Consider the following 70,273-nt stretch of genomic DNA (forward strand, 5'->3'; position numbering starts at 1 on the left):
TACAGATCGCAAGCCATTTTTATTCTAGATCTGAACTCGCCCTATATTTCATTTGCAACATCTACGGAGATTAATTTTCTTTTTTAATGCTTATTGGTTATAAGTCAATCGATTGATCGATTGATTGTTTGATCTTTAAGGTCCGTCTTTTCCTGCCATATTTAAATTTTTTTAGCTGTAACTGTTGAATTTGAATAAAGAAAACTGCTTTTAATTTACGTATTTGAATTTTCTTGGAGTGAGGTGTCAACAGTCTACTTCGTTTGCTTGTGTTGATCAATCGTCGTGGTGACTATCACGAGCTTCAATTGTGACCAGTGATTCCTGATTTTTTTTTCTCTTGATATTCGTTGCGCGTTATGTATGTAGCTTTCATTTGGCCTATTCAAGCCATTGTTAAAGTCCGAACCTCAGTCCAATGTTTCCGGGAAGCTTCACTGGCCGCAGACTGAGTTTTGCGTGCTTCAATAGAGTTTCTAGAAGTATTCCCTTCCCATGTGTTCGATATGTGAGCGATGATATACAATGTATGTTTTCCCTGTATTGATATGTTGACATTTATGGCCATTCAGCTACTACATCGAAATAGGTTGAGGGCGTCCTTTCACGAGAATGTTGTCAACGAACAAACAAATCAAACCCACGCCATCTCCATACATAAAGAAAAGGATCTTAGTAAAGTGTATTCGATCGGCGTTTAAAAAACAAGGAAATATGAGGTAAGGTTATCGTGTTGAGGATTTCAAGGTGACGCCGATTGCTTGTGTCACAACCAAACGATTTTCTAGAGGTATTCCCTTTCGCTGCGTTTTCATTATGTGAGTGGTGCATGGTGATCGCCGCTTATTTATGTTTCAACCACAATGGCATGTGATTGTGACTCTTGTGAGCTTGGACTCAGTAAATACAAATGTTCGAAACCTATTTTTAACAATGCTAATCAGCTGTTACAAATGTATGTATTTAGTTATTCCTAGCAATATGAATGGATTATTGAAATTGAGTCTTATTTGTAGCATTCGAGTATTCTCAATTGGTAGGAAGCCCTATGCAGGCTATGGCTTTACCGGTATTTCATTTACTGATTGTCAACATACACTCGTAGTTTGTCTAATGGATTGATATCAATGTAAATAATAGTGAATCAAATTGTATTGCTTTCAAACAGAGATTCAGGTCGGGGTCGTATGGGTCGTGGTAGAGGTGGTAGACCAATGCCATATAGATCACCTGGACAGCCACAGTAAGTAAAAGTACACTGTAGCACCCTTCATCATAACTGCATTTCCATGTATGTACTTTTCATGCATGGTATTTAGTAGGTTAAAAGTGTACACATGTATGACCATATCCAGGCTAGTAATGGTACCATCCCCATATAGGATGTAATTGGCTCCAGCATATAAAACAAGAAAAATACCCATTCTTGACAAAACCACACGCTCAGATAAATTTCCAACAACTATATACACATTTTGTATTTTGATTACCGATGCATTTGTATTCATATATCATGTACAGCTGTCATGTAAATGAGTTTGTAATGGTAATATTTACAATGTTTTTCATTGAATTTGATATATACATATGCATGTACATGTATTTATCATATACATTTACTGGTATAAATGGATGAAGGTACATTATATTTTTTTAACAACAATTTTCACATCATTAGATTGCTATATGCATGCATTGTATAGTAGTACATTGTATATGAAAGAGATTTATCAGAGACTAGACAAGTTGTAAATGAAATTTGTGAAACTTACTTTTTCTCATTTTTCTTTCAGATTTCGTACTTTTATTCCACATATGCCATTTGACTTTATACAGGTAATTTTTAATAATATATTATATTCAAGCCTTATAGTCTGTCATTTGAATTCTATCAAAATACGTACTGTACGTCATGTAGATGACAACTACCGATTGATTACTAATTTCTCCAGTCACTAGTTTGTACTTGCGCAACAACAAAAACACAACGGTAAATGCAATAATTGTTAGGTAAAAAATACAAACTCTCAGTTATTGTTGCCTGTTGAAGAATGTTGTATGGGATTTTGAAATACTGTACAAATGTATGTAACCATTTTTTCCCCTGAGATTTCAGAGGCCATTGAAAGAAAAGAGCAGAATTTTGCCGAATGTACATTTCTTGTTTACATATGTCTTACTATAGTATTGTAGAGATGTACCCAAGTATTAGAATTATAAAGGGAATTGGGGTAATTTGATGTTGGTGCACTGTAAATAACTACAACAACCCTCTGTGTGATGAATACAGGGTGCAAGATAGATAAATTATTCAATATTTCATTTGTCATTGATACATTTACATCGTAATATAGTTTTCATCAATAACGTCACATCATGTAATTTATAGTATTGAAGTGAACTTTTATTCCAAACACAAATTTTACGTGAAATTTTCAACTGCACACTTCAGTCTTTGTCAACAGACTGACCCACTATTCAGCACACATGACCTATATCGACACATGGGCCTAATAAGGGGTCGTAGGTCATAAGGGGTCATTTTATTAAAAGTTTTAGATCTACAGCACCCATGTTTACCACAGCCCAAAACCATTGAAGCAAATATTTTTAGCAAATTTGTCCTATTTAACTTATTCAAATGAACTTTTGTAATAATTCTGTATGGTCAGTTTACTGTAAGTGGTTGAATATTATGGTTTTTTCTAGTGTGAAGGTGCCTATCAAAGAGTGAAACCAGCTCCAGATGAAAGTGCCTTCACAGAGGTCAGTAACCATTTGAACAAATTATTGTTTTATTCAGTGTTTTCTATTTCTGAATGTAAGACCTACATGTAACCACACATATTGTAAGCATGGTGTGGTTATTATGGATATCTTTATAGCATTCAGTTTATTCAATGATTTTAATTCAAATTCTTATTGGAGCACAAGCTTTGTTTGATATGTTTTGAGGGTGTAATTCTGCTAGAGTAAATGATACCTAAATATGATATATAATATAATTCTACTGACTGAAGCATGTTTAACTATCACTTGCAATTGGCAGAAGAAGTATACATAAACGATTCGATGACATAATTTGTTTTATGTATAAATATGTCAAGGAAACCACTGTTATGCTATCATTTGTGTTTTCAATGGAATAAGAATAATTAAGATTTTAGTGCTGCCAAAGGCATGTATCAATATTAACATTATACTTGTATAGTTTAATTATGGTTTTATGTCAGTATTTTTTCTGGAGCCAAACGGGTTGTGAGCTCGGCTTGTGCCACTTTAATAGTTATATCATTGGTTTGAGTAAGTGTTCAGAGGGTTTTAAACATTTTATTCAGTACATTAACTGATTGATACTGACAGATTTTCAACTAGTAGAATAGAAATTGATAGCAGTAGTAGTAGTAGTAAAGTTACCTTATTGGAATCTAGTTTTTGAAGCAGCTATGTAGCTTTTGTCTGAATAAAGATTTTCATCTAATTTTTAAATTAATTTTTTCTTTTGATCATTACTAGGCACTGCTAAAAAGAAACCAGGACCTGACACCCTCAGCTAGTGAACAAGCTGCCATTCTCAGTTTGGTGACAAAGATTAACAATGTCCTGGACAATCTTATTGTAGCACCTGGAAACTTTGAAGTGGTGAGCCAAACTTCTCCTAAACCAGCAGTTTTGATAAAAATTATCATTGCTTTTAATTTTCATAGAGTTTGTGTTAGAACTTATTTTGCTCTTCTATTTATGATAAAAAAAGCCATAAACTGAACTACAAGTATTAATTCAGTCTAAGCTCATAACAACAACAACAACAACAACAAAATGAAATGAAAGTTACCGGTATATCATGATTTTTTAAGCATAATTCACATGAGTTGTAGCTTTCTGTCACTCAGTGAGTAACAATGGTATACAGTGAATGAAACTCATGTACAGTTGCCTCCTCTAAAAATACAGCTTTTCAGTTGTCCCCTGTAGATACATGTATTTCTCAAACAACCCAGTTGGGGTATCAATGTATGTACATGTAACATTTGTTTAAAGGCCAACGTTTCAATTCCAGGTTCTCAAATTAGTGTTATCTTATCAGTGAAGCCACAGGATTGTATATGATTATTCTTTTGTTCTAGGCCAACTTTTTCTGTAGCTTTGTCAGGCAAATGCTTTTCACACCTAATGTTTCATCCTTTTCCAAAGTGTGCCTATAACTGTTTGAAGATCACTTTGCAATGGCAAATATTGAGAAGCAATCATGAAACTCAACATAATTTGTGCAGCAATTTCATAAACATAAAAACTGTAATACTGAGGCATTTAAATCTTGATCGAACCCAGAAACAAGACAAATGAGAAATATGACAAATTTAAATAGGGAACCAAACTTCTCACATCTTGCCCTTTTCTTGATACAGCAACTAGAAGAAGTCAGACAAGTTGGATCTCACAAGAAAGGAACTGTGATGACTGGACATAATGTGGCTGATGTTGTTGTCATACTAAAAATTTTACCAACAGGTGAGATCAAAGTACCCGCCAGTCAATTTTTACTTTTCAACCAAGTGACTTTTCTGTTCTTGTCTTGAATATGAGCTTGGATTTGTACAGGAATAAGTATCTACCATCAAGTATGTACAAATGGTGTGTACATGTATATTGGCTTTTATATATTTTATCTTTCTGTAATTAATCAAAGAATAAAAAATTATTTACATTCATGTAATGTATATATAGACACCTATTCGGAATACACCATCTGAAAATGTTGAATGTTCCCACTGTTCAAATCTAATTACTCTCTCTCAATCTCTCTGTAGTTGAAGCTGTAACGTCTCTTGGAAACAAAGTGTTAGAGTTGCTGAAAGTCACAGATCCTAACGAAGTGTTGACAATGTTGACCAATGAATCTGGGTTTGAAATCAGCTCTGCCGAAGCCACTGTCAAAATACTGATAACCACAATTCCACCAAATCTCAGAAAACTAGATACAGATCTACACTGTAAGTATGTTTGTACATGTAGTTCAAAAAAATGATCTGTTTGAAGATCTAGTCTAAGAGCATTTCCAATATTTTTTTTCAATGATTGTATGTTGCACAGCATTGAACTGGCTACAGGGAATTTCCCAGGAACTATCCACAATGTTTTGGATTTACCGTTACTGAAATACTTTTAAGCCTTGTGATCTTCAGAGTGTGTAGCTAATACGTGTATGTATGTATGTATGTATATATGTATATATATATATATGAATGTATGTATGTATGTATGTATGGCACATATAGTACTATACCAGAAATGTATGTGACACATTGGGAAAAGTTTATACCATTTCAATTTCATGATCACTGCGGTGGTTGGTAGTATTGGATTTAATTACTTATAAACTCCCCAGTTTTGTTTTGAGTTTGTTAAGTACACTGTTTGTTTTACATTTCCCTAATCATGTGAACATCTTAATGAGTGCAGTGGTCGGCAGTATTGCCATGTAAAGTCTCCAGGTTTATTTGGGTTTTATCCACCTGCTAAACAACCATGTAAATTTCTTGTTCACTGTAGTGGATGGTAAGATAATGCAAGGACATTTAGCTGCTGTCAGACATGCACGCTGGTTTGAAGAAAATGCTTTCCACTCAAGGTAAGAAAACATGCAAGTATTGCAAAAGTACATTGGCATCCAGCTGATTTTGTATCATATGATTCCCACAATTGCTGTAGATGTTTAATGATTTATGCATATTTATGATTTGATTTGATTGCCATTACCAGATATTCATATAGTATTATTTTTCCTTTCTCTTCTTTTGCTAGTATCAAAGTCTTGATTCGTATACTCAAAGATCTGCGGATGAGATTCAATGGACTTGAACCCCTCACACCCTGGATTGTAGATCTTTTGGTGAGTAAGAGTATAGTGTATGGGTTCTGGAGAGTCATTTCATGATTTTACATCACCTACAATTACTGCCGGTTTCAGAGACAAGTTGATCTTGGGCCTTTATTCTGTGCCATTGCTTGATCGGAGTCAGTAGAAATGATATATTCACGGTTCACTCACAAATCATACTTTCACATGTAATGTATTTATTTACATAGTTTTCATATAGCCGTCAGTGTTTGGCGTAACTCCTATCATGTGGTATGGACCCATAGTGACCTTAATTTGCACACACAGGGCACTATTTCTTTTCTATATTTCCTAGGACACTTTACAGGAGCACGGTTATTTGCTTTGAAAGAATACTTGACAGAGAACGTGATGTGTTATAGAACACTTATTGTCCTGCCTTATTTGGGCACTAGTAGATATAATGTTACCCCTTATGCTGTTATGTTGTAACTATTTCCCTTAGCTTTCAGTCTTGGGAAATAGTTGCTACATAACAGCTGTTAGGGTAAAAGATATCTACTAGTGCCCTCATAACTAGGCAAAGAGTGTATATAAAGTATATTCTTTTTTATAGGCCCACTATTCCATAATGAACAATCCATCAAGACAACCTCAACCCATCAACACTGCCTTTAGAAGATGTTTACAGTTATTAGCCGCTGGCTTCTTTCTGCCAGGTTCTGTCGGTATTACAGATCCATGTGAAGGAGGAAATATTAGAGTACACACATCAATGACTCTTGAGCAACAGGTATGATAGTGTGTATTTTGTAGTGTAGTACACACATCAATGACTAGTGTGTTTTCTCTATGGTAGTACACACATCAATGACGTGTGTATTTTGTAGTGTAGTACGCACATCAATGACTAGTGTGTATTTTGTAGTGTAGTACACACATCAATGACGTGTGTATTTTGTAGTGTAGTACACACATCAATGACTAGTGTGTATTTTGTAGTGTAGTACGCACATCAATGACTAGTGTGTATTTTGTAGTGTAGTACACACATTAATGATTAGTGTGTATTTTGTAGTGTAGTACACACATCAATGACTAATGTGTATTTTGTAGTGTAGTACACACATCAATGACTAGTGTGTGATTTGTACACTTTGCATGTAGCACAATGTACTGTGATGTACACTAGACTTTAGTGAAATTAATCATGACATATAGTTGACAACAAAATTCTGTCATACAAATTTTATACTACCAAACTATCTTTATAAGTTTATGCCATAGTGCTTACTTATTTTCAAATTAATTATATTGCAGGATCAAGTTGCCTACACTGCACAGACATTACTTCGTGTTTTGTGTCATGGGGGTTACAAGAAAGTACTTGGTCTTGAAGGAGATTCCAGTAAGTATTGGATATACAAATGTATATAAGTTAACCAAAAATGTCCATCAGTTTGGTATATCAAATGACTCACACAAGTAATAACACACAAGCTATTCAAACTTTAGTGAGCATTGAGATTTCAGTCTGTCTTTGTTGATGGGCCTCATCAGGTTGATCATACCACCACCTAGTGGTCAAGGTGTAACTATGGAATTTACCATTCTGATCAGGAAAGTCAACCGACACAGATCATACTGCCACCTAGTGGTCAGGTGTAACTATGGAAATTGTCGTTTTGATGAGGGTAGTTGACCATGACAGATGAAAATCTCAATGTTAAAAACGTTGAAGTGCTTGTGTATAATAACCTTTGTAAGTAATTAGTGTTATATAATTTTCATGTACATCATGTATCTATTTACTGGTAAAATGTCTTTTTAGTTACTTATATTTATTTTACAAGTTAATAGTCACCAACTAGTATTTTACTGTGTTTTGTACTCTTGTCATCACTAGTAAATGATTGTAATGTGAACATATTTGGCTGGTTTTAATTTATAACAAAACTTTGCATAACTAATATTCTGAGCTTCTCAGATGCTTAATAAATGCTAGACATAATAGGGCATTGACGTTATGATGTATACATTTTGTCGAAGTATGTTGTGCATGTGTGTACTATTTCGGCCATCTTCTTCTGTAGGCATAGCAACTGACATGTCTGTTTGGGAAGGGGTTGTGGTTACCCCTAGCGACAAAGCATATGAGAAACCTGAGAAGAAAGAAGAGGAAGAAACAGCAACTGAGGAAACAGAGGATACCATGGAAACAGCAGAAGGGTCATGACTGAAATAAGGTGGGTATGCATACTGAATGTCAAGCTTATTACTAGTTACTAGGGATTTTACTGAGGATTTGCTATTGTTTATTTAACACCATTTTTAGGCAACAATTGTTGTCACCATGTAAAAAATCCTGTTTAAATGTTAATTTTCCTAAAAATGCTATGCAGTAACCCAATGAGACATAAGTGTATATTTGTATCTGTTATGTACTGGGGTATTCCCATGAGGTGTTTGCAGGGCACTTGTGCGATTATATTTATTATATTATATTGTAGGTTTATGTAGTCAAGACATTAAAAAATCACAAAAATTTTCTCCATTCAGCATGATATATTTCAGGAGATTTTAGTTCTAGTTATATCAATACCTCTGTAATTGATATCGTCAAAGTTTCAACCTCTTAGCTGCCTAATGCCACCAGAATTTGAATATAAATGTGTAGATTTTAGATGACAAAGCATGTTCATAAACCTGACAAACAACTATTTTATGAAAATATACTTATTATTTTTGTCTTCGTAGATTGTTCAAAGAGGTTGATGCTGAAATCAAAGTCAATTACGGTCATCTTAACACTTCCTGTTCAAAAGCTACACAGAACATAGAGTACTCGCCATTTTGTACCATTTCCATTTTTATTTCTTTCATTTCATTTCTGATATATTTTAACCATGTATGTGTAGTAACAGTTTGTGTATATTGTTCTGTATGTCTCTGGAATTTGTATTTTTGTGGGTCATCTCACTATCTCAACTGACTAGTTTTTGACTAGCAAAACATTGCAAGATTTAGGGTGTTCAAAACTTAATTGACCAGAATTTATAGAATGGCTCTGACAATAAGTTAGTTTTAATATTCGTGTATTCAGTGTATGAAGAACTTACGTTAATAATGAACACGGTTATATAGGACACAGTTTGAATGTGCTTAGTATTATTTTTTTATATGTGATCTTTTTCTTTAAAGTGGCTGTATGGATGAGGATATGGATTGGGGTATTTATTTTGGATTTTTAATTTTAAAAACAATTTTATCATGGCTTCCTACTTGAAAAATCAATATGAAACAACAAAGTCATTGTTTGTAAATGTAACTCAGTAAATTGCAAAACACTAATATGTACAATATTAAACTTTTTACACATTTTTTGGTTTTTGCAATGTAATGATTTACAAACAAACTTGCTCAATGTTATTTCACATTGAAATTTCAAAAAGGAAGCCAAGATAAAATTGTTTTATATATAAAAAATCCAAAATAAATGCCAAATCCTCATCCATATGGCCACTTTAACTGATGATTCCTACTGTCATACATGTATGTGTATGATCTATGACAAATAAATAAAGTTCTTTCAAATATCAGTATTGAGTTGCAGTGTGTGATGTATTATACCATAGACAAGGGTTTTTGATGTTGTTGTTGTTGTTGTTGTTGTTGTTGTTGTTGTTGTTGTTGTTGGCGATTTTATTATTTTTTTCTGCAGTGACAAATTAGGTGGGGTCAGGTAACCAGAACCAAACAATTATTTTTTTAGGCTTAATAATAATCTTTTATTTATATTAGATAGTTCTTTAAGTATATAAGCCCTTGGCTCCCAAGAAGTCCAGTGAGAGCCATCCTTCTTGGGTTCAGTGTTAATGCAGGAGGAAACCAGAGTACCTGGGATGTCCGATGACAGTGTCTTCCTTGTCTGTGATTATACATGTTTCTCTGGCACATATCTACCTGTTGATGGCTACAACCATTTTAAAAAAAAAAATAGAAATTACTGTCATATTAAAGACAGTCATTTTTTCAGTGATGGAAAATTGAAAGTGGCTTTGAAAGTGTCAGAAAATCTTGTTATCAGGTATATAAATCCTCTTACATGTTAAGTATGCAAGCTTCAAATTTCAGAATTGTACATTCCAACAATAGGAACAAAATACTACTATACGGGAGGCATTCAGTTTAAAATGTATATGGCATTATCTTTGACATGTTCTTGAATATGCCAACTTGGTCGAATAATTGGACTTTACTGTAATTTTTGCTCGGTTCAGCAACACTGATTTAAAAAAAACACACATTCAGCCTAATTATCAAATATTGGCATTCCCAGTTTTGCTCTCAGAACTCGAATCCTAGAGTATACTCCATCCCAATCAATGTATCCACCCTCGATATGTCGCATGCCTGTTTCAGTTACTTTGAATTCAGTTCTGCCATGGATTGTGCGGTTATTGTCAAAGACAACCATGTCTCCTGTGGGTACAAGAAAATGAATTAATTGTTGTTGTTAGTAGTGAGAAAGATGTTGAGTGTTACATAAGATTGATAGTTTGTTTGCCGAACGAACATCCTGAATAAGGTATGATATATGCTGTGATTTCAGTCACAATGTACATGTTGCATGGTTAGATGTATATTGTTTTGTTAAACGTGTTACATGTCCAAATCTGACATTATCAGAAGTTATATCGGTAAAGTACGGTACGGTGTCATATGTAATGGTGCGATGCTGTGTGGTATCAAAATGTATAATCCACCGATCTGGTCTGATATATGGTGCTATGATGTGATGTAATGCGATGTGGTTCAACGCAAAATTCGAAGTGATGTAATGTATTTACACGCGCTCGCGCGCGCGCGCGCGCACACACACACACACACACACACACACACACACACACACACACACACACACACACACATAAGTCAATAAGCTACAAGTTCTGACAAAATTACCGGCTAATAATTACACTAATACTAAAAGAAAACAAAAAAAAAGAGCAAAATATTCCTGATGAGGACCATGGATATAATCCGCTAGGGACTAATCTAGTCCATAGTCCTAAGTTAATAATATATATATATATTTATATATACAGTTACAGCGTACACTTATCAAATGAAGTGAAGTGCGAACAATACACTATGCCCTGAAAATGAAAGAAACAACAATGGAAGGCAGAAGACAGGAAAAAAATGAATCAAATATGTAAAATATGGTGCTCCCTACCATCTTCCATACGTAATGTAAGAAGGTTGTCAGGTCGGTGAATGATGTCATCAAACTTCTTCATAGCTTTGTACAGTTTAAACACTTTGTCTTTGGACATTGGCATATGGCTATCCCTCGTAAAGTTACTGTAACGCACCTCTATATAGTCATTCATTCTATCGTACCTGAGAAAAGTAAAAGTTTATTATGTAGACCTTGCTTGGTCTATTAAGTAAAAGTATCATGTACACAGAGAAATGACTTGTTTCAATGCGCAGGTTTATAGACGATCAGAGATAGGTACCTACAACCAACTGATTATTAAAACGAGAAGAACGTTTGTAAAATTTGACAACTAGTTTTACTTACGTTAGAATAGTGCATGGAGTCTTAAGATGGAACTCGTAGAAATCAGTACCAATATCGAAATAGTAGACGGTTGTTGACAGCAGTGTGTTAAATGACTCGGGGTCTTCTTCCTTTAACTGTAGGGCAGCATTGAAACCGTCAGAAAATATGTTTTTACCACCATCACCCGGGCATTGCTTAATACAATGAAGAAGTTGAATCTGTAAAGAGGATATGAAACAAATATTAAAAGCGGCCTGTATGTGCGTTAGGTAGGAGTAGGGAGTCCTAAAACTTCAAAGGATGATCTTGGCAGCTCGGGATCAGTACAATATATATGACAGAATCGTCGACGAATGTCTGACGTCATCCAAAGAACTCTTATGTGGTAGTAAATACATTTTAGGCGAGTGATAGAAATATCATAAACGCACACGACATCAGAATGAAATGTGTTTTTATCCCACCAATTAGATTAGCGTTTCATTCAAAACAAATATGTGGACCTACTTATCCACTGCAGACTCTTGTATCAAATACCTCATTAACTATAAATGAAAACTAAATCTTATTATACTAGAAATCAATCAATTAACTTACCCCAGGTGTATGCATGTATTGTGGCAAGTCAGTATGGAAATCAAGACCAAGTCCAGTATATGCTACACTGCTTGGGTCGAACTTACTCACTACAGAAAAGTCTGGGCTGGTTTGGTGGAAAATTATTTTAAAATGTTATAAACAGTTAAATTATGATGTTTTCCTTCATGCAATCGAAATGGGACAATTCTCGAAGTCTTCATAGAAAACACAATGCCCCCCCCCCCCCTCTTTCTTCCCAACATACTTTACGTCTGTGTGGCATTGGCCGGTAAATTTAAATTTAAAGATGTTAACCCTGAAAACGGTAGTGTCGATAGTCCTAAATTTCGTTCAACTTGCTGAAGACGATTTTATTGTGATCGACATGTACCGTATTTCGTACAGTATAAATACTTTGCACGTCGTGTACATATATATATACATTGTGGTGCAACCTACCCATAGACTGTTACCTTTAGGTGAGATACTCGTTCTGCCAGTTTTCGAACTTGTCCCGTCTTAGTTGGCACGCCTTTCATCAAGATCAACCCAACGTCACGTATATTTTCTAAAAATTGCAGTAGGATTCGATCATCGTTCAAGAGATCTTGAAAGTTAAACATTGGTAGAGATTTTATCAGATCGGATCCCCAAAATTTGGTATTTCTTCGCGGTTGTTCCTCGCTGAACTCTACACTTCGCAAACATTCCGCCGTAAAATTTGATTCATGGCCGTCCGGCCAACAAATCGTTATAGTCTCAGAATTTTCAGACAGTGTTACATGGGATGGTACGATATCTAAATCTAAATTGTTCATTGTAAAAATGCGTTGTTTTATACCAGCATCGAAGCATAATGGACATGCGCAGTTGTCTCTGAGCCAAACATACGGATACTCGTACGTATGTCCATCATCCCATTGAAGTTTAAGTTCCTTCTTTGAATCACATCTTTCAAATTCCTTAAAGATTGGTTTTAAGGGGATGCCACGTTGTGTTGTATACTGGTTAATCGGCATTATGGAAGAGTGTGAGGTAGTATTACGCCACATTGTAGGTGTTATACCACAGACGCTCGATTGTCGACCCTTCCATATAATAGATGTCAAATGTCGTCTGCTGGCTAATATGCTGCCATCATGTGTTGGTGCAAAGGATCTGAGAAGAGAGTGTCTGCTCAGGGTTGAAGTAATTACACGGGACATACGAATAAGTCTAGCCATGACGTATTACCTGCAAGATAGGGGTGGTATAATTATTAGTATTTAACATTCATTGTTTTTTGATATCTCATACAGTAAGTGGTATATACGTTCTTGACCATCACTGTTACTTTTTGGTTTTTACATAATTTGTATCATTCTTCCGTTCGGAATGGATGTGACATTGAGTCTAAACGTATTTGCTTGCTGAGCGTCTAATGAATGTAATGTGTTGGGTTTGCGAACCATTAAACCGATCGCTCCATAACTTATTCGATATTGGTTTGATGACCAGAAATCGATATTTGACGTACGGACCTTCAAATTATAAATTAGATGTCTGTCTCCACCTGCAACACAGAACTTTGCACAAATAAATAGACGTGTTTACAGGTTACTAGATGCATCACCCTTCTCCTCATACAACGCAATCAATTACGTACGTGCAGGGGGAGGGAGGTTATGTACACACCATGGGCGATGGATATCACTTGACGGTACCCAGGGTTTATCAGTAAAATCCTTCTCCGTCATTGATGGTGATTTATATCTTTGCGCAGTACTATCATTCTCAGATAAAGAGGTCAACATGTCTTTCCACTAATTCGTGATGAAACTGTTATTTCAAATGTAATAAAGACAAAACAAGCTTAAACATAAGCGACGTCACCTCACGCAATGCATCTCGGAACATGAAAATCAACTATTGTCACTGTTAAAAACACATACACATTATATCATCCGACCCTCCCAATTCAACCTTAAAAAATACGCTCCGGTAACTCCGATCGACACATTATAAAGATTGTAAAGGAGTTCTTGGAGCGTATAAGCTTTATTTCCATAGCTAGTCTACTATCAAAGAGATACAGGCACAGTCACAGGTCAAACGCGGAAGACAACAAAAGGTGAGGCATGAGATGTTAGATGTGCGTCCCTTTAAAATGGGTCACTGGGTACTTTAGTTGCGCGCCAGACTGTGTGAATATGACCCTAACATACACGGTAGCATAGGGGCACGTATTGTTGCTTAGATCATTTGCCGTTTTCTTAAGAAAATATCATACGAATCCTGCCGCTACAAATGTATCAATCTCGATACTAATAGAAAGTGTTTTTCCTCACAGGTAGCAAATTATAGTCAAAACGTTGTTATATTTAGCCTGTAGACCAGGAAAACAACAATCTAAGAAATACTGCACGCCCCTATGCACAGTAGAGGTCCAAATAAACAATCATTATTTCTTATTATGAAACATCAAGGTTAAAGTTCATTCAGGTTAAAGTACTAAGCTGCCAATCAAATCGTTCTTGCATTGTGTAGTTTGTGTCAGGTGAGTCGAACTTTTGTCAGGGCACTCGTACATAATTTCATGTTTTTCATAGGAACACAGTAAGTATGTACGTGTACATGTACATGTACTTTCAATTCATAATAGTATTTTAACATTCTGAATGACTTAGAAATGACAATTAAAATCACAAATCATTTGTTTTATTAAAGTTCACAAAATTTCAGCAGCAGACGATAATCTTTTTGCTCAGGTACTGGCGCCGGTAGGATCGCCATTAGTAAAATCAGTGACGTTGTGATTTTTCTAATCAGGCAGTCCGTGGAGTCGTGAGAAATATAGAAGTACGGCCAACCCACCCACCCACTCTGTAGACATTTCTTATTTCGGCCCTCAGACTGGTGATTATTTTGGGTATAATACTATATATCTATATATATATATATATACATGTATCCATGTTAAATATACATACTTTTATCTTCTCGCATTTCGCACATCGTATTATTTACACAAACGTCTACCCCTAAAGATGGTATACAGGTGAATAGGTTAAAAGGTTTCCGCCATTGCGTTGTTGTTCTTGCTCTTCTTCTTCCAGTCATAGTTTCATAGACTGACCATAAAGTTTAAGAACGAAAGACTTACCATGCATATAATTGCAATACTGCCTTCTCACTCTATACTCTTCGTCGTTGGTGTGGTATTCAACCGGTGCCGACAATTACATACTGTCTATCCAGTTTAACACTGTTATACCATAGAAGTTGGGAAGCTCTCTTCGACGAGTATGGTTGTACCGAATATGCGCATGCTCAGCACCAAGTGATGTGAGGCTATCATATATACATGTATACATGCACGTATTTGTAGAGTTTGGTAAGCTGCAAGGATACATACAGTCACTGTTTGGGGTCCGGCTATATGCTCCCCCACAGAGGCAAATCTACAATCAAAGCGACTCATACATTTAATGTTTTTCCTTTGAGTTATATCTAAGTTATTTAAGTTTTAGTTACGTCAATTTCTTCTTTTATCTTTCTTTTATTTTGCAGGCTTACTTTTCATATATCTCACCGTAACTTTATGCTTTTAAGAATTTCATTTTCACGTAACTATATTTAGTCTTGTTTTAATTTCAGAAAATGACGGTCACTGGAAAATAGTCCTGTAAGGCCTTTTCGGGTGAAAGCCAGTAGACAATTTTTCTCGGGTATTAAATTTGATGGTGCTGAAATCAGAAAACCAAGAGAAAATAAACATCTTTGAGTACAAATACTTGACTGTATAAAGCCTACAAAATGCCATTTCCCTACTTTTGAATAGGTATAGGATATATTTAGGTAAGAAAACTCAATAGAACAGCCATGTTGAATAATTTGACAACTATTAAATCCCCCCCCCCCCCACTTTCAACAATTAAGGTACTTTCTAAAGCAAATAATCACTGGAAAGTTCAATAGGCAGCCATATCGAAACATTTAGCAACTTTGTTTATTTTGCTCTGTATGCAGTTTATTTTCTCTCTATTTAATCAAGTAAGGAATTCAACCATTTTTTATTTGGGTATAAAGTGTTTAAGTATGGCTAGGATTAGGGTCAGCATTCAGGTTCATTGAATTCTCCGATCCACAGGGTATATAATGATTAGCAATTAAACATAGCACCTTTAGTAAACTGGTCATTTGTTTTGTAATCAATTCTCATCCTCAAGCTTAAGATAAAAATTCTAAAAGCATTATGGTATTGGTTAAATCTGTATGTATCAACGGATGTCATTAATACATTGAAAACAATACACTGCTCACAGAGTTCTATTCAATTCCGCACATTTTTGTCACATCATGTTTTAGTGCAGTGTATAATATCACAAACAGGTATATGTACCATAGGCAGCAATGTCAGAAATTAGTTTATGTTGATTTATTTCTAACTTTGTAAAACACCAAATTTGATACAGAGTTGTATTAACTGCATGTAACGGGTATCCCATATATTCATGCTGTGTACTGAGATACCCTGGGGGAAATTACATGTTCGATAGATTCAAAATGTAAACATATACAATGAAAACATAAATTGTATCGAGTAAGCTATACTCTCCAATAACATACAATTATTTAATTGCATTCATATTGTTATAGTAACGTCATTATAGTGAGATCCTATAAACCTTTGGAATGTGTAAACAGTAATATATCAAAAATTATGCATGGAGTGGGATAGGATGGGGGTCATTTTGTAAAATATTGTCTTTACTAGTGTGTGTGCGTGTGGGGGTCACTTTGGCTCTCGTCATCGGAGCAGGGAGGTAAGTTTGAGAAAACACATGTTTATCTCTAAAACCTTACCCACATTGTCAATTTTTAAACCAGAATATATGTCTGAGGACCGTCGTCTTGCAAAATAGTTATAACCAATTTGAGTATTTAGAATCACCTAACAAGAATTTGTTGACAACTATGGTTAACACATTCTCTCAAACCAGAGTTGATATTTCCCCCGCGACACTGCGAAATATGTGCATCTTGGACCTTTCTGTAAAAAGGCTTTGCTTTACTACGATGGATGAACGTTGCGAGTAATTGTTTAGTATATAAATGCTTTCATTTTTTAATTGATCAAAGCCTGTTTCCTTTTCCTGCATATAAGCTAGCACGTTTAAAGCAAACTTTGAAACATTTCCGAGTTAAAATAAAGTTTAGAAAATGTCAATAACGTTTATTATAATGAATTATTAATTGAAATATCTACAGAATTATCATACATGTACTCATATGCCGTCTGCTCAGTTTATCAGAATCGATTATTTTATACCTTGACATGGTCTAGATTATACCAAATAATATTTTGATCGAATGGTTGGAATTTAATGTAACTTTTTCTCGGTTAAGCAACACTAAATTTTGTTCACATTCAGGTTAATCATCAAATATTGGCATGCCAAATTTGGCTCTCAGCACTCTGATTCTAGAGTATACTCCATCCCAATCGATATATCCACCCTCGATATGTCGCATGCCTGTTTCTGTTACTTTGAATTCAGTTCTACCATGGAGTGTACGATTATTGTCAAAGACGACCATATCTCCTGTGGGTACAATAAAATGAAATAATTTATGTTAGTTGTGAGATGAATGTTGAGTGTTAGAAAAGTTTGATCTTCTGTTTACTGAACACATACCGGATATAAGGTGTGATAATGCTCTATGATATTAATTATATATATGTACGATTGGGTGAAATGTTCTGTGATCATTGTAAACAGTCTGTATGTGACGTGTAATACAATGTATCTTGATGTGATGTGATATCTTGTAGAATGATATGAAGTGTGATATGATGTGATGTAATGTGATGAGATGAGATGTGATGCGACATGTACATAACGTGATTAGTTTTAAATGTCATTTATTGTAATTTTCTTCAGTAAATTGACGACCTCATTTCTTAACCTTTATTGTATTACATCAATACTATCGTATGCTAATGACAGAGTAAGCAACGAACCGTGCATGTGTCGGAAATTTACTTTTTATTAAAACGAATCGAAAGTAAAGGACGATTGGCTGATATGATATGATATGATCTAAGGCAACGTGTTTTGATCCGATGTGATGTGATATGATGTGATCTGAGGGGATGTTTTATGATATGATGGGGTCTATGGTCATATGCTGTGGTCTCAACTGAGATGTTGTGGCATGATGTGATATGGCGCTGTGGTGTAATCGCTTGTAATGTTACTCAATCCAGTCGTTCATGTAAATAGAGTATTGTTCATTTGAAAATCAGAAAGCAATCAAAAGAATCATATGTCAGTACCTATTACTCTATCACAAGATATTTGTCAAATGTTGAGATTACTTATGTTATTCTCAAAAATCCGTGGTAATAAACTATAAATTGCCTATGTCACATATGTACACACCTGCTAGGATTATTATGTATACATATCCCTGCTATCACAAATATTAAAGTGAAATTTCTAGGTGTGCTTTTCGTGTAATTTTTAAATGCTCCCTACCATCTTCCATACGTAATGTGAGAAGGTTGTCAGGTCGGTGAATGATGTCATCAAACTTCTTCATAGCTTTGTACCATTTAAATAATTTGTCTTTAGACATGGGCATATGACCATCCCTATTAGGATTGTTATAGCGCACTTCTATATAGTCATTCGTTCTATCGTATCTGAGAAAAAAAATCATGTAAACCATAAATCCTGCCATTTTGTAAAATCAACGCATACACCAACCTCGTCTGTATATTTTCTTTCGTCCTGTACAAATAAATGTTGGTTTATAATATTATTTTAAGTTCTTTAGTGTAAATATTAAGTATCGTGCCAGAAAACAGAGTGACAGTATAAAGTTAATGACTTTCGTAGCATACTGTAAGGATCGATGTTCCTATATCTATTGCTATCATCGACGTATATATCGAATTTGACGCACGTACTGATAAGATAAAGGACATGTGTGTTTTGTCATCGGTAATGTGTGCACCAAGGCATATAAAATTTGAATCATGCATTGATTATGCAATTAATAATGCAAATGACAAGTGAAATTAAGAACCACATGATCAAGCAATGTCGGACATGTGTGCTTTGTTATGACCCATATACATAGCAAGTTATATACAATTTGAAGTTTAATTACAAGAGATCATTAATTATGCAAATGACACTTTACAAATAAAAGCTACATCACCAAGCTAAGTTGGACACGTGTGCTTTGTCATTGTCGGCTTATGTACAAAATTCTATGAAAATTGAAAGTTATATTGCCTAATTACCAAAATTATACAAATAACAAATTAGAATTACGTCAATAAGCTATATAAGACACATTTGCTATTGTCCATTCACTAGTATCTACCAAATTGGATTTGAATTATGCAAAGTACTCATTAAAATCTGCTTTAAAGTATAAGTGCGCTGTGCTGTCCTAAATGGATGTTATGAAATTATATGAAATATGAAGCTTTCACTCTTAAGATATTGCCTTATTATCCGAAATCATTAAATATGCAAATGACACACACACACATGCATGCGTGCGTGCGTACGTGCGTGCGTGCGTGAATGCATGCATGCGTGCATACATACATACATACATACATACATACATACATACATACATACATACATACATACATACATACAACACACATACATACATATTATACATACATACATACATACATACATACATACATACATATTATACATACATATTATACATACATATTATACATACATACACACAGACAGACAGACAGACAGACAGACAGACAGACAGACAGACAGACAGACAGACGCTTACCACGCCTAAAGCACAACTGAACTTCAATTCAGTTGTGCTAAAAATGACTGGTTTAGATATGTAATAATAATAATAATGTTGGGTTCTTATATAGCGCTTTCCCACTCCGTGCTCAAAGCGCTTTACAATTATTACCCCTGGCTCGGATCAGAACGGCACAACGGCCCTTTAGTCTTCCTCAACTCCCGGGGAGCATACAATCCATTGCAGCCATTTAATCGCGTAGGATTAAAGCCTTCACATTGCAACCTACATCCTACCAGGTCCCCAGTTATACAGCTGGGTTGACTGAGGCACAGTCGTGGTTCAAATCTTGCCCAAGGACTTTAGCCACTCAGAAACAAACAGCAGGCAATGACGGGGCTCGAACCTGCAACCTGTAGATTCCAAGCCGGTCACGCTAGCCATTCACCCATCATGACTCCACATGTACACATGAAAAGTTTTAGAACGGTCAGAGCCCAGACGACCACAGTGAACATAAATCTTTATATCACAGGGAAAAGGACGAATACTCAATTTTGTTCTCGCGATTTCTAATATCATTTTCTTATTTTCTGTCATAACTATTGGTTCCTCTCACTGTTTTTTTCCCATTTCCTACCTTACCAATGTCTTATCAGAGTTGACCAACTTTGCATTAATTAGTAGATTGCGGTGCTAATCCTAAAACAAATTAAACTCAAGGGATATTGGCCCAATTAACACATTGCGCAGTGAATGTAAACATCTACTGAATGTACTACCGATGGATGTCAAAAACATGTCTAAAAATTAACAACTAGTTTTACTCACGAAAGAATGGTCCAGGGAGTCTTTAGATGGAACTCGTAGAAATCGGTACCTATATCGAAATAGTAGACGGTTGTTGACAGCAGTGTGTTAAATGACTCGGGGTCTTCTTCCTTTAACTGTAGGGCAGCCTTGAAACCGTCAGAAAACATGTTTTTACCACCATCACCCGGACATTGCTTAATACAATGAAGAAGTTGAATCTGGAAAACGGATTTGAAACAAATAGTAACCAGATTTAAACTGAGTGCCTCCCGTAAGGGAATCACTAATTATGCAAATAACTCATTGAACTAAAAAAACTATGGTAACAGGCTTTGTTTTTTGGACAAGCATGCTTTCTTAGGTTAATGTATGTAAGAGTGTATGATACTACTTAATGCAGTCTTAAGATATAGCCTAATTACCGAAAATCATTAATTATGCAAATTATTCATTAACACTGTAAGGTACATCAACTAACTTTATAGGACATACACAATTTGTTATGGTTAATGTACGTACTGAATTGTATTGAAATTGAAGCATGCAGTCGTAAGATATAGCCTAATTACCAAGAATCATTAATTATGCAAATTATTCATTAACACTGAAAGGTACACCACCAAACTTTACAGGACATATGCGATTGTTATGGTTAACATGTGTACTGAATTATATTGGAATTGAAGTATGTATTCTTAAGATATAGCCTAATTACCGAAAATCATTAATTATACAAATTATTCATTAACACTGTATGGTGCATCAACAAACTTGATAGGACATATGTGTTTTCTTATGGTTAATGTATGTACTAAATTATGTTGAATTTGAAGTATGTATTCTTAAGATATAGCCTAATTACCAAAAAAATTAATTAGGCAAATTATTCATTAACGCTCTAAGATATATCAACGAATTTTACAGGACAAATGTATGTTTTTATGTTTAACGAATGTACTAAATTATATTGAAATTGAAGTATACAGTCTCAAGATATTGCGTAATTAGTTGATTTCATTAATAATAATATGCAAATTTCTCTAATTAAACATTAACAGATCTGGCTCAAAACCTAATCAGGTCTAGCTATTACCCTAAAGATTATATATCCCAAATTCCATTACAATTGAGCCAGCCGATTTTTAGAAAATGATGACACAGACACACACACAGACAGACAGACAGACATACAGACAGACAGACATTCCCCTTTTAATACCTCCCGTACCCTTACGGGAGGTAAAAATGGTTTGTTTGTATATTACGCAGGAGTAAAAGGCTGGGGGGTGAAAAAGGGATGGTTTTGGCAGCAGGATCGGAGATCTGTATATTAAGACAGAATCATCGACGAATATTGGACATCATCCACAAACCGACATCCAGTTATAGTAAGTATACTTGGTCGAACCAATGGATAAAAACATCTACTTGACTTCAGAAAGAAATTTGTTTCCAGACCACCAAATTGATAACATTTCGTTGAAACATTTCTTTAGCTCAGGTTTGAAACCAGTTAGACATTTACGGATTTTTCATTACAGAGACTTTCTTTCAAATTATCCAATCCACTTACAATTTTGAAAGACTAGAAATCAATCATAATTTAACTTACCCCAGGTGTATGCAGATGTTGTGGTAAGTCAGTATGCAAATCAAGTCCAAGTCCAGTGAATGCCAGATTGCTCGGCTCAAACTTACTCATCACTGTAAACTCTGCCCTGGATTTTGTGGAGAAATGATTTAAATAATGTTATAAAAGCTTAAACTGTGGTGTTTTGGTTCATGAAGTCACAGAAAATATCGAACCAAAGATGTAAGTTGTTAACCTGACACACGGCAGTGTCGTTAGGGACCGGACAGAATTTACGGCAGGGGGGGGGGGCCTGGGGAGAAATTTGGGGGGCCATGAAAAAAATGGGAGGCTTGAAGGGGGGGCCATGAAAATTCTCATGGTTTGAAAGGGGGGGCCGCGAAATATTTTGTCATTGAAAAAAATTAATATGTTAGAAAATTTAGCATTGCATGAGATAGCACTTGATATCGCCTTTAATATTGAATGTCTACACTTTCATTTATGTATTAAAATGGAAGTGTGTACGTTTGTATGTACCTATTTAGTGAAGCATAAAAACACTACTCAAGATTAATTTGATACACCCTGAATTACTCTTATATACTCCAAGTTGTTCACACACACACACACACACACACATTTACACACACACACACACACACATACATACATACATACATACATTTTAGCACTGTGGCAACAGGTTCAGTGTGTAATTACCATCAAGGATACATATGTATATATATATATATATATATATATATATATATATATATATATATATATATATATATATATATATATATATATATATATATATATATACTGTATATGGTAATATACTAGCGTAGGACCTGTAATTTATGTGATTAAAAAGTGACCTTTTGGTGAAAAATGTAAATACAAAAACGTCTGGCCAGATTAATTTAGATAGGTGTTTTATTTTTTTTCTTGACACTATTCTTGAGTTTCACTCTCAGACTCACTACAGTCTGAAGATGTGAGGCAAGACTTGTCTTTCTTTCTATCTAAAACCAGTGAAATTAAACTATTTCCCTCCTCAGCATCATCAAATGCATCTATCTGTACTAAATATTGTAAAGCATTTAGATGTCTGCGTGGTGTTAAGTGTTTTTTCATCAGTGACTTTGCACTAAAGCAATGGAGAGGTATATGAATACTCTAGTCAATATACATCGTTGGGACCAGAGATGGTACGAATTCCACAACCTGTACCAGACCCGGACAGTCCAATGCACTATCTTCCAGTTCATAAGTGTCCAACTGTTGACAGTGAAGGAAAGCAGAGAGAGGCAGATGACTGGCAACCCAGGTCAAATATCACAAGGAAATTCAGAAAGGGTGAATTGACAACCAAATAACAGGTGGAAGAATTTTCAAAATTATTTTATGTTGATTGCAAACATATTGAAGCATATGTTCAACACCTGCAAAACCTAAAGAATGTTCAAGAAATGAGAATGCGTACAAGGTTAAGTCAGAAAAAGAAGAAGAAAATCAAGCCGTACCAGGACTATAATTGGCTTGACTTAGTTGTGCATGGAAAGTTAAGCTCTCTTCAGGTTGCTGAATTAGACAAGTACTTGAAATATCAGCAACTAAACATACATGGTAGGAAGGATGACAAGTTGAAAGCTGTTACATGTGATGTGTTAAGAAGAACTTCAAGAGAGCAACAGAAGTCAGTGATTGAAAAGAACACAGGTGATGAAAGTGAAGAGAAAGTGTGTGACAGTGAAGAAGGAGATATTGTTTTAGAAGAAATTCGTAGTGATAGTGACACCGATACATCAAGTACTAGTGACAGTGACAGTGAGAGTGACAGCGAATAAAATGAGTCTAGCCATCAAAAAGACCAGGATGGTTCCCTTATTGTTCAAACTAGATCAGGTAGACTGGCTGGATCATGGAAACTTGCCTTTATATAAATTCAAGATTATGAATAAAGGGATTGTATTGCAAAAGGCTATTCATCATTGACACTGCACTTCAAGCTTAATGTGAATGGTTTAGAAAACTGTGTGTAATACTCATCTGATCACTGTACAGTGTATTGAATACAATTCTGAATTTGCTGTCCCCATCATGAAGACACAAATGCCTGACACTATAGGTTTAAATATGTATGGTTTTGGAACTGAAAGCATATTGATTACATCTAAGTATTCCACAACATTCTGAATTTCTTTGCACTTTCATGAAGTCACAAATGTCTTACATTTACAAGTGTATTGGTAATGCATTTGGTGTAGGAAAGTGAAAGCTATATTTGTCAGACCTCAGTGTGCATAAAATCCTTAGTTTGCTAGCACTTCATGACATCACAAATGTCTGACATTAGATAGTTATTGTATTATGAGTATAAATAGATATTTGAATACACTATGTAGGTGATGTGATGTCCTTAGATACTCCCCACAAATGTCCCCACTACAGTTTTTCACAAATCACGCATGTGAATGTGTGTTTACTCTGTGTCTGTGTTTCTGTGTATGTATCAGTGAATGACAGTTAAAACCACCACATCAAATGCCTTGGTATTAAGTGATGACTACTTATGGTGTCTAGTTGGGAAATAAACAAGATTATACCACATGTGTATGATTACATGTATAGTCAAAATGTTGTTGTTGTTTTTTCTAAAAAACTTCCTCTACAACTACTAAGTTGTTTGGGCTGAAATAGTAACATAATAGTAGTACCAAAAGAAATATTACAGTTGTGCTACAGTAACAAAGAAATTTGTACTCTTTTTAGTTATTGTAGGGGCAGGATTTTGTGCACTTTTTTTCTCTTTTTTTTTGGGGGGGGGGGGCCATGAAATTTTTATACTTTTGAAAGGGGGGGGGGCTGTGAAATTTTGGTCACAGTGGATGGGGGGGGGGGGCAGGAAAAAAACCAAGTCAGAGATAATTTCTCCCCAGGCCCACCCCCTGCCGTAAATTCTGTCCGGTCCCTTAGTCGTAAGTTTCGCTCAACTTTGAAGCTGAAAACATTATTGTTACATTGTATTTGTAACGTTGTCAATGATATTTAGATAGACACGTGAATTACAGTATTTCGTACAGCAAAACTACATTGCACATTAGGTATATAACCTACCCATAGGCTGTTATCTTAAGGTGAGATACTCGTTCTGCCAGTTTTCTAAGTTGCCTCGTCTTAGTTGGAACACCTCTTGTCAATATCAACCCAACATCACGTAGAGTTTCTAAAAATTGCAGTAGGATTCGATCATCGTTCAAGAGATCTTGAAAGTTGAACGTTGGCAGCGATTTTATCAGATCGGATCCCCAAAACTTTGTATTTCTTCGCGGATGTTTCTCGCTGAACTCTACACTTCGCAAAAATTCAGCCGTAAAATTTGTTTCATGGCCGTCCGGCCAACAAATCGTTACAGTCTCAAAATTTTCAGACAGTGTAACACCGGATGGCACGATGTCTAAATCTAAGTTGTTCATTCTAAAAATGCGTTGTTTTATACCAGCATGAAAGCATAATGGACATGCGCAGTTTTCTCTGAGCCAAACATACGGATACTCGTATGAATGTCCATCACCCCATTGAAGTTTAAGTTCCTTCTGTGAATCACATCTTTCCACTTCCTTAAAGATGGGTTTCAATGGAACGCCATGTTGTGTTGTGTGTGTTATCTTTCGCTGGCAAATCGGCATTATGGAAGAGTGTGAGGTAGTATTACGCCACCATGCAGGGGTTATACCACGGACACTCGTTTGTCGACCCTTCCAGATAATAGATGTGAAATGTCGTCTGCTGGCTGTTGCATTGCCATCAAGTGCTGTTACAGAGGATCTGAGAAGAGGGTGTCCGCTGAAGCTTGAAGTTACACGGGAAATATGTCTAGCCATGACGGAAATTTCCTGCAAGATATACAGGTGGTATATTTATCATAATACGATCACGAACATATGAGCACCAAAAGCAAAACATGTGTGTCACATTTCCCTTGTTATGAATTACATGTAAACAAATCTAAAAAAATCTATTTAAAAAATTGGCCGTACTTAAATACCACAAACTGTCTGTAATATGAAATAACTAGCTTGACTTTGATCATTAACCACGAAGGTCAAGGTCAAAGGTCAGGGTCTCAGAAGAAAGGTTTCACCTGATAAAGAAAGCAGTGACTGGCCCCTCACTGTGAAAGTGTTAATTGTCAGGTCTGTGTACTGTGGTCAATTTATATATATATATATATATATATATATATATATATATATATATATATATATATATATATATATATATATATATATATATATATATATATATATATTTGTACACCGGCGTGGGCGTTACTTGTCAAGCGACAGTGATTAATCGGGCGATCAGCCAATCAGGTGTCCTCAAACTTCCCGCTTCAAAATCCAGGGAGCTGAGAATATGAGAAATACCATCCGGGTAATGAAAAGTCCATACCCAGAGTATATTAGACGGACATGGTGATAAAAAGTCAACATCCGGAGTATATTTGACTGTGTGCGCAATATACTCCAACAGGAAGAAGTTTGTAACGCGAGTTTGTTATCAACCAGAAAGAGCTGTCAAAATGAATGATCGATGGTGGCGAAAGCCCAACGGAATAAACGTCACGTCAATAGCTTGTGTGTGTGAACCTTTCAGTAGCTAAGCATGTCTTGTCGAAAGCGACGTTTCGCTCAGTTTACATTTATGAACATGGAGAGTGCAGAGAGTATCCAACTTCATTGATGTGTGTAATTCTGACTCCAATGTCAAAAATATCCTCTTAGATAATGCACAGTACAGCAGACACTGTATTTGAGAACTTGTAGTGTGAAGTGAGTGTCTAATTTTGTTTGTGTATGTGTATTAGCTAGAGTGTATACATAGCCCGGAAGATATGCAGACATGCACGATGGCGCAGACACTGTTATTATTATTATTGTTGTGGTGGTATGATAGCAGTGTATGAGTTATCTCCGGAGTATATTGGATTTCGAAACTCAATACACAACAAAGGAAATTAGCCGGTGTACAAAACAGATACAATCCGGCCAATATGCGCCTCGCTACCGCTCGACGCATATTGGTCGGATTGTATCTGTTACTTGTATATATATATATATATATATATATATATATATATATATATATATATATATATATATATATATATATATATATATATATATATATATATATATATATATATTATATTTTGCATCTCTTTTGTATCAGGTTTACTAAGCATGTTGAGAGCAGCACTAACAGAAAATTAAGACACACAAGTTAGTACATGTTTCAGTGAATTGGTAGTTCTATACAGATCAGACCAAACAAAAAAGAAACCTATTTGTGTGGTTCTAATTACGCTCCATTTTAGAATAAGTGGGCTAGGTAGATTTTATATATAAGTTAATGAGAAAAGGTGGCTTGGTTACTTTGCTACTTTCGATTCTCCACTACAAATTTTGTTTCGTATGGCCAGTATAGCTGGTCACACTCGTCAGGTGGGTGAATGCGAAGTGGCCATGCATATTGAATTTGGATAGGTTTTAATGTACATTTAATTTTCACTGTGAAATATCTTATTTCCGACGTCGACTAGATAAGCAATCAACAGCCTACTTCAGCTTAAAATTGATTAATAATACTGCAGGCTATTAAACTCAGATGTCAGACTTTCTGAATAGAAACACACCCACGTTCATCTAGCGTCTGTACCCTATATCTAAGCTAGTCTCTTAATTAACAGCGTTACTCTCCTAACCGTTCAACGGCCAAATTCAGTGAAACTGATAAAAAAAAAAGGTGAAGACAAAAATCAATATAGATAACACACAATTAACCATCGCTTACAAAGTATCTGTTCCTTACTTGGTTAATGATGTAAACAGTCTGTAAGTAGCATGCGTACAACTATTACAATAAACACCAGATGTAAACTGAGCGCCTCCCGTAAGGGAAGCACCAATTATTAAAATAAAACTAAAAAAAAAAGTGGTATAAAGAAATTTGTATTGCTGATGAGAACTATGAAATTGGTATACACCATGATAATTTTTATTTCTGAACGATGTATACCGTACTACATTTGTATATGTGTGAATGTTCGAAGAGCATGAAGTGAACTGTAAGTTCACGTAATGTGTTCGATCCTGTAACGAAGCTGAAAAAAAGTGGTTTCAGTTTGAATTGAGTTATTGAAATGGTGACATGGGTCTTGTGATGTGGTGTATTTATTAATTGCTTCAGTTGTGAAGGAAGATGCTTCTCCGGAATGGCCATGCTATTGATGGAGACCTTGTGTAATGAAGTCTATTAATAAGTAACCAATGTCGTGTATAAGTAATGTCTAATGATAATATTTCGTAGTTTCTAAACTCAATATATATATTTGTTTCCTCAAATGGGTGATATATTTACACTTCCTCAAATGGGTGGTATATGAATACATTTTCCTTTCAATGCCCTTTTTCCTTTCAATGCCCAAAAATGATCTAGTATTTTATCCTGTAAAAGAAAATAGAAAAGAAAAATTAATATGTTGGAGCTTGGGAAAGGTTGAGAGAGACAGTCAATATCACTATATACAACTACTACTTTGTTGACTGTAAACTTCAAATTATGATATCTAGAAAGTGAGTAAATATACCTTCAGAACTGACACGTTACAACTGAATTTCTTTGTTTATTGCAAATGGGAATATGAATGGGTCAGTACACAGAGTTTATACATGCTCAAATAGTGTTTAGACACCAGTATAAAGTCTACATTTTCTAAAAAAACAATAAACAAAATGACAAATGGATGAATACCTATTTGTCATTAATATATAAGTATTTCTGATATTGATAGTGGAATTGATTTGGAAATGATACTGCCATTATAGGATTGATTTTTAACTAAACCACTCTTTTATGTTATGTTATGTTGTTGTTGTCATCATCATCATTGTTGTTGTGTAATATTTTATTGTTGTCATTGTTTTTGGAATCACTAACAAGATCTATAAAAAGTTACTAATCTAGTACTGAACAACCAAGTGTAACCTTGGTCAACTTATATCCACATAATGAAGCACATTATTTTTGTGATAAATCCAAAACCCTACAAACTACTACAAATTACAATACGTGTATATACTGTCAACATGATCGTGTCATGGACGCCATCTTGCCATATTACACTCATGTCATGGTTTGCTACGTTCAGCCGAGTCTTCATTGCATTCTCTCACGGAATTGAACTTCGTAAAGGTATAACTCAATTGAAATGTAGACACTAGAGCCAAAGGGAAGATCTAAAAAATATGTAGTATTTGTATACTCACCAAACGTTTCGGATTTGGTCTGCTCGATCCGCTAATTTGGGCAGACGAGAACGGCGAGTATAAAGTTGGCGTCAGATTCAGATTCAGATTCAGATAGCGTCATATTGAGCGTCTTATTAAGCACCTGATGCTGGATATGGCGCTGAATATGACGCTAGCTGAATCTGAATATGAAGCCAACTTTATATTCGTCAGACTGGACGCAACATCATAAAACCATTGACAGTGACCGGCCGCTGAGGGCAGCCTTCCGAGTTTACTCAAATTAATATAGCGTAATTATATTATATTAATTCATATTGTCTTAACAGTTTAAAGTACATGAACAAATGTATTTTGTTATGTTTGATGAATATACTAATTTTTATTGAAATCGAAGTATGGAGTCTTAAGATATTGCTTAATTATTTGATTTCATTAATATGCAAATTTCTCTAATTAAACATTAACCGATCTGGCTCAAAACCTAATCAGGTCTACCTATTACCCTAAAGATTATATATTCCAAATTTCATTACAATTGAGCCAGCCGAATTTTAGAAAATGATGACACAGACAGACACACAGACAGACAGACAGACAGACAGACAGACAGACAGACGGACGGACGGACGGACGGACGGACGGACGGACGGACGGACGGACAGACAGACAGACAGACAGACAGACAGACAGACAGACAGACAGACAGACAGACAGACAGACAGACAGACAGACAGACAGACAGACAGACAGACAGACAGACACACAGACAAACCTTCCCCTTTTAATACCTCCCGTACCCTTACGGGAGGTAAAAATGGTAGACTTAGTAGAATTATGTATAGTTTTACCTTCTCCACTTGTCATTTCACACGTCGCGTCGTACGTCGATCTAGCCAGACTTCTACTCCTACACCTGACTGCAAAAGCAAGGCTGGGTTCTATATATATCAACGTAACATGACTTAGCTGAGCAATGCCATGCATATATACTTCATATAATATGTATAATATCCTCCTCTGAACAGGTACTATAGTACCAAGTTTGAACTTAATTCAAATATGATCCTGTATCAGTGATGATCTATCCAAATTTGACAAAGTTGTACCGAGTATGCGCATGTCCAGCAGGGTCGAGAGTGGCGCAGCACTATAAGTGATCATGCACGTATTAGGGAATACGGGGAATATATGTAACAGATACAATCCGACCAATATGCGTCGAGCGGTAGCGAGGCGCATATTGGTCGGATTGTATCTGTTTTGTACACCGGCTAATTTCCTTTGTTGTGTATTGAGTTTCGAAATCCAATATACTCCGGAGATAACTCATACACTGCTATCATACCACCACAACAATAATAATAACAGTGTCTGCGCCATCGTGCATGTCTGCATATCTTCCGGGCTATGTATACACTCTAGCTAATACACATACACAAACAAAATTAGACACTCACTTCACATTACAAGTTCTCAAATACAGTGTCTGCTGTACTGTGCATTATCTCAGAGGATATTTTTGACATTGGAGTCAGAATTACATACATCAATGAAGTTGGATACTCTCCGCACTCTCCATGTTCATAAATGTAAACTGAGCGAAACATCGCTTTCGACAAGACATGCTTAGCTACTGAAAGGTTCAGACACACAAGCTATTGACGTTTATTTCGTTGGGCTTTCGCCACCATCGATCATTCATTTTGACAGCTCTTTCTGGTTGATAACAAACTCGCATTACAAACTTCTTCCTGTTGGAGTATATTGCGCACACAGTCAAATATACTCCGGATGTTGACTTTTTATTACCATGTCTGTCTAATATACTCTGGGTATGGACTTTTCATTACCCGGATGGTATTTCTCATATTCTCAGCTCCCTGGATTTTGAAGCGGGGAGTTTGAGGACACCTGATTGGCTGATCGCCCGATTAGTCACTGTCGCTTGACAAGTAACGCCCACGCCGGTGTACAAATACTGTTAGGGGCATAGTCTCACTCGCTTGGCTAATTCGAGGTACGGAGATCGTAAGCTGGACATACACTGGATGAACTCACACACAGTCAGGGTATAAAGTGGTTTAATAATTCAGGATGGTGACACCTTAACGGCCCTAACTAATCAAAGCTCAGCTTGGCGAAAGTCCAACCACAAGGGCTTGATATTGGCCATATTGTTATATTACAATACTTTTGACCCGCATGACCCGTCGACAGCATATTTTAACCCACTTACTCGTACTCGCTGATGTCGCCTTTTGAACGGCCCATTTAGCAACAAAGTAAACATATTTATCTCGAATAAATATACTAGCTATTAGATTACCCATATTATCAGCAATAAAATTGTAAAGAATTAAGGAAATTTCGTGAGTTTCGTGTTGTCACTTATATGACTTCAGCAACTCGTCTGGAAGAAAACTTGTATGGTTTCCCTTGTTGCGATATCACTTCATACAACAAGCCTATTTAATATTCATTAGAAGAATTTTGTACGAATCATGGTATTCCAAGTATACAGTTTAGGAAACCAACAAATCAAATATCGCGATGTGTTCATGATATTATATATGATTGGACAATATTGACGTCGACATGCGGCAATCAAGGTCGTGACCCCAGCACATGGTTATGAGAGAAAGCCTGCAACTAGATACTTAGCGGCCACGTCCGGTCCAATTTCTCAGTGTTTGTTTTGATGTTAGAGACGTTATTTCTGTACGACTTGAAGAATTTTACAATATATCTGATAAATATGGATTATATCAACACGTGGATAAATTTAACCCGACACGAATGTGCTCTCCCGAGTCAATACGTACACATACACTGCTTCAGCTTTGATCGGCGGAAGGCTATCCTACGTATACCGCCGCGGCCGCGGTGACTGCACAAAACTTGACAACACTACCCACCTACCGATAATCAAATATATAATAATCACCTGTATACCGTGATAAAAACAAGCAATAATTCGAGTCCCCAACAAGTCGATGAGACCTACTTCTGTTCAGTCCGATCCGAATGCGAGTTTCTGAGGTTTTACATGGGTCTCAGACTCGGACTAGAGTATTCCGCCCTAGACAGCCCTGGCCTAAAATAATATATGTAAACTTGCGTTCACAAGCCAAACATGTGACAATACAAGACCACAACGAAAACTGTGAAACATTTACAGGTCACTCTCATTTTATATATGGAAAACAAAATTAGATCGGTCACAGTTCCATTTACATGATGCAATGACTCGGAGCGTGCTTCCATATGCTCGGAGCAAATCGAATAAATTAGTGTATTATGGGACCAACAATTACAAATATATTGTGGCACTGCATGTCCTGATACACCTTCTTGAAGTTTCCCCTTGGTATTCTAATAGCTAGTATATTTATTCGAGAGGAAATATGTTTACTTTGTTGTTAAATGCGCCGTTCAAAAGGCGACGCGAGTACGATTGGGCTAAAATATGCCGTCCTCGGGATGCCGTCAACGCGTCACGACGATATCGTATTGTCGGCAAATAATAAAAATCAGATAAATAAAAGTCAATGAATGTGAAACACGCCACATTACAAGTGTTTATGTATATCTAGTCTAGCCGTTCAGACGCTTTCTTAAAGTTTTAAAACCAGTATACATTTCACAAACATGTCGTCTAGCAAAATACCAATAGTGAATGTGAGCATTTTGAATCACCTTTAACATAGTTTTACCTTCTCCACTTGCCATTTCACACGTCACGTCGCGTCGTACGTCTAGCCAGACTTCTACCCCTACACCCGATATGCATATGTATTATACTTGTATAAGGTTTGCGCCGTTACATTATGTAGTAATGCACTGTTTACAACGAAGCTTGGTGACTGTACAAGCAACAATGGCCCGGGGGAAAATGATAGCTATGAAAATGAGACATTGACTGTAGAGACAAGAATAGAAAATGCTGGGTTCTATATCAACATGACTTACCTGAGCAATATCATGTATATATATGTACAATATCCTCCTCTGAACAGGTACCAACTTAATTCATATACGATCCTTATCTGTCCAAGTCCGGGATCCAAGTTTGACAAAGTTGTACTGAGTATGCGCATGCCCAGCACGGTCGAGAGTGGCGCAGTACCAGTAGACTGTCGACAGTCGCTCGCGCCTTTTTGAAAAAACTAATTTGGATGTTTAGTATGCCTTTCCCATATCTTTGAAGATGAAATATCAATATTTGGGACTGCACAAAAAACCTGTATGAGTAGTAATGTAATAAAATACGGCCTGGCTGGGTGTGTTTTGATTTCCCGCAGTGCTGCTATCTTTGAAACCCTACTTAACACTTACACTGGTGAAATTTACACAAAATAGTGTTGTCAAGACCACAATTATCACAATGTGTGTAGTTCCCTTGATCGGGATCGGTCAATGCAATCGATTGTGAAAAATAATGGTCCATGACAACAATAATTCATGGTGCAAATTGGATACTCTGGCAAAAATAACAAGAGAGCATGCAAATCCAGGCAAATCAAGTGAAAAGTAATTACAATCACATGATTTCAACCTGTCAATGAAGGATATGTGATTTGCCGAACGCATGTTCGTACCCATTCGGAAGTACTTCGAATCTGATGATGAATGTGTAAGCTATCATCATATTCACATTGATCGTAGAGGTCAACTTTTGAAAGTGAAGATGAATATGAATATGATGGTAGCTTCACACTCGTGAAAAGGATAGTATTTTACTGTGTTCCAGGTCAAAGGTCACTGAAACACAGTAAACAAATTCTTTACCTCGTCGTTAGGGTCCAGACGTTGCTGAAGATGTATTGCCTCAAAGTTTACTCAAATGCCGCCACCCCCCTCTAGGGAAAAACCTAATGCTTTAATCTACCGCAAGAGGGCATACAGAATTAAATTAAATTAAATTGTGTTAAATTGTTTGGTGTTAAAGTCGTTTTGTCGAAAGTGAAATGGTGACATAGGAGTAAGTGAATAGGTGCGGCTGCTCTCTCAGATACATTACTACCCTTGAATTCAGCACAACAGATCTGTATACATACACTTTTGGTTATTTGACATTGAACATAAGGTGAAGGTTAATGGTCAAGGTCTCATTAGAAAACTCAACATGGATAATGAGTATGTAGACACTCAAATGAGGTCTCTATCTTTTAAGCTTCCAGAGTTAGTAGGCAAAATCAGATTTTTTGCTATAAATCTGACCACCATGATTCACTTGCGCATGCTGACTACACCATCTGATATTTGTGCCAGGTTTGGTTGAAATTGGTCAGTGCATGTCTGAGATACAGGTGATAATGGATGGATGGATGCCCAGACAGACGGGACCTAATGTAGTATTCTCTTCCAGGCTTCACCTGTTGGGGACTTGGAATATTGTAGTGGTTGGCATGTTAAACCACATGACATGGCCTATCATGAGGTGACCCCGGGGAGGTGATACGTTACAAAATATATCATAGCTTGCAAAACAATCAAATCACGTGTATTATAGCATATTATAATACTGGGATTGACAATAGTAAATAGGGACACAAAAGAAACTGAATCCAATAACTGCAATTTTCTCTTTTATTGTTAAAAAATTTCCTGATATTAAAACAATTGCATCAATAAAGACTTTGTTTTGGGTATAACGATTACATGTTCATTCCCTCTGACTACACAATCTAGTGTTTGCTCTCATGACAATCCCCTGTCAAACAGTCGGTGATGTAGCTTGTCTGTAGAAATTCTTCATGCTGTTTTTTCTCAGTTACACTGTTGACAGTCCATGTTATCAGCCTTATTCCTCTATGTTCCCAAAATACTTTGACTTGTCTGCAAAGAAAGACAACAGAATGATGAGTCAATTATCAATACAATGGCAAAAAGTTTTCTCTGTTCAAAGGCATACTCTCAACATTAATGTTCTGTTAAAGTGGCCACATGGGTGAGGATTGGGTATTTATTTTGGATTTTTTAATTCATAAAACAATTTTATCATGGTGTCCTACTTGAAAAATAAATGTGTAAAAACGTATGCCACACCTTTGTTTGTAACTCATTAAAGTGTAAAAGATTAATAACTGTATATATTTGTTATTGGATATACAATAACAAATATGTTTGCATATTTTTTAATCATTCAATCGATTGATTGGTCAATCAATCAATGACATGCTCGCTGTCCCCTGTGGTGTAACTACAAATTCAAACTGCCATGTTGGACAATGATTGATTTTAATATTGTATATTATCAGGTTGATGAGCCATCAAAGTTTTGATCAAATTTTAAGGTACAAAGAATTAACACTACTCTTACAATTACTGTTCCTCTTAACTCAACACATTTTATTAGAATGTTGTAAATTTTCCAATCAGAAAATGTAGTTAATTGACTTACTGTGACATTTCATTCTTCCAGATGACAAATGCAGAATTGCCACACACATACCATAACCATGAGTGATGTGACCAGTGAACAAACATATCAGCCAGAGGAGCTGCTAGCTGCTGCCACCATACCAAATCACGTGGCATTCCTGTGATGTCATAGGTCAAATCACCAGTGCGATGCGTCAGCGCTGTCACAATATTTGGATCTGCTAGTCTAACCTGAAACAAATGTAATACACATGAAAACAGAGAGTAAAATAATGACCCTTTTCAATGTGATGAAACCTAAGATATCATGTGTTGGTTAGTGTTGACAGTGAAATGACTGATAAAAGTGGAAAATATAGGTCTGCTTGATATGATTTGCCAGTTGATATGATGGTTACTTACCCTGTATATAACATCAGGATAGAATGAACACACTATTCCACTCTCATACAATGAAGTATGTTTTCTGTAGAGTTCTGTTAAAGCATTCGCTGCCTGTAAGTATACAACAACGAAGAACAAATGATGATTAAAAAATACAGCAGATATTAAAAATTTGGCACTTCATATCTCTATTAGTCCTTTCTTAACAAGTAATATATTTGGCTTCAAACTTGCTAGGATCGATAAGAAAATCTATGATGTGAATGTCTTACGAAACAAGTGAAGTTGTGTAAGTTTACTTATAACCATACTTCAGCCAATTTCACCTAAACTTGCTAAGTAGTGTATGTCAAAGAAGAAGTTTTTATCTTGGTTCATAATCAGACCACTAAAAAAGAGTGATCTGAGGTTCATACAATATTGATAGATATGATGAACACTTCACACACACTGACTCGTCAGAAATGGAAACAAACTAAAAGTACTAATTAATTATTAATTGTGCTACACTGTTATTACTGAAGTCAGACTTTTCAATGACTTTGTGATAAAGCAATGTGTTACACTTACTTGTATTTTGTGACTGTAACTGTAACATTTTTTTGAAATTTGATCAAACTATGTATCATTGGTCATATTATATACACCGTACATGTATATAGACAAATTGATAACAAATTATGTATTTTTTGTAATATGTATCATAATATGTACAAAAATGATCTATTTTTGATAAAAATGATTCCCATAAACTAAATCATGATTTCTTTATATCTATTTAGGATTCCATCAACTTAATAATCCTTCTGACTTCTTGTTTAGACTGGTAATGTCAGTGATCCCCTCCCTAACCTATCTTATACGTGTACACTCAGACAAAAGAATTTCTGTATTCAAGGTTTACATCGACCTGACATATAATACCCATTAGACTGTGTGCATGTATTATTACATCACCTGTTTTGCATTACCCTTGACATCATAGAATATCTTCAAACCTAACTTCAGACATTCTTCTGTGGCTTCTTCTAAAGTTGGGATGCGCTCATTTGGAAATTTATTGCTGAAGCAGAGAGTAGAAAAAATATAATTAAAGTATCAACAGCATTTCACTGCAGAACATCATACTATACAATTTGTACTATTTACAATAAAATGTCACTAAGGGCACTGAAGCTATACAATGTACTAGACTAGTGCATACAACCCTTTATGTCATTTAGGGCACTGGAGCTATACACTGTCCTAGTGTATTCATGCACAACACCACGTCACTAGTACCCCTATACAATGTAGTAGTGTATACCATGTCACTAAGGGCACTGAAGCTATACAATGTACTAGACTAGTGTATACAGTACTTTATGTCATTTAGGGCACTGGAGCTATACATCATACTTGTGTATACAACAAAAGTACCATATTACTGAGGGCACTGGAGCTTTACACTGTCCTAGTGTATTCATGTACAACACTACGTCACTAGTACCCCTATACAATGTAGTAGTCTATACCATGTCACTAAGGGCACTGAAGCTATACAATGTACTAGACTCGTGTATACAATACTTTATGTCATTTAGGGCACTGGAGCTATACATCATACTTGTGTATACAACAAAAGTACCATATTACTGAGGGCACTGGAGCTATACACTGTCCTAGTGTATTCATGTACAACACTACATCACTAGTACCCCTATACAATGTAGTAGTGTATGCCATGTCACTAAGGGCACTGGAACCATATATGACATGTCAAGGCAACAATTAGATTGGCACCAGTTTCTTGGAAGCTTCTTTTTAGTCTCTTAATCTTCATGTGTTTTGAGTATGTTGTTCATTTTCACATTAGTAAAGAAAATGTCCAATTTTAAAAAAATATCAGGGGTGTGCATACCTGATATGTGAGTGGTGAATTGGTGTTATCCAAATACATGAATGGTGAATGCTTTTTTTTTAAACACATGAAACATGAATTGATGAATATTGCTTTACTGGTGAATAGTTGTACATTTTTGGAACGTGAATCATGAAAGGTTATAAATAAAATGTGTTAATGGTGAATGAAATAATTTTGCACTGATGAAATGGACGATTTTGATTGCAAATTACACCGAGTCTACAATGATAGCATGTATTCAAATAAAGCTTATAGGTCTTCCATTTTGTTAACTGTAACAGTTTACCAATGGCATGTGCTTGACACTGTATTGTAAATTTGTAAATTTCGGGTGTACTCCCAGGGTATATTATGTACGCTATGGTAAAAGACATTCAAATATATGTTAATCGCAATCGTATAATGCACACTCATATAAAGCCCACTGTGTTTATCAATTTGAGGTAAGTTTGTTCAGGTACCGACAAAACTCAACTCATCAAATAATATGCAGTTTTGAGTATTGTACTTTGTACATGCTTTATCAGAACCTTTTGTTTTGGTAGACTGATTAGTCAATAGTCATCACCCACTACAGGTAAAGTGATGTCTAAATATTGGTTGTTCGAGCAAGACTAGGAACAAAATATAAATAATTTGACTCTAAATGAACATTTATGCCAATTTCTCATATTTTTTTGCAATTTTTTGTACCTTTTAAGATGATAACAAAGTAATTACAACCTATCCTACTGCATTGCTGTTGTTTTGAATGGCAACAATATCACATCCGATTCCGGATGCTAGAATTCTAACTCTGTCACCAGCGTCAGGTGTCACAAACCATCTGTCATTAGATCATCAGTTGGCCTGACTGTTGCCACTCAAAACAACAGCAAGTCTGGTAGGTTAGATTGTAATTACTTCATCATTAACTTCATACCTGGGTGATTGAGAACATACATAGACAGGGAAATTCTGTTAATATTTAATGTATGATTTGAGATTTCTTTTTCATAGATTTGGGGTAGATTTATTACAGAAATGTGGACAGTTTGGGTGAATGGGAAATATTCCTAGGCCTTGGGATTTTTTCCCCTTCAGTACTCGCCCCAACACTATATAAGTGAGCACTACTTATGCAAATATCTGCAGATTTTATGCATAATACTATAGTATATTACTATATTACTAGTACCTCACCTTAGTCTATGACCATGTGACGCATTCAATTTTCTTAGTTCTTGAAATGTGAATGATTTGATTGGTCCATGGCCATCAGTTGTTCTGTCAACAGTCGAGTCATGTAGTAGTACAGGAACACCATCTTTTGTAAACTCTAGGTCTATCTCTACTCCATCAGCACCATTCTTTTTCGACTAAAATCAAACAAATAGATGTGCATCAATATATGTATTCCAATACCTTGTTTGTTTCTTTGTGTTGTGCGTCAAATATCATGTTTACAGGTATAACAGGTAAAACACTTCACAGAGTTCTCTCGACATAGTATCGCTGCCAGACTCATGACTATTGTCACTAATTTTTTTATGTATGCCCAGCGGCTTAGCCGCGACAAGAGAGGGACTTGTCCCGACAAGTCCCTCTCTTCTCGCGGCTGCACTGCTCCGCATACAAAGCTTAGAGACGATAGTCATGAGGCTGGCAGCGAGACTACTCTTGGCAGTACTTATACATGTACCGTACTGGTGCCAACCCAAGACACATTTTGTTTCGGAACACAGGAGAGATTATAGGACTGTACCATGTTGTAGTTGAACCTATTAACATGACTGAGCAGTGTTTGCTAAGGCTGGGGAACCATGTAACAGAAAGGGAGAAAGGGATAAAAATGTCAGTGTTACCCATAGCTCTATAGAGTCTATAGTAATTTTGTTTGGGAACCCAGGTAAAAAGAAATGGGAACACCGGTAGGTAAAACACTGCTGAGGTTCCCTCTCATTATCAAATACTATTATTTCAAATTGGAAACCTAACATATCTAGATACACCAATAGCATAAAATGAAACGTGAAATAAATCATTGACATACAAGATATTGAATGTATATTTACAATGTAATCTAGTACTACTACCATAATAGATCCACCACTCACTGCCTGTACACTCCCATGATCTATTGTCATGATTTTGATCATCAGAGTTTTGGGGTTTTCACTCATTCAGACTATCCAGTATGTTGTATTTGTATTGATTACTTTATTTGGGAGCAAGCAGAATTTACACTAGGGGGGGGGGGGGGGGCTGAGAATAATTGTGGGTGTGGAAGAGGCTTGGAAAGTCTGATGGGCGGGGGAGGGGGGATTAACTCTGAGCAAAAATAAACCTCAGTAGCTGCAGACCTTACACATATTATAGTAATAGCCCAAAATGATATCTCTCCTTGCAAAGCTCACATCTATATATATATATATGTAAAGAATTCTCTTACAATGTGTGGACACTGAAGTTGATTGCCGCTGTTATTTGAATGTACACCAGGGGTCGAAATAATGGCCTTTTACTTGCCTTGGGGCAAGTGATTTCAAGGCTTGGGCAAGTTGTTTTGAAAAGTACTTGTCCCAAGGGGCAAGGAGAATTTCTTATGATTATTGATCAGGGAATGTTTTTGCCTGTGTTCATGCTGTACTTATCAGACACTGCACATGTCTGATAGGATTTTGGATACATTGTATAACCAAGGTGCCAACAAGTCTGGAAAATTATAACATTGTAGCAATATTGAGAAGACGTCTTTCTTGACTGATCACTTTTCAAAACAATCTGGACAAGCTGTCCTTGACATATTTTGTTTACACTATTAAGAAAACATACCAGGAATGACCAGTGACTCATTGAATATTGTTCATCAATAGTAAATTACAGCATGATTTTTCAGGTTTTGGGTGTTTGAATCAACTGCAAATTTTACAACAGTCATTTTATTTAAAAATACTACTAGGAAAATATAAACAAATCATATACTGGGAGAAAAATAGTTGGTGTGGATGAGGAAGGAAAGAAAATATATTGACATCGTGGAAAAGGAAATACTTAGAAAGATTTTACATCAGTGTTGAAATAAATGTTAATTTTTATATTGATAGCTTATGAAAGTGCTGAAAACATTCTTTTAACAACTACTTTTTACAAGTGAACAAAAAATTGTATGCTATGCTATAGTAAGAATATTAATTAGGCCATGAAAATGAATATTATTTAGGACACCTGTTTATTGTGGAGAGAATTTTTCAGTACCCACAGAAACTTTCAAAGTGACATTTTTTGATAATAAACAAAAGAAAGCCCAATCAATCACAACAGTGCATTTGTAAGCCACACAAAAATACCCCACTATTTGGAATGGGCAAGCACTTTTTGATTTGGGCAAGTACTTTTTGTTTTCTACTTGCCCAGTGGACAAGCGAAATGTTTTCATTATTTCGACCCCTGTACACTGTGTGAAGATGCAGTACGGTGGCGGTTTCGCTACATCGCTCTCGGTCCTCTGCTAGAACCTGTTCGTTTAATTTCTTTGCAAACCCCGTAAGAAATAAAAAGTAAAACAAAAAATGTTGAGTCAAAGAAAATAAAATATAACAAAGAAAAAAGTATTTTAAATAAAAACAAAGCTAAATGTAGTGTAGCTCTGGATGTATAGTGTACGCTACGAGGTTCGACACGTCATGATACATTCAGAGCTAATGTAGCATAAAATATATGTGTACAAACATGTAGCCTACAGAATGCGGAAAGGTGGGAAGTTGGTAAAATTGTCCGTAGCCTGGGGTGGACACACGAAAAGTATTGTGTTTGGTATGAAATTGTTTGACCCTGCGGGTGTGTGTGTGTGTGTGTGTGTGTTGGGGGGGGGGGGGGGGGCTGCGTACTTTATCAAAATAGTTTCACCTCACTAGAATCGTTTAAATTTGTCGATGGTTTGATAAATGTAATTTCATGAAATGTAACATTACTAGGTCACTCACTTCTCGTATGGCAGCTATCGTATTCTCTGGGGCATCGTATCCTCCTCCTCTGTGACCTACGACGAGAAGTTTATCTGATCGTAGAACCTTATCAGCTATAGAACTATCAACCGGGGGAATCCGTACAGAATGAATGATAACAATAACAACGATTACAGTAGCAATACCCGTGAAAAAGTGTTTGGTGCTAGATGATGGCCATACCAAGTGGGCTATAAAATAACTGGTCAGGAATATCGCGAAAAGGTCGATCGTGGCAGATGCAAATGTTGTGTGTATGGGAGTTGGTAACGGCGCAGCCATTTTGATGCCGAATGACCCCCTAACTGACCTCGAATACAATGAAGACCAGCTAGCATTGATTTTATTTGCTCGCCTTATCAGGGTCATATTGGGGCATCATGATAACCTGTGTATTCAGATTACAAACTACCCTGGATATGATACAGGAACATACTGCGTAAGAATAATTTATACATGTCATTGTTTGAGCCAGTACAACAGCTTCAAAAAAATCTCATTCATGGCCGATCTATCACAGGGAGCCAAGAAACTGTATTTAATACAAATAAATAACTAAATAATAAATAAAAGAATAAAATGAACATGGCTAAATGGAAATATCCTATTTAAACATGAATAATTATCTATAGACATGCATGTGTGTGTGTGTGTGTGTGTGTGTGTGTGTGTGTGTGTGTGTGTATACACACACACACTGAGGTTCTATAACTTTACACTGAGGTTCTATATATAAATAATATCATGACCCATACAGTTCTGACCCAAATATTTTGAAGAGACTGAGCTCCTCTTCATCGGTGGGTCTCCAGTTCTGTTAAAAAAATCAAGTTCTGTCACACTTTAAATAATGAAGACAGTGCAGTGTTTATTGTCATGCACTAAATAGTGTTCTTGTCTTGGAATGGTATGAATATTACACTCAGTCAGCTGTGGAGCACTGGTGACTACTGGTTGCTATGTTACTGTTTTCTATTGATGCCATTGGTGAGTGTATCTAGTTTTTTTATCCATAATATATATATATATATATATATATATATATATATATATATATATATATATATATATATATATATATATATATATATATATATAAACAGCATAACATCATTATGTTGATGATAATGACAAAAGTATGGTTGCTTCAAACTAGATTCACAAAAATAACTTTATCACTCCCACTAATTATGTCTTGATAATTGAAAGTCACATAATCCTGATTGCCACGAACAGGCAAGGTTGTCATAGCAACCCAGTCTCAGGCAAACCATACAAAGTTAACAGCTGCAGAATATATTAAAGATCCTTTGCATTAGTAAATTGAATTTCATAGTTTCTGTGACCTTTGCTAGATGCCTAATTAAGAGAGCATGACGCCTTCTCAAGTGCTTTCATGGATATAAAAATGACACCACAATAGTTATAAAATATTTGTAATCTATTTTATTTGGAGCATAATGCATATATTCTTATAGCTATTTCATTTATCAAATACATTACATAATAACATTCCATTCTCAGCAGACATGATTGTGTGTGTATATTCTTCCATAGAAGCTAATTGAAGCCTTGATTGTTCAAAAATCTTGAAATCTCCAAGAAAAGAAATTGCCCTATGTAAAAAAAAATTACACTCTTTATCCTTTCAGGTATCATTTCCTGAAAAGACTGTATAGTTGTACATCATTTTTACTTTTGTTTGATATCATAAATACTTGTGGTACACCAGTTCCAATATTACAATACAGCTAACTCTGTCATATAGGCCATAGGCAATGATGCTGTGAGAATCAAATTGCAATAATTCAATATGCCACATTCCGATTACTGAAGTTCAAATCATTTCTCAGGTAATCACCACAAGAGGGCGCACCAGATTTGGCAAAGTGAAGGCTAAAACGTGTATACTATCATGGCCACTGGTTGCATGAGGCAGTGTGTTGTGAATGAGATGCATGTGAAAGTACTCTGAATGTCTATAACAGAGTATTACAGTAGTGGTTAGACATGTTTTTAATTACTTGTAGTTGTTAATTAAACAGTATTGTGAGAATAACATAGAGAATGTGTCAGTGGTAACTTAGTGTTTGCTGTCTTTATGCTACAATACTCCATTACTCTGGCCCTCACTTCTTGCCTCCAAATGACTTGTGAACAGCACCCCTAGTGGCCAAACCATGAAATGTTTTATCTTGCCTATAATCGGAATATGGCGTATTGGAAAGTCCATTCTTGTCTCATGCACCAATCATGCCATCATTTCCATTTTTAATTAACACTTACAAAATAAATAATAATCATCATCATCTATAAAATATACAAACATGCTTAAGCTGGTCCCCAGACTATCCAGCTGGGTTAGGTTCCCTTTTTTTGTCATGGTGGTGACCAGGAGATAAGGGGCTGCAGGAGGGTTCGATAAAAAAAAAAAGTTGCAGCTAGCATATGAGACAAAATTTGCCATCTTATAGGTTGCAGCTGGGCAACTTTTTGGTAAAACTACCATTAAGCCCAAAACATGTATATATTAATCACTCTTTCAACATTTCATTTTTTTTAAATATCTAAAAATTCTTTCAACATTTTTATATCACTCTTTTCATAAAACTGCAATGATGGTGTTGCCATGGAAATAAGAAGTGAAATTATTGGCAGCTCAAGTAAACAATACAAAAAGATTTACTGACCACTGACATAATTTGTATATATAATGTTGACAATTTTGAAGACATGATCTATTGCTGGATGTAATCCTCATGTTATACTGATTTCATTTCAGAGTGTCTTGGTAGAAAAATAATGAGCTTCAATTCTTCAATTTCATTCAATAAGCAATTTCATAAGGAGCATAGCTATAAGTACTTGATGAATTCGGGAGATAATTTCAAGTTTAACCATAGACACTGTCTATGGTTTAACTACCCTTTTAGTGTTCTCAAAAAGAAAACAATGACAGTCATCATGTGTAATTTGCATGACAAATGAATGGTTTGCTTTGTTAATTAATCTGCATTGTTTTGAAGAAATCATGGGATTCATACACATTCTCCTCTTCTGCTTTTGATTACGAAAAGACATGTTTCGAGCAAATCACTTGTCCTTCTTCAGTGTCTAACTGGATTTGACAGATGATCCAAATTTGCTGGAGGTGTTTTGGATCATTCTGTCAGATGACTCAGATCACAAACAATGAAGAAATTTCTTCCTTTGTCTGTGGTCAGATCTAGTCTAATGGACACTGAAGACGGAAAAAGTGATCTGTCAGAGTTATGTCTGTTTCTCAATCAAAAGTGGAAGAAGAGAACTTGTGTATGAACCTTAGTGTTTCCATGATGAACATACTACCAAAGCAGAGTGACTACAGAGTTTCAATTATGCAGCGCAATGTTTTTTTTTTTATCTCAAACAGCGTGGTTTTTTTGGTGTTTTTTTTACAAATTACATAAAACAAAATACAGACAATGATAGCATATAAAATGATACATTTGATCTTACTATGAACACAAATCAACATCATGGTTAGATGAAACATGGAAGATTCAAACACAAAACTGTTTATTTGTGTTCACAGTGAGATAAAATTTAACATTTCAAGTGCATATGCGCTATCAGTGCCTGTATTTTGTTTGTGCAATTCATAACAAAAAACGTTGTGAGAGACGTAAAAAAAATCATGCAACTTAATTGAAACTCTATGGCCTCTCTGGTTTGGTAGTACATCATAGGATGGAACTCATCATACAATAGAGATCCAATGCGATTACCTTCTCTTGTCTTGTGACCAAATCAATTATCAGTACCTACAGGTATGGATCTTCCTGCTTGTTGATAACATATACGAACTGTATGATGTAATTTTTGAAAAGCTTATAAATCATACCATCTAACCACAAATATTGCTTAGTTTGATGCAAGGTGATATATCAGTGACTACTGATAATCTACAGGGTCCTAGTGAGGTAGCTAGCAAAGACACTTTTCTTGTAAAAATGAAGAACAATCCCAATAAGTCATCAGTATGTAAACGATGTCCTTTTAAACCTGTACAGAAATTATGACAGTGGTACTCTAAGTACAGGTCAATTTATAATTGATTCACGTCCTGAGAGTGGAACAAATCAATTCATGCAAATAAAATTTAACTTACTGTTGGCTTGAAATTCTTATCCGGTAAAATACTGGCCTCTATAGCCATACTTTGAAACCAAAGAAAGGATAGAACAGAAGCTGCTATTGGTTAAACCAATGCTACGGCATTTCAATAAAGTTGCGTGCTCATAATTACATTACATGTAAATTTTAAATCACACACTTTTCACAATATCCAATTTTTTTCTTTCTACATTTTACACATTCCAAATTTAACACATAATTATTCCTTGTATGTCAGGTTTGAGTTACTGAGTATTTTTGTTTTTGTTTTCTTTCTTACACTTTTGTTACAACTGTGTAGCCTAAGTTTAGTCTGAGTTGTTCAAAGAAAATAAATGTAAGAATAGTGTGTGGTGCTAGTCTTACAAAGGCAGGAACAAATCCTTTGTAAAAACCTAATGGTCCAAGCTTTGCTGTCTCCCAAACACAATGAAGTATACTCTGAAATGAAAAGAAATGATAAAAACACAAAGTTACTATTAGTACCACTAGACACGGTGCACTTCATGGCATAGTTTAAATCTGTCTGCACTAGCTGCAACTGGTGTTTTCTTTATAGGTATAACAACTTACTCGTGATGGTTAAGTATACTTCAGTAAGTAGAATCAGTGATTCGCTAAGGGTGGTAAATAGGTAAATTCTACTGGGGTTTCCATGTCATTTTAATACCTAGGTTCCCAAACAAAATTACCATAGCCTCTATGGGGAAACACTGCCATTTCTACCCCTTTCTCTCTTTCTGTTACCGGGGCTCTCCCAAAGTTTCAACCAGGTTAGCAAAACAATTGAGAATACCGAGATTACCTTTTCAATATGGAGCATCTGTGCAATTATGCAAAAAAAAAACAACTATAAACTAAGCTCGTGCCCCTTTAAAGATCTGAAATATGATGATTTAACCTTTGTCAGTGTGTCCTCTCTTAAAGCCAATTTGATGATCCACTGACACACAGCAACTTCTTGTGACTCTCCAAGATGTGGTAAACCCCTATACTTTACTGTGGAGTCGATGACTCACAAGAAACCCCAATTTCTATCATTTTGGCCCACACCAAAAAAGTTTGTCAGTAAATTAAGGTACACACATTACCCTTCACAAGCAATAGTGTTGTAAAGTAATGAATTCTTGGATGATGTTCATGAACAAAGAAAGAGTTATTAGACTATGTTCCTTAACTCACCTTGTACTCTCAAAGAGTTACTAGACTATGTTCCCTAACTCACCTTGTACTCTCCTGGTTTAGCATTCATTAATCTGGTTTTTAAAACATCAAATGGTTGAGTCATAGCAGTTGCAATGGTTCCCTGATGAAAAACAAGAACAAAACGAAAATGTATTACACACAAAACTGGAGGTAAATGAACTAAAGTAATTTCAGCAAGATTATCACTTTTGTGTAAGTGACCCACAACATGGTACGAACATTGCTTTAAATTGCTAATTTAACCCCTTCAATACTGAAAACATTCCCGCCAAAATTGATTGGACAAAATTCTTGTTTTATGTAAGTTTTTGGCATATATCAACTTCATTCTAGACTGGAATTAAAGAAATGTTACTTCCTAATAAAGTAATATTATTGTAATTATGAAAATATTCATATAAATTGGGTCCCCATATTATTTAAAACTTGTCTCTAGTCATGAAAGGGTTAATATAATCTAATCTAACCTAATCTACTCTAATCTAATTTTCTTATATAGCGCATTCCATATAACTATCACAATGCACTTTACAAAGCACAGAAACATGAGTACAAAAACAGAATCAAGCAAAAGTCTTGTTGAAGAAATAGGTGCATAGCACTATCTGCTGCCTCAATTTTCCTGACTGCTTTCAATCATCACTCTTGGAGTAATACTAAAACTAAACTTACACTTGTCTTTTTATAATTATCCTAAAGAATTTTATTCAATTTCATGATTAGAATACAAGATATTTACACTGCATGACTGTGTTTAAATAAAAGTTGTGTATAAAACTTACTGCACAAGTACTGGCTGTAAAATGGCCGATGATGTTATCATCTACAACATTGAGTGACACCAATGTCTGTTTCACTTGGTCATAGAAAGCTACCTGTGGAAGTAATATAATAGTAAATATTGTTGTTAAAGCACCTGCTGCAAAGAATACAGCAATCAGAACACCTGGCATAGACCAATATCGACACAACTGCCCTATACACCTTAAGCTTTCCCAACTCTCTGGTTAGCACACAATCTATTGCAGCCTCTGTAAGTGCTGAAGATTAAGCATTAACATAACAACCTTTGTCCTACCAGATTCCCATTATATATATATAGAGCTTGATTGACTGGGACACAATCTTGGTTCAAATCTTGCCTGAGGAAATTCAGTCATTCTCAAATAATATTAACAGCAGCAAGGCTTGAAATCAGCAACTTGCACATTGCAAGCCACCAACTCTACCATTGATCATCATGACTCTAATAGTAGATCAGCTCTTGGCAGGAATTCGTACATGATGTAAAAATGACCTTATGACATTTTTGGGGGGATAGCAATAAATCATAAGTAGCATCACACTCTCAGTCTTTGTAATATTCAACCACCTCTAACACACTGTTGACTTGAATTTGGTTCTATATCAGTCTTAATGTGTGATGTATATTTGCATTCTGCACATAAACTCCTGTATAAAAAAGTGGCTAAATTACCCCGCCTTCAGTGGCGAAAAAGTGGCTAAGTTACCCACCTTCAGGTGATAAAAAGTGGCTGCGTTACCCCACCTTTGGGGGCTAAAAAGTGGCTAAGTTACAGATTGTGTCACTTTAAATCATGTGTGTTCCTACTCAGTAAAAACTCCACTTAATGGCACATCTACATTAATTTGAATACTTTAATCAAACAATGTGGGAACTTACCTGTCCAATGGTCATGAGAATAGCCCTGGTAGTTGCCATAGTTGCTCCTGAAAATAATCTTCGGAAACCCTCTGAAACAAGATTAATGGTAAATGAAGATAAGAAAAATGATTACATGTAGTCGTTGACAATATCATAGTGATATGGACCATAAAATCCAGTCAGTGAATTATTGACACAGGTTGATGCAAGTATTTACTCCATAAACATTGTCAATTAATTACCAGGAAAGCTTACAGATAAAATAAGGATATATGCACACAAACTGTACACTCAAAACTTCTTCTACATATATATATTAGCTGTGAACATGATTAAAATGAAATTGGCAAGTGCCTATGATATGCAAGAAACAGCTTGATTTTGATAATTGACCCAGGAGGTCATCAATGTCTTCTGAGAAAACTTGCACCTGATAATATGGGAGTAGACAGTTGAACAAAATCTCTCTGTATAACAATTGTGTTGTAATTATTGATTTTTAATCACAACACCATTTAGTCAACTTTGCATGTCACCAAACAAAGTGACATGCATTTGTGATGTATGTCCCATATGATGTCACATTTGTGTCAGGTTTGATTGACATTGGATATTGCTTGTCAGAGAAATGACGCATTATGGACAGACTGGTGAACGGAAAGGACTCACAGATGGATATATATGTGAGATACAGTGCTGCGTTTACAGTAGTATTTTGTTTACCATCATCTGAATAAGCAGGTTGGAACTTCATGTAATAGTATCATGTTTTTACATTGCATCGATCACGGTGGTACAATGTAATGATCACAGTGGTACCAGTGTGACTGCTAAAATTTTCATCATGGTTTACATCATATATAAACGTGATGTCACACTTGTGAATGTTTGTTTAGGGGGAGGGTGGAGGGGGTTTTGTCCTAAACGAATGATGTCAGCTTATTGAGCTTGTGCAACATTGTGTGATTGTCCCAAAGAGTTCTGGTAAATTGACAATTAACCTACCCTCTTTATAACACCTCCACAGTCCATCAATAGCATGTTTGTAGCTACACAATAAAACAAAATATTAATTTTGTAGAATTGTAGTCAATTATCATGTATTTCATTATTGCTATCATCTGAACAAATTTGCTGTATTTTTTCTTTATTATAACATGTTTGTCTGCAACGCATCTAAACTGTTTAAATCTATGCAACAGCTGGTGTATTATACTGGCATTTGAGATACATCCACTATCTGTCATATACATTTGTGATAAATTACAAATATAGCATTTATGACAAATTACAAAATTTATGTGACGATGACGTTTTCTTTCTAATAGCACAATCCTCTGATGTTTTCTCCTTTGCAAGATCACTTTTTTGAGGACATATACTTTCATGGTATTTGATATATCATATTTCAATCTATGTGGGACATTGCGTTTTTGACACAAAGATACACATATTTCAACTTTAGACTAACAATAACAGAGACACAATAAACACAGCAGGATCCTTTGCATAGTCACATTGATAAGCATTGCTATTCTTTCACAGTGCAGTAAAAACAAACTTCTAATGAAAACATTACACATGGACTTGATGATTTCAATGGCTGCAATTGATTATTTTAACTGATAATCAACATTTAAACTTGACTACTTCTACATACCCACTCACAGTGTACAGCACCTATGTAATTGTTTATTTTGCATTAGAAGTTGTCCGAGGGTGTGTTACAATGTCATGTTGCATGAGTGAAACACCAAACCAACATCCTTTTAACTCAAATAAATGTACTCTTTATTATCATTATTAATTATAATGTGACTTCTGATATTAAAATAGTACTTCTTTGAAATAAACTGTTCACTAAAACAAGAACAAACTTTACATTGGAATTTCTTCTTGTACTGCCATATACATGTATCTGAGGCAATTGGATGTTTTCTTCTGCGATGAATTATCCTCTAAATATTAAAGCTAAGATTCAGAATGTATTTTTATCAATCTGCCTTATGATTAATCTGTGTGCATAATATATATATTAGAACAAATATTCTTACTTTCTCCTCTTTTCAACTGGAAGCTTGATGTCATTCTGCATACGTACATTGATCATATCAGCTGGCGTGCCAACAAAACCACCACATGCACCTGTATAATCAAACAAAATCACATAAATTCTACTTACAGTCATGGACCACTACATGCACCTGTAAAATGAATAAAAGTATTCTTTCTTACATCATTGAAAGGTTATCATAAAGCCAAGCTGCCACATCAATCACTACACATTATTTCTTATCCATAATGGAACACTTTTTGAGAGAATTTAATGTAAATATTGTCGCTGATGAAAAAGGGACACATGACTAAGGGAGACACATAAACATGACAGACTCATGAATAAACATGTTCAAACCATTAGTGTTCTTTCTTAGGTCATTCAAAGGTTATCATGCAGCCAAGCTGCCACATCAATTATTAATTCCCTTTCCATATATCATTTCCAGTCCATACATGTAGAGGAACACTTTTTGAGCGAATTTAATTCAAATACTTAGTATATAGTGATTGGTAAAAAAGGGGCCCATGACTAAAGGACACCACAGACATATGAATAACCATGTTCGGACCATTAGTGGCACTAACACAGGTCATTTCCCTAGTAAATAGTAGTATCTAACCACCTACATGTACCATAACAGATCTCCTCAGCAAACACAGTTTCTTTGACTTCTTGAAGGTGATTTTACATTATAATTATAACGAATTTGAGAAAAGTTTGAAAAAGGATTCAACATTAGGTGTAAAAAACAGTTGCCTGACAAAGCTATAGAAAAAGTTGGTCCACAACAAAAGAATAATCCTATGGTAATCCTAATGGCTTCACTGATAAGATAACACTAATTTGAGAACCTGGAATGAAAACTCTGGCATTTAAACAAACATTACATGTACATACATAGATACCCCAAATGGGTTGTTTGAGAAATACATGTATCTGCAGAGGAAAAACTGAAAAGCTGTATTTTTCGAGGAGGCAACTGTACATGAGTTTCATTCACTGTATACCATTGTTACTCACTGTGTGACAGAAAGTTACAACTCATGTGAATTACGCTTGAAAAATCATGATATAACTTTCATTTCATTTTATTTTATAACATGTAATCCTCATGGCTCCACTGATAAGATAACAGTGATGCAAAAACCTGGAATTGAAACCCTTGCATGGAATAGGTACATGTATATGTATTTATGGGCCCAATTTAGTCATATATGTCTCTATGAGAACCAAGTGTAATAGTAAAATATATTACCTCCCACTGCAGCAATACCAACTTTTTTATAAAATGGCAGCTGTGTTTTTGTATTTCCACCACTCAGTTCTTTCTTCAGAGTTTCATATATAGCAAACCTTGTCATGGAATATGTGAGCTGAAACAAGAGTCATATAACAGATACATGAGCTGAAACAGAAGCATACAACAGACTAGATACATGAGCTGAAACAGACCACAGAACAAATATGAAATGCATGAGCTGAAACAGACTATAGAACCATGAATGCGTGACCTGAAACAGACCATGGAACAAACATAAAATGTGTGACCTGAAACATTCACACTACAGCTATGTGATTTGACAATATCATGCTAACACTGGCTTTGAGCAGTAATCACTTAATTGCATCAGCATTTGTAGTCACAGAACATAGCATTTTTTGATGAATCTAATAAGCTACTGTAAAATGATATTCTATGGCACTCAGCATTTTAGCAATGCATCTAGACAACCTGGCAGAACTTCACTTTTTGTAAATTAAATAAATAGAAATACTGCACTGATCTTTAATAAGGGGTACATAAACACAAAAGGGATGGTAGTCCCTTTGAAAAAATAGAAAAAAAATATTTGAAAGACATAAAAGTAAACAAAGGTCACCGAGATATGCACAAATGAAAGATATACTGCAAATATGTGAAAATGAATAATATGTAAAGTAAAACTGGGATTTCAGTTGAGCTATAATTCCTTGTTAATAAGAAAAGACATCCCAATCTACAAATTTGAAATTATAAATATCTATCTATTTAAATTTCATGTCAATCTGTGTGAAATCAATCACATGACAGAATTGAATATATATATTTATAATATACCTAGTGATAATGCTGTGCCATGATTCGCTAGAATCAGTCACGTGATAGGAAAATAGAATGACTACTTCCCTTGGGGAATAGTCCCATCAATTTTTACATAGTCACGTGACCACCGCGCGTTCACAGCAGGTCAAAATGGCAGCTTCTGACGATGTCGTCTGCCACCGCGAGTTCACAGCATGAGGTATATTATAAAACACATATTGCCTGGCCTATATTCAGGCTATAGCACCCGTTCATTACCCCCACGTGACTGTGAGTTACCAGAATCACATGCTATTTCCCTCGGCCGTTGGCCTCGGGAAATAGCATGTGATTCTGGTAACTCACAGTCCCTCGGGTGTAATAAACGGGTGCTATAGCCCGCATGGCCAGGCAATATGTGTTCAATATATATATATATATATATATATATATATATATATATATATATATATATATATATATATATATATATATATACATTGTATATATATATATATATATATATATATATATATATATATATATATATATACAATGTATATATATATATATATATATATATATATATATATATATATATATATATATATATATATATATATATATATATATAGTAAATAGTATCAAACTCGTAGAATAGAGTGCTCGATGCTTGGGTAAGCAGGGCGGGAATAATCAAAGTGAGTTGGTTGGAACTTGAGGTGCTAAGTTGTAACTCCGAGTTTCACGCTCAATGCGTTCATCAGACAACAGTTGTCTGATGAACGCATTGAGCGTGAAACTCGGAGTTACAACTTAGCACCTCAAGTTCCAACCAACTCACTTTGATTATATATATATATATATATATATATATATATATATATATATATATATATATATATATATATATATATATATATATATATATATATATATATATATATATATATATATATATATATATATATATATATTAAAATATATTTAATATATATATTAAAACCAGGGACAAAATGATGACAACACATCAGATTTCACTGTCTTTGATTCCAGGCAGGTCACATGGTTTTATCTTTACTTTTAATCTGCTTTTGAAGTTAACTGAGATAATTCCTATAGCAAAATGTTAACCTGTGAATGAACTGAGAGAGTGAAATAAAAGTATTTCATAGCATTCTTTTATGAGTGTATAGCACTGGTACAAAATACCTTTCATAACTTAACTCTTTTCTTTTCAGACCTTTGTCTTCTATTTTTCAAAGACTCTCATGAGGCATGTCTGAAGCTTTGAAAAGCTTCCAAACACTATGATTCAATGAAACTGGGTAAATCTTTGCTTAGTTTCCCTGCAGCCCATATTTTTATTACTATGGGTTGTTGTACAAATTCTGTACATTATTCATTAAATCAACTTTAAGTGCATTCATAGGGTTATGTACAGTGAAGTAATGTCCCTTGTGAAAGCACAGAATAGGTCACATATATATTAAAAGTCTATTGACTAGTATGATAAAAAGTACGGTTCAAAGGTCACCACTAATTACATGACCTGCACCAGTAGTACACATAGGTATGGTAATCCATTGCTGTATCAGTGAAACCTTGATGACACATTTTGACCTTTGACCCCTGCTGTGCAGGCATTCTGTATTCTCATTGCATCTTCAGACTGTGTGACAGTAACACTAACCCTTTACACAGGGCCCTACCTTCACAGTAGAGTTAGACAGCATTCATCAATTCCTCAATAAAACTCATTCTAGTGCATTTTCCCATATTCATTCATATTGTGTGTTTGTTTGTTTTTTTAAACAAAGAATCAAATGCTTCTAGAGATCCATTTCAGTAGCATTATCAATTAACTGCAAATGTTTAAATTCTCCAATATAGAAATTAGAAAACTCATTTTGCAGTCGCTACATTCTTAAATTCTAGTCCTATCTGTGGCATTGAATCTCACGATCTCTCTAGAGGGAGGTGATAAACAAATCAATGTCACAGATATAGCATCTAGGTATTATTAAATGAGGTGATTCAATACTACTAGGGATAACATCAAGACTAGTACTACATTTCAGTCTGCTGCTGATCAGCCATTAAATCTTATAGTCAATGGTTACGTGTTGAAAGGTTGTTCTAAATATAGCCACCAAGCTGAACAAAAACTCCTGACAATACTTAATACAAGAGTTTTGTAAAGGTATATGAATATATTGTTAAGTGAAAGTCACAAAAGATTTCTAACTCACAACAACAACCTGTATCAGTTGACAGGTCAAATCATTATTTTGTGTATATAAAGTTTCCATGTGACTTGAATTGGCATAATTCCAGTAAAACCAAATGTTTTCAAGTAGATGTAAGATATTTTTTCTCTAACAGCCTTGACACGTAAGACATTTGCTTATTACCATATATTGCATTGTATGATGTTCCAAACATGATGTCTCCTTTTCAAACTGATTTTTTGGTGTCAACGAACAATGTTACAAATCTTTCTTATATAATTTGACATGTGCTTTTTTCAGTGTTAACTAACAAACATTATAAATCTTGTCATATATTTCATCACTCTCCACTGCGACTATAATCAGTTGTGGAGGTATCCTGCTAATGGCTTTTGGGAGGTGTGGCGAAATTTAAAATGTGTCAATTTTCAAACCATAATTATCAACTTGCTAGGTTAGCAAGACAAGCCGAATAAGACAAGTGTTATCGGATTCAGTCATTCAGAGCTGTAAACAAGCGAGTGTTATATTGATTTTCAATCATTTCCTTATTAATTTACCTTCAATTCTACATTATGTAATCAAATAAATCTTTTAAAAGAGGTTTATCATGATGATGTAACCAATTTCTTTTACAAATCTTTTCATCATTTACAAAAATACTTTGTGACTCACAAAGAAAATTCTATCACATAAACCGTTATATAATACCCCAATATTTTACTTCATGCAGCAGGAAAATACTCATAGTGACAAGGCCCCTTAGGTCACTACTTTTTTGGTTGAATGAAGAAAATAATTAGGGAATTTCCATTTGAGTATAATTTGGTTGGAGTCTGTGATGCAAGTACATACAGTCGGTTGGAGCCTATCTATTTATTTGTTTATTTATTTATTTATTTATTTATTTACGGCAATGCGTCCATAAAGAATGATGGACTATTAGCGACTGTGGATGCCCTGTATCTGAAGGTTCGAGAGAGGGCTTTCGGTCTGTGACTGCCAGTGTAGATCACTTACTTACCTGTCGACATACTGATGCACTGATACCATTATACAATGCCCTCACTCCCTGATTCTTGACAATATTAACCGCTAACCGGGCTACACTCTGTCTACCCTTCTCTTGGTGAGTTTGAAGATGCACCTACAGGATAAGACACATGCATTTGCTGGTATCATTATCTTTAATTCAAACAGAGACAGATGTGTTGTCATAACAACATACATGGGTTGTACATTTCTCAATGAGCTCTGTTTAGAATAAAGATTATACTGGTACCCATGATACAGACTTTACATGACTCTGTTAACAATAATTTAAGTATTACGCTGTCCTGGCCATGTCAGTAGAAATATGAACAAATGAATAATGAACTTTATATTCAAATGTACACCACCATTGTATAAAGGATTGTATCTTGTGTACTGCCATAAAAATAACCTATTCATAGGCAAAAACATTCTTTGTGTTATATCCTTTCAAACAGACATTCAATGATTCATTAGGAATATTATACATGTACCACAGAATATCATTCATGAATGCATTGTGCATTAATTTGTTAGGCCAAACAAACCAAAAATGTGTGGTTCCAATAACGCCAAATTTCAAAATAGGGTGAGTAGGTAGGATCTTTCTTTCTTTCTTTTTTAAAGCATCAATGTGATCGCACTTTCTGTACGATACATAGAAGACATTGTGTGGTACACTGTATTTCGTCATGTTGTTTTGATTATACAAGGTGATGATGTGCAACTTTGCAAATTTTTTGATTTTTTGATAATTTTTTTTTTAAAGTGTAGGGTGGCAGTAAAAAACTAGGTTGGGTTGGGTTACCGGAAACAAACATTTGTTTTTTTTGCTTTATCACTATTCTGAAAGAATATTTTGGAAATAGAGAGAAATTGTTCACAGAGCTGGAATATACCAGTATTTGGAGATGACTTGATCCCCTCGCTATAACAACTTTTGTGCAACTGAACACCTAGCTATGCCATTGTCTGCCATAATTTGTAAGCCCACACTGTATCAAATTGTACAGTATCAGCTACATGATACAGCAGCTTCTTGTACCAAATACTTACACTAAAGCACCCATGATACATTTGCAATTGTGAAATGTACACGTATGAGCTAGAAACATGGGGAATGTCCAGTTTAGATACATTGTATCATTTTTCAAAATAACTCATAACCATAATACATCAATTAATAACATGTGAATTTCATATAGGAAACATTTTACACTACGTTTGGCCAATCAAAAAAGCACACAGTGTGGAGATTATATGGCTGGCTGGGAGTGACTAGACTAGCTAGTTTACACACTGCACAGTGTAAATATTAGCCCTACTTTGCATTGCACTCGACGGGGGGGGGGGGGTCGAGTGACAACTGTCAGAATCGAGCCTGGACCCACACAGACGCCATGCAAGTAGGGTTACATATACTAATATATCTTTGCTATTACTACAACCTGTTACCTGTACATATTATATATTCAACCAGTACACATATTAATATTTTCCTCCTAAACCACCATCCTACAAATAGTAGTACAATGTGCATATCAGATGCAATTCCATGTTACTTTTTCGGTTCCAGTATTCAAACCTGTGATTATCACCGAGTTCCCTACCTCGTCTAAAATTCACAACTCCATGTCTATGTACGAAGCGATGCATGTAATGATGTGTAAATTGTAATTTATGCTTGCGAGGTCATTAACGTACGCTGACAATATACAAATGTATCGTAGCTATTTTCATTCACGAATCTGTTAGTGTTAGTCTAGTGCTCCGCCCCCTCTCCCTCTCCTCAGCCATTTCCCAAAAATCGCGACAAATAATATATTACTATTACAGTGTAACGTTACTCAGCTAGGTAACGGTTAAATGTGTGATTTTACTATCATAGGTAAATCAGTTCAACAGTAGTACATGACCGACATTACCCCATGCATTCTACGACCCGGGCCCAATCATGCCAATCGCGCGCATGTTACGTCGCGGCATTGGGAAGTGTGCCATGCTGATCAATACATTTCACCCCAAATGACCACTCAAACCAGCAAGTATAGTGAGTTACCGGTAACTTGCACTGATGTTGAACCCAACTCTTCAAGGTGACCTCTCGGTAAACTCTCGCGACTACCACCTACGAGTCTTTCACTGATGTCACGTAGCCTGTGTACACGTATTTATGCAATGTTTTTGCCCCAGCCCCCTCGATCAGCTGGCCGACCGGTAACCCGCTAGATGACAAAATATATTTGCTGTTGGATATTTACCTTCAGTAAATCCAGAGGATGGGTACAACATGCCGCCCCGGCCGATGCAAAACCGCCGAAATACCATCGTCCGACCCTGGCCGTCTCCGTTTTATCAGCCTCAGTCTGCATCACTCCCTCTACTTCGTGGTGTAAAACGTTTTCTGGCATTATTTGTTTTTCCAATCAGCGATAATATCAACGGTCAGGTGATCTTTTGTTATTCCGATCAGCTGATCGTACCCGTAACGTCGATCGGCCGCGTAAGTGAATAGCCCGGCTGTCACAGTGTCAGTGCAGTACCACTTCTCTCCACGTTATCTCGCTCGAACGTCTCTCACTTCTCAAGGGCACCTTCGGTCATTGATCGGTAGGACTATCTTCGTTGATTCATTACTCCAGTGCGACGGCAGTCGAATACGACCCTTAAGTCAAAGGCAACAAGAATATCGAATACCTACTTAGGAGTCATTTACAAAAGAACGAAAACAAATCATGTGCATATAAGTTATAACTGAATTGGACCATGAGCATTCATTTGTGGGGTTTTTTTTTTTAAAAACCCGCATGCGGTAATCGGTTATAAACATGTGTAATTGATATATTAAAACGTCGTTAAAGTTTTTGAAGACTTCACTTGTGTTTTTCTTCAGAGTTGATCTTATGAAACATACGAAAATTGACTAAATTTATTTTCCTCTTCATTTTGACGTGTTGCTCGTTAGGGACAGTTCATTATTTATTTTGGGAGGGGGTTTGAGAAATTCCTAAAACTTTTTCCAGGTACCTCCTTTTGAAAAGCTATTTTGTAAGAACCCCCTAATCTGAGGTAAGAAATTGCAATGCCCCATTATAACATAAATTGGTAAAATGAATTATATCATGGATGTATACCTTTCTGTTGAAATTAAAAACATTTTCCCGTGAGCCTGCCACTCTGTAAGAGTGGAAGGCAGACGCATGTGACTACCTCCACATATCAACGTGATATATAATATGTGGGGTATAAATATAACTCACCCATTTGATACTATGACATCGAATGTATTTTAACTTAAAATGTCACCTCAGCATTCCAGGGTGTTCATAGGGTCTGACTACGAACAAGACCCTTGAATCTGCCCAACAATGGACGTACTTATAAAATCTTTATAAATGGTTGAAAGAACGGAAACTTTGGAACAGATTTCTGGAAAACAAGTAGCAAGCGAGAAATTGTGGAGTAGCCGCTTGTTTTTGCCGGCTACCGGCCCTTACCTACTACATCCTGAGTACATATTTATCTAATTCGTATACAAGCTTTCTCAGTGTTTCTTTTGTTTTTGTATGTGTCTGTCTATCTGTATGTATGTATGTATGTATGTATGTATGTATGTATGTATGTATGTATGTATGTATGTATGTATGTATGTATGCATCCGTGTGAACCACTTAAAGTAAAAAAAAAAAACACCCAACCGATTGTCTTGGTATTTGGTAGGGACGAGGCTAAAAAAATTCAAAAGAAAGGGAACAGATCAGTGATTTACAAGTTATTTTCCTTCACATTATTCATTGTTCTCAGTGAACACCATGAGGGGATGTGTTAGGTAACGTTATATAATCACTGGGCAAAGTTCATATGTATGCACATTCTAAATCCAGTTTAATATTACAATAGATTATGTAAATAAGACTGGTAAATATGCCCTGTCTTTCTTGGTCGAAATTTTACGAAGTGTGAAATGAAAATGATTGCAGCACAAGGGTGATCAATGATTTGGGTAAAAAACACGATTTTTGGTTTAATAAAATAAAAGTAAATAACTATATATAGGACAGATATATCTGAAGTTGGTGGGGATATTCTTAGTGATATGTAGATAAAGAATTACTTAGTATTCATGACATGATGATCCATTCAATGATATTCAAATTAGGCACAAAAATCTCGGTTTTATTCCAAAGCTACTTGATATATTGGGCTGAAATTTGGTGGGGATATTTATGAGAATGTTTTGATTAATCACTAAGATCATGGTTAGTCAATCAGTGATATGCAAATAAGGTCTAAAAAAAAGACCTTATATATGCTATGGAGAAACCAAGCTGCAAATGTAACATGCCTTCATATAATGATATATAACCACCCGTGACCTCTCCCCACTGAATTGTTGTATGGGAAGGCTATTGTTCATCTCTAACAATGTGGATGTACATATTTGACAGGTGTCTCTTGGTATAAAACTCAAAATTATTTTAAAAATTTAAAATTTGACCTAAAAGTTCAAGGTCAAAGCTTTAGTGTCTGGCTTGAATGCTTGTCTCTATAACTACAGATGCAGACATGTGTAGTGAATGTTGTCTAAATATATATACATGTACAACACTTCAGTTATAGAGCAATTTGCACTTTGACCTTTGAAGTTGGAGGTCGTCAAGTCATAAAAAGAAAGCTTACATTTGACAACATTGAACAGATGTATGTTATTGAGTTACGGTAGAAAGAAAAATTTCGGCCATTTGACATTGAAAATATTGGTCAAGGTCGAAGGTTTCATTATAAAGCTTACTATTGATAATGCGGGTGAAGATACCTTGTGTCCATACGTACCAAACATTTAGAGATAAGATGAAAATTGGGCCTTTTTAATAACTAATATGGCAGCAACTTTGCCCTAAAGTTCAAGGTTGTGAAATAAATGGCATATATATAGTATGTTACCTTTGTGCCAAGTTTGGTTGATATCAGCTGATACATGTCAGAGAAATTAAAGTGCACAGACAGACAGACAGACAGACAAAACCCAGTGTCCTGGGCTCAGCCTATTGGGGGCTAATAAGGCTGTAATGAGTGTATATTTATTTGACTTTACATGTACCATACATGACAGCAGGATTACACCACACAGACCCTGGAGTGACATGTTTCTCCAGTGTCTATAATCAAACAGATAATTACAGGAAACCTTCTTTAATATGTCAAGATACTTTATTCAAAATGGGGACATCTCTTTTAACTCTTAGTCTGTAAAATACATACAAGTACATGGTATCACATTTATAAACAAAAACATACAAACAAAGCATAAATCATTACATCTACGATTATCTGATTAACCCTGCAAATTATGACAGCAACCATGATGAATTATGGGTAAAAACAAAGATACAAATATTTGTGAAATACAGGCTTAAAAATCATCCCAAATTGTATTCTTGGTAAATGCTCAATCAGCCTAACGCTTTCCTTATATCTTTACCTTCACAAGTTATCTATTTTATGTATTTTTCAGGCTCTACAGATAGTAAAATACTAATCTTTACAACCCCGATGTGGGTTTTGCGGACCGAGGTTGTACAGCAGAATCACTCAAGGGGCTTCAAGAGTTGTTTACTACAACACAATATCATGATTGCATTTGCCACAATAGCACTCTTTAGATAAATACAACTATTTTTGACAGAGCTAAAAAATAAAAATTGATTTTTTTATACTACACATAATGTTACTGGAACCATACACCGAGGAGAGTCAGCTCAAAGATCTATACTGAAATGATAACAGGAGTATAATTGACTTGAGTATAAAAAACTGTAACATTAGCTACTTTCCATTGATCACATGATTGTAAAAATACTTTCCTGGCGGGTGCTTTCATTGGACTAGTCAGTTGGATGAGAGCATGAACTTGAAAACCATCTTATTAAAAGCTACAATAGCTGCAACATTTTCTTTAAAAACAGTTAGAGATAACTCGTAATATTGTACACCCTGAACAATATTGAATCCCTGTGGGTAAACATACAACCCATAACACTAAAGTAAAGCATTTCCTGTATGTACCATAATCGTTTATAGCATTCTTATCAAGTGTACAAGTATACTGTTTCATTAGCTAATTGACCAAATTACAAAGGCCACATGCTAGGTTTGTAAATAAACCAATTAAAACAGTATATTTTACATGATGTGAATGCTATAAATGGGTGTGGCACATAGAAAAAGAGCTTTACTTCAGTGTTACCTGTTGTACTTGTGTAGCTGTAAACATGATACGGTATAATAAAATTATTTCTGCACCTTAACACTCAATGGCTCTAATGTGATCATGATTCCAACATGTTACTTTACTACTTAGGGATACAATCAAACCTTTATTTAACATGTGCAATGTCTAATTAATGGTATTTTAACAATTTTCAGTGAACATGTTATTGGCTGTCTGATTGAAAATACTCCTGTTACAGGTATTGTAACTTTAAAAGCAGGTACTGAAATTCAATCTACCAACCAACTAAGTATGTTTTGTCTGTTAATAGCTAGTGTTGAACCGTCTGAAGCTACTGCAAAATTGACCAACTCCTAGGTTATAAGTTTAGGTTCTATCATTGATAACCAGCTGACAGTTACCTGAAAGAAACAAAAGGGAATTAATCAAACTATTCATTTAAACAGTGAGACTTATTTGAAAATATGAATACTGCGTACAATTACCTGAAAGAAACAAAAGGAAATTAATCAACCTATTCATTTAAACAGTGAGACTTATTTGAAAATATGAATACAGCATAAATCATTAGATGTTCTACTAGTGTGTTCAATTGAGCTGGTATTGTCAATATAACTATTACCAGCACATGTGTATTCTGTTTCAAGACATCTATTCTCCCAGTTCCGGAAGGGCGAGTCAGAATTGTCGGAGCTTTTGATCAGTGTATTTAGACTGCACATTTGCAAAACTCATAGTATGTATGAGGCATTGTTTTGGTCACAGCGAAAATAGGGTACGCAGGAAACCGCCCAACCCCAACTTTGGGGTTTGGGGGGCTTGAGACTGCCCAGGGCGCTTACCCGAGGAATTACGGTAATATGTAAGTCTATTTTTGTAAAGATATGCACCATGCCTTTAGTACTGGATTGTAGTATCAATCCTAAAGGCAAGGTGAGTGATGATCTAAATTGATAGCTGAGGGTTTTCTTTTTTATGACGAGTACATATGGACTGTACCAATACATATGCAACTCTATGCTTGCGAAAAGTTCTCACTATGTTGTTTGCTTGAGCTGTATAAATCCTACCCAGGGTTGAAACTGTGATTTGGTTTGGTTTGGTTTGGTTTGGTACTTGCAATTGTGACATTTGAACTATAGAATTTACTTTTCAAGCTACATGTACACACCATCTCAATTTGCATATCTAACTAATACTGTCTTCCTAGTCAGTTATGAACAAGCAAAGACAGAATATGTGAAAAGTTATTTCATGCCAGCAATATATGTGACTAAGAAAAGTAGTACAGGATCGAATTGCTTGAATGAAATAATTTTATATATTCTAATTAATGTGATTAAAGGGACACAAACTGAGTTCTTTCATCCTTTTTTTCTTTTTTTCTTTTTCAATTTTCTTGGGAGAGGGGGATGTTTGTTGCGTATCAAATAAAACTTGTATTATTTTATATTATTCACTACCATCATCATTGGCAGTCTCAAACCTGGTACTCAGACACAACATAACTGGTAGAAATTGGAAGACTCATGAGAACAACATAATTTGATAAGCTGAGAGCGTCCGACTGCAAACTGTCAGTCTTATTCACTCTGAGATGTAATCACAATAAAGAGCGCCATCTATCATGGAGTGAACAAGACTGACAGTTTCCAGCCAAAAAGCTATCAGCTTATCAAATTATGCAGTGTGTATTGGGTTAGATTTTAATATTCGATATTCACCAAATTTCACATATTCCATGCCTGTACTTTGCATCCCCATTTTGGGTTGGATATTGCCGTCCTTTGATCTAATTAACCCAACTGTACTTTGCATCTCCTTTTGTGTATATGTTGAATATTGTTGTCCTTTGATCTAATTAACCCAACTGTACTTTGCCTCCCCTTTTGTGTATATGTTGGATATTGTCGTCCTTTGATCTCATTATCCCAAACTTATCATTTAAACATTGTTCCAATAAAACAGCTGTTTACTACCTTGCTACTATCATTATCAACAGGACCATTATCTTCCATATCTTCGCTGTCATCATTATACACCACATCAAATTTACCAGGTTTTGGCATGTCACATACTGAAGGGTCATGGGTAATTTCTAGTTCCATCTCTTGGGTCTCTGACAAGAATGATGTCACTACTGCTTCCTATAGAACGTTAAGTAATAGAGAGTGATTAGTTTCAGCAAGATACAAGTAATCTAAAGATAAAACAAAAATAAATGTAACTGCATTCCTCTTTATCGCTAACATTGTTCTAACACATTTTCCTGTTTTGTTAAAGGAGTTCACCCATAGAATAAGTTGACTTGTATGATACTACTATCGATAGATAAGATGTTTCACTATTGATTTATATCACTTGTTGCATTCAATTATATAACTTTTAACTACATTTTATTGTTCAAGGTTTCAAGTTCATGTATAGTGCCATATTTGCCATTCTGACCTGCCCTCTAGTGTTCATTCTGAGAATTTGTGACATCATCACACGTGCCCTCCTAACTTGAACTTGAAGCAATGGCATGCAGTAATGATCAGGTTTGGGACCATACATGTTTGAACAATATTTTAATTTTTTTTATTTATTCATTTGTTGTTTTTTTTATTCTGACAAACAAAATGTTTACAAAACAAGACACACACTTTGATAATATGTGACACACAGCTATTTGATTTTGAGATGCATGTAGTTGTTGCAACTGTTACTGTAGTATTTGAACTATGGTATGTTTTCAAACACTGAACAGCGGGGGAACTTGGGTTTGGAATACCTTGGAACTGGGAGGGTATACTGTCACTCCCCCACTCACAACCCCCCCACCCCTAACCCCCCCCCCTCCCCAATCCTTTACAGTAACATTGCAGATTACAATTTAGCTCTACATACTGTTGCAGCCCAACTTTAGAGTCCCAAACCTTTTATACGTTGTTTTATTTGAAAAATTCAGACATATTGAAAACAGTCACCTAGTTGAGTGATTGAAAGGCATAAATATATTTGCCTGGACTTCCCTTTCAACCATTTCTTCACTTTGTTTATACATATTGCTAACAATAGGACACTGACTTAGGGATTAAATACCTTATACTCTTAAGACTTCTGGGTTACATATTACCTTTAATATTCCAAGACTGTGGTGTTAAATCTCTGAAATTGTAGTTTATACGTCACTCACAACTCAAGGATCACAATAGTAAATTGCACTTTTTACTAAATGACTTTACCTTATACTCTTAAGACTTCTGGGTTATCTGTTACCTTTATTACTCCAAGACTGTGGTGTCGTATGTTACCTTTAATCATCTGAAACTTTAGGGTTATATGTCACTCAAAACTCAAGGATCACAATTATAGTAAATTGTACTTTTTACTAAATGACTTTATCTTATACTCTTAAGACTTCTGGGTTACATATTATTTCCAAGACTGTGGTGTTAAATCTCTGAAACTTTAGAGTTATATGTCACTCACAACTCAAGGATCACAATTATAGTAAATTGTACTAACTGACTTTACCTTATATTCTGAGACTTCTGGGTTATACGTTGCTGACAACTCAAGGATCTGAAACATATATGAAAAAAAACAACTTGAAAATTTGAATAAAACAACTTTGAGAAGAGAACAATGTATTACATTGATGTGAGAAATGTAGTGATAGTAGACTAGTGCTTTTCATCTGCTGTTTTGAGCTAAACTTTACACTGGTTTCTGATCCATTAAACATATTGATATAATTGTTGATGGTTTAATACTTCATGTAAGAGGTTATCAGATACCTCAGACCACTAACTATTTTTAGTGGTCTGAGCAGATACTAAGTATTGCTACCAGTGATAAAAACAGAGCACTTCCACTTGGGTAAACCTTTTCAAATTAAAGAAAAAGATCTCGTGTAAAAATTATGTAGTTTCCTGTGTATAGATACAATAATAATGGGATGGAGTGGGTTGTGGTGTAGGTTTAAATTACAATGACTAAGAATGGAGTTGTGAAAGATTTTACTTACTTATGAACTCTTTCACAGATCACTAATGATAGTCCTAAAAATAACTACTGCCTTTAATATCGTACTTTTCATTTTTAGTCAATACAAAGTCAAATTACTGATTCCTTCATTATACCTTATATGCAATTTTATCTCCCACCCTAGGGGGTCCATGTAGGGGTTGTAGTTTGTCATATTCTCGTTGTGGTGGTGGTGGTGGTTGTGGTGAAACAAATGATGCCGAATAACCAGACTTCCAAGTAGGCAGTGTTTCTTCATCTGGATACTAAGAAGACATGCAAACAGTTAAAGATCAATATCATTGAACATTTTTCGTGATGACATATCTTGAGCATAAAGTTATTTAAATTTTAAATTAGAGGAGTAGCTTTGTTGTAGAGATGTACACTTGTATACATCTATGTTCAAAAGTTCATAAAGATTACCCCCCAACCCCCCTTTCTAAGTCCACAATTCAGGTCACTCGAAATACAACAGTACATTTATTGAGTCACCCTGAAGGGTTGAAAAGGGAAAAAACAGAAATGTGTGCAAGAAATGAGTACAAAACAGTAATAAACCATTTTGAATAGTTGCAAGTTCATGTTGCAGTATTTGTTGTCAGTGTTGTGTTCGGAAGAACCTGATGACACATACTTTACTGCAAGGCCTGTACACCTGGTCTCTACTCATTTATTGCAAATGTATATGGATAAGTACAACTGTCGACATTAGACTGGATGAACAGAACCTGTTACAACCAGGGAAAGTAAACAAGTGAATTGGATTAATATCACCTGATACAGCAGGTCTGATGTCGGCAGTTGTACAAATTGTATACTTGAGATTCGATGTTAAATCATCTTTATTACATGCATTGTTGATAAGTTTATGGTTGTTGGTATTTGTTTATTTGTACTCTTTCAACTACATGTATACTGTAAACTAAAAACAAAAGTGGCATCATTACCTCTATGATGATAGATTTGTTTGTCAGAACAGTATTCAGTTGTTCCTGTTTTCCAAGTTGTCTTCTACTTCTATTGTTCCATGTGGGTATTGTCTTCTTATTTCCAAACTTTTGCTGTGTTGTTTTCCCTCTATTGTTAATTGGTACATCGGGTTCACTGACTTGGGATGATTTGGTTGTATGACTGTTTGTAGTACTATAAACATCAGACTGTTTCACAGAGGACACATTCTGACAATCGGGTTCAGAATCACTTGAACTGCTTGAAGTACCACTAGATGATGAAGCTGATGAAGATGATGATGATGATGATACACTTTCAGATACAGAGAGTTTGTCCTTCCTTTGAGGAATGTTGTTTGTACTTTTGGCTTTACTGGTACTGTCAAAGCATCCAGATTCCTTGATAGGACTTGACTCTACTGAAGACTTAGGTTTGGAATTAGATTCAGAATCTGACTCTGACTCAGAACTAGAATCGGATTCAAACCTGATGTGGTTGTCAGTTGAGGATGCCATATTTTTCTTTACAAATGTTGTTTTTCTTCCTAAATCACCAACACTGACACAATTATTGACATGATTTACAACATTTTGTTGCCCTTTGTGAGGTGCAATCTTTGCCTTACTAGAATTTACTTTCTTTAAAGAACTATCCGTAGTTAACTTTTCCTGGGGAGAACTTGATGTACTACATTTTACTGAATCCGTTTTTCTCTTCTTCCTCTTCCTGGTAGGTGATGCCACTGCAATAGAGCTTTCTTCATCACAGCTAGAGTCTGTATCTGTTTCTGGTGATTTCTGATTTGATCCAGATTCAATTTCTTTTCTCTTTCTCTTCAATTTTTCATGATCTTTTTCCTTCTTCTTCTTCTTCTTCTTCCTGACATCATCTTTTGTCGTAATAATTTGTCTAGAAGGTTCTGTCTCCTTTTTCTTTTTCTTTTTTCCCTGATTTTCGTCTCTTTGTTTCTTCTTCTTCTTCATTTCAAATGTCTTTTCAAGACTTCTTTCCCCATTTGTTATTTGTGAGTTATTGTCTTTTTCACTTGCGGCATTTGTAGCAGATTTCCTTTTCTTCTTAGGCTCACTTCCAACTTGATGTAAATATTCATGTTGTATTGCTTCTTGTATTACTCTGTAAAGAGAAAATGAAATAAAAGAATGACTGATGTTCAGAGTGGAACAGCATTTCATAAGATACATCACCTGAGTGCGCGCATCAGAAAAGAATCATTCTTGCACAATTAGGGTGCTAACAATGCATTGATGTGCTGTTGTTGTTGCACCATCTGCATCGAACAATGCTTGCATCTCTGACACAAAATAAACAGCACTTTATGTACATGTATACATGCATTGAGACTTAGTAATAATCATGAACTCTGCTATCTAGATGCCAATAGATGCAATGTTTATAACGAGATACTGATACATTGTTAACTTGATGCACCATTCATGAGATGCTCTGTGGACACCTCAAGGGTGGAAATTGAATGCTGTTTACATACACTAATCTCCAAGAGCATTGTTCATGAACTTTGCTTGCATGGTTGTTTAAAACTGCAAGCATAGTTCATGCACAATGTCCCATTATGCAAGATCTGTACTGTGAGTTTTCATTTATTCAATTTAAAACGTACTCAATGTCTGGAAAGGGAGACTCCTATAGAAAGTTGACACATGTCCAAAAAAACAGCATTTTCTACACATTAACTGAAGAATGATAGACACACAAATATAACCATTACAGACCAAAATACTCTACATTAAATTGATATCAATCAATCTCTCCCTAGGCCCCTCCTCTCCTTCTCTACATTATCTGATGATGATGAAGTAAAATATAAGTCTACACATGTGGTTTTCAGTAATACATGATCATGATTGTAGTTTTATTTTCTGTTCAGTGTTATTGTACCTTCCCCTTATGCTAGCGTGTTGTGTTCTGTGGTCTGTAAACTTAAATTAAACATTTTCGAATGTATGATGTATGTAAAAAAGAACATGGCAAATTACGTTGCATATTTGTTGTTTTTATGAAGAAGTGGTGGGATGAATGTAAAGCAGGACGAATTTGTAATTGAATAAATTGGTTTTGGAATAACTTGGGAGTGGGAAGAGTTAGATTTGAGACTTGCAGTCCAGCAACTCTTGTATATGATTGATAGCAACAAGAAGATATGAAACCACAAACTTCATACACATACTTTTGTTTTGGAGAGCTTCTTCGGATGGTAACAAAAGACAAGTCGATCTCCAGGGTAAACCAGTCACCATTGCCAGTATAGTCTAGTTCCCGACAGGGACCGTATTCCGTGCTACAAATTACAATGTACTCCATCACTATCCCAGTGATAGTGAAGTACATTGTCACTGTAGTGTACGGAACATGGTTCCTGTCAGTTACTACTTTGCCAGTACGGCATAGATCCTTCGTTCTGGCGGATTTCGACTTAATGATTAGTCGGAATCTACCAACTTGAAGAATCTAGGCTATTACCAGTCCAAACTAATAACGAA

At 35.4% G+C, this 70,273-nt stretch overlaps 5 protein-coding genes across 6 annotated transcripts; 1 reads left to right on the plus strand and 4 right to left on the minus strand.

Annotated features, from left to right (window-relative positions):
* The first annotated feature begins 654 nt into the window (after positions 1–654).
* LOC144435090 (interleukin enhancer-binding factor 2 homolog) lies at positions 655–9,184 on the plus strand. The gene is made up of 13 exons (XM_078123643.1): positions 655–719; positions 1,169–1,243; positions 1,794–1,836; positions 2,710–2,766; positions 3,517–3,642; positions 4,410–4,512; positions 4,812–4,994; positions 5,554–5,632; positions 5,806–5,893; positions 6,459–6,635; positions 7,163–7,250; positions 7,936–8,088; positions 8,600–9,184. Exons 1-12 carry the CDS (start codon positions 715–717, stop codon positions 8,076–8,078), a joined length of 1,167 nt encoding a protein of 388 aa, XP_077979769.1. The 5' UTR covers positions 655–714; the 3' UTR covers positions 8,079–8,088; positions 8,600–9,184.
* Positions 9,185–9,669: 485 nt separating this feature from the next.
* LOC144435212 (gamma-butyrobetaine dioxygenase-like) lies at positions 9,670–15,412 on the minus strand. Its single transcript, XM_078123792.1, has 6 exons — positions 15,136–15,412; positions 12,453–13,226; positions 12,012–12,117; positions 11,433–11,632; positions 11,082–11,248; positions 9,670–10,324 (listed from the first exon to the last, which is right to left on the minus strand). The coding sequence occupies exons 2-6, from the start codon at positions 13,214–13,216 to the stop codon at positions 10,155–10,157; spliced, it is 1,407 nt and encodes a 468-aa protein (XP_077979918.1). The 5' UTR covers positions 13,217–13,226; positions 15,136–15,412; the 3' UTR covers positions 9,670–10,154.
* An 816-nt stretch (positions 15,413–16,228) lies between these two features.
* LOC144435211 (gamma-butyrobetaine dioxygenase-like) lies at positions 16,229–29,541 on the minus strand. The gene is made up of 6 exons (XM_078123791.1): positions 29,505–29,541; positions 25,291–26,069; positions 22,207–22,312; positions 20,613–20,812; positions 18,515–18,681; positions 16,229–17,578 (listed from the first exon to the last, which is right to left on the minus strand). The coding sequence occupies exons 2-6, from the start codon at positions 26,055–26,057 to the stop codon at positions 17,409–17,411; spliced, it is 1,410 nt and encodes a 469-aa protein (XP_077979917.1). The 5' UTR covers positions 26,058–26,069; positions 29,505–29,541; the 3' UTR covers positions 16,229–17,408.
* A 5,616-nt stretch (positions 29,542–35,157) lies between these two features.
* LOC144435826 (glycerophosphodiester phosphodiesterase 1-like) lies at positions 35,158–42,428 on the minus strand. 2 transcript variants are annotated; one of them, XM_078124461.1, is made up of 6 exons: positions 42,126–42,428; positions 39,343–39,518; positions 37,215–37,320; positions 36,276–36,368; positions 35,893–36,104; positions 35,158–35,327 (listed from the first exon to the last, which is right to left on the minus strand). In XM_078124461.1, the coding sequence occupies exons 1-6, from the start codon at positions 42,426–42,428 to the stop codon at positions 35,177–35,179; spliced, it is 1,041 nt and encodes a 346-aa protein (XP_077980587.1). In that variant the 3' UTR covers positions 35,158–35,176. The 2 variants fall into 2 exon arrangements, with proteins under 2 accessions (XP_077980587.1, XP_077980588.1); XM_078124462.1 differs by lacking the exon at positions 42,126–42,428 and adding an exon at positions 39,842–39,956.
* Positions 42,429–45,769: 3,341 nt separating this feature from the next.
* Positions 45,770–59,154, minus strand: LOC144435571 (mitochondrial dicarboxylate carrier-like). The gene is made up of 9 exons (XM_078124156.1): positions 58,819–59,154; positions 56,550–56,672; positions 52,488–52,605; positions 51,228–51,318; positions 50,179–50,222; positions 49,192–49,262; positions 48,290–48,382; positions 47,527–47,607; positions 45,770–46,742 (listed from the first exon to the last, which is right to left on the minus strand). The coding sequence occupies exons 1-9, from the start codon at positions 58,966–58,968 to the stop codon at positions 46,578–46,580; spliced, it is 936 nt and encodes a 311-aa protein (XP_077980282.1). The 5' UTR covers positions 58,969–59,154; the 3' UTR covers positions 45,770–46,577.
* Between the last annotated feature and the right edge of the window lie 11,119 nt (positions 59,155–70,273).

The sequence above is a fragment of the Glandiceps talaboti genome, chromosome 5 (genome assembly GCF_964340395.1).
Source record: "Glandiceps talaboti chromosome 5, keGlaTala1.1, whole genome shotgun sequence".
Classification (NCBI taxonomy): Eukaryota; Metazoa; Hemichordata; class Enteropneusta; family Spengelidae; genus Glandiceps; species Glandiceps talaboti.

Excerpts from the sequence above, each read along its gene's own strand:
- LOC144435090 (XM_078123643.1), top strand. Across the intron at positions 1,244-1,793 it reads AGATCACCTGGACAGCCACA|ATTTCGTACTTTTATTCCAC; the intron begins GTAAGTAAAAGT and ends TTTTTCTTTCAG. Across the intron at positions 6,636-7,162 it reads CAATGACTCTTGAGCAACAG|GATCAAGTTGCCTACACTGC; the intron begins GTATGATAGTGT and ends ATTATATTGCAG.
- LOC144435212 (XM_078123792.1), bottom strand. The coding sequence starts at position 13,216 with ATGGCTAGACTTATTCGTATGTCCCGTGTAATTACTTCAACCCTGAGC. Across the intron at positions 12,118-12,452 it reads CTAAAGGTAACAGTCTATGG|CCCAGACTTTTCTGTAGTGA; the intron begins GTAGGTTGCACC and ends CCACCAAACCAG. Across the intron at positions 10,325-11,081 it reads TACATTACGTATGGAAGATG|GAGACATGGTTGTCTTTGAC; the intron begins GTAGGGAGCACC and ends TTGTACCCACAG.
- LOC144435211 (XM_078123791.1), bottom strand. The coding sequence starts at position 26,057 with ATGGCTAGACATATTTCCCGTGTAACTTCAAGCTTCAGCGGACACCCT. Across the intron at positions 20,813-22,206 it reads AACATCTGCATACACCTGGG|ATTCAACTTCTTCATTGTAT; the intron begins GTAAGTTAAATT and ends TCCGTTTTCCAG. Across the intron at positions 17,579-18,514 it reads CACATTACGTATGGAAGATG|GAGATATGGTCGTCTTTGAC; the intron begins GTAGGGAGCATT and ends TTGTACCCACAG.
- LOC144435826 (XM_078124461.1), bottom strand. The coding sequence starts at position 42,428 with ATGGCTGCGCCGTTACCAACTCCCATACACACAACATTTGCATCTGCC. Across the intron at positions 36,105-36,275 it reads ATCCTGATGTTATATACAGG|GTTAGACTAGCAGATCCAAA; the intron begins GTAAGTAACCAT and ends CATTTGTTTCAG. Across the intron at positions 35,328-35,892 it reads TGGAAGAATGAAATGTCACA|ACAAGTCAAAGTATTTTGGG; the intron begins GTAAGTCAATTA and ends CTTTCTTTGCAG.
- LOC144435571 (XM_078124156.1), bottom strand. The coding sequence starts at position 58,968 with ATGCCAGAAAACGTTTTACACCACGAAGTAGAGGGAGTGATGCAGACT. Across the intron at positions 52,606-56,549 it reads GTGCATCAGTATGTCGACAG|CTCACATATTCCATGACAAG; the intron begins GTAAGTAAGTGA and ends CTCTTGTTTCAG. Across the intron at positions 49,263-50,178 it reads GTGGAGGTGTTATAAAGAGG|AGGGTTTCCGAAGATTATTT; the intron begins GTAGGTTAATTG and ends ATCTTGTTTCAG.